This window comes from Sorghum bicolor, chromosome 10 (genome assembly GCF_000003195.3).
Source record: "Sorghum bicolor cultivar BTx623 chromosome 10, Sorghum_bicolor_NCBIv3, whole genome shotgun sequence".
NCBI classification, from domain to species: domain Eukaryota; kingdom Viridiplantae; phylum Streptophyta; class Magnoliopsida; order Poales; family Poaceae; genus Sorghum; species Sorghum bicolor.
Window position 1 is genome coordinate 8,607,095 of NC_012879.2, and position 60,948 is coordinate 8,668,042.

Genomic DNA, 60,948 nt, shown 5'->3' on the forward strand with positions numbered 1-60,948 from the left:
CATCTCCTGATCTGGTACAACAGATGGTTTTAATAGATATTAGAAACATGTTGCAGTCTATGGGGAAGGACATAAAGGCATTTCCTCTTCCAGATATTGATCACTCATACGACGATGCCAGCCATATTCCTCGTGAGATATTTGAGGAAGCTAGCATCGAGCAGAATCCTAAAGATGTGCTATTATGCGACTCACTCAACACTGAGCAAAGGTCTGCATACGATGAGATAATGGCCGCGGTCTGTAGCAAACAAGGCGGGCTGTTCTTTGTGGATGGACCTGGTGGAACAGGGAAGACATTTTTGTATAGGGCACTAATTGCAAAACTTCGTAGCCAGGACAAGCTTGTCGTGGCTACAGCTACATCTGGAGTCGCAGCGTCCATAATGCCAGGTGGGAGGACGGCCCATTCCCGTTTCAAGATACCTCTCACTCTTCAAGAGGGCGGTTGTTGTACCTTCACTAAACAGAGTGGTACAGCCAAGTTGTTGCAGCAAGCAGCTCTCATTATTTGGGATGAGGCATCTATGACAAAGAGACAAAATGTTGAAGCACTAGACAACAGCCTACGAGATATAATGGGACGGTCACACCTACCTTTTGGTGGTAAGACTGTTGTCCTTGGTGGCGATTTTAGACAGGTCCTCCCTGTTGTGCGGAAAGGCTCCAGGGCTCAGATAGTCGGTGCTTCTCTACGAAGGTCATATCTTTGGGAATCCGTACGCCACCTAAAGCTCGTCCGTAACATGAGGGCTCAAAGTGATCCATGGTTTGCAGATTATCTATTGCGTATTGGTGGAGGAACAGAAGAGGTTAATGGAGATGGTAATGTACGTATTCCAGACGAGATCTGTGTTCTGTACTCTGGCGATGCAGAGAAAGATCTTCATACATTGATCGACATCATCTTCCCAGATCTAAATAAAAACATGGCGGACAAAGACTACATCACCACCCGAGCGATTTTATCTACACGTAACGATTGGGTGGACATGATCAATATGAAAATGATTGATATGTTCCAGGGAGGTGAGACAGTGTATCACAGTTTTGACTCCGCGGTAGATGATCCACATAACTACTATCCATCAGAGTTCCTTAATAGTCTGACCCCTAATGGGCTACCGCCACACGTCTTGAAGCTGAAGCTCGGGTGTCCTGTCATATTGCTTAGGAATATTGACCCTGCTAATGGGCTATGCAATGGTACAAGGCTGGTGGTGCGAGGGTTCCGAAGAAATACAATTGATGCGGAAATTGTTGTGGGGCAGCATGCTGGAAAGCGGGTATTCCTTCCTCGAATACCGCTCTGCCCGTCTGATGACGAGATGTTCCCGTTTCAGTTTAAGAGGAAGCAGTTTCCTATTAGGTTGAGCTTTGCCATGACAGTCAATAAGTCACAAGGCCAAACTATCCCAAACGTGGGTGTGTACCTACCCGCACCGGTGTTCTCTCATGGACAGTTGTACGTTGCAATGTCTAGAGCCACATCAAGAACGAATATTAAGATCCTTGCCCTTCCACCTGATGGGGATGCACAAGAGGAGAAGGCCAAAAAGATGGATAAGAAAAATGCTAAAAGGAATGCCGAGGAAAAAAAACCTAAGAATACGTCAAATAAAAAAGATAAGGATAAGAAGATCCCAACAACGGATGGAATTTTCACGAAAAATATTGTATTTAAGGAGGTCCTAACGCCATAGGTAAGGTAACATTACATTACTAACTCATAAATGCAATTTTTTCATTCAATTTTTATTGCACAAATAATATCTCACTAACATCATATTTGTTTGCATAAATAATATTAGTCATAAGGAGCATGGTGCCGCGAAGGACGCTACTGGCGCTGGTGTCGTTGGTGATATGGACGGCGGATGGAATGACTATGTTAATTTCATAAACTTTGTGGTTTGCATTAATATTATTTTAATATTGATACTTAAATTTTATAGTAATGTTATCTTATTATGTGATCTATGTATTTTTAGTACATAATATTTATTATCCCGTAGCAACGCACAGGTACGCTACCTAGTAGGTAGTATAAGGTACAAAACAAAATGCATGTGTTACAAGCACCTTCCCTGCAACACAATAAATGGCAACTTATATAAGTATCAATTTGCGTTTTCCAAACCCTCATGAGATATAGATGCTAGTAAATGGCAGTTCCAACTCAAAACAAGTCATTATCCAGCCTAGGTGTTGTTTGGTTGTAGCTTTGGTAACGTAAATGGAAATGAATTAAAGTTGTGGATGTTATGGCAAGACATATCATTTGATCTAATTTTACTTCCATTTGCAATATGGATGTACAAACCAAACAACACACTAAATCACTTGCAAGAGACAGGCACAGCGCAATAATCCAATAAACTGACATGTACAAACTAGAAAGCCAAGCAAAATTCAATAAAACCTGATCCCTAGTGTCAAATAAACAAGACTGCCAGTGACATCTATCTCTTCAACAACATTTGAGGGGGACGTACAATGCCCATATTTTCTTTTCTATTTGCAATCAAATGGATTAAGCACTACACATTCCTACGGCTGCAAATGAAGTGAGAATATGGTGAACGGATATTTACAGATGAAAATAAATGCTCATTACCTGCAGATCATTGCAAAGTTGAGATATTCCTTCCACCATGATCATATCACCATCAGGTTCTGCCAACAAAAACAAAAACCAATGAAGTCCTAATTCAAAAATGAAAAAAAGGTAAGAGAGCATTTTTCCCCTCAAAGAAAAAAAAAAGGGTTAATGTATGTGTTATGGACCTTATAGTGTACCTAACAGTGTATGAAAATCCACATGTATCAGGTAAACACCAATGAAATTAAGGGGGTGTTTGGTTTGCCCTGTTAAACTTTACCGCCCATCACATCGAATGTTTGGACACATGCATGGAGTACTAAATATAGACTATTTACGAAATTAAAAACACAGCTGGGGAGTAATTTGAGAGACGAATCTTTTAAGCCTAATTAGTCCATGATTGAATACTAATTGTCAAATAAGACGAAACTGCTACAGTACATGTTAAACTTTACCACCCAAACCAAACACCCCCTAAGATCTCAAAGGTTAGTTAAGGCAATGGAAACTGATACCTTTATATCTGTTGAAAATATCTTCAAGATGCCGAGTATTGACCGCAGAAATCTGAGGTTGGCTATAGAAGAAGTCAAAAGCTCCTTCCAAGTGCCAATCACTAGCTTTCAGTGCCTGAAGGGCAACCTTCTCACTGCATTAGGTGATAAAAATTGCTCACCAAATTTGTGTTATGTAACTGGAACCTTGGGGTTGCATGTATTTTTATATTCCTGGTCAATATATCCTATGCACTTAAATTGACGTTTTCTAAAGGACATCTTTTCAGGACTGCCGGCTATAAAAATTCATCTAGTCTAGATATCTATATATTGTAGAGCAACCACAATGATTCATATTATGTCACCATTGTTAAAAGCAAGACTTTACGGTGCCAAGGGGGTGTTTAGTTCCCCTCCTATTCCAAAAAAATTTGGGTTTTGGTTCATCATTTTGCAAAATGGAACTAAACACTATGCAAAATTTTTGGCAAAAAGGTGGTTATTCTCCATTTTGGATTTTGGCCTCAAGAGGCCAAAAAACCCAAAAGAGCCTCATGAGGCCCTCATGAGGGCAATAAATTCTACGGCCTTGTTTACTTCCCCAAATATTTTGCAAAATGTTTCAGATTCTCCGTCACATCGAATCTTGCGGCACATGTATGAAGCATTAAATATTTTATAAAAAAGATAACTAATTACACAGTTTGCATGTAATTTGCGAGACGAATCTTTTGAGCCTAGTTAGCCTATGATTAAACAATATTTGTCAAACACAAACGAAATGTTACTGTTCACATTTTGCAAAATGTTTTGCAAGTAAACAAGGCCTGCATTTTGGATGGAACTAAACATGTTCCTAAAAATTTTGGCATTTTGCATTCCATCATTCCAAAGTAGTTGGCATTTTGCATTTTTTTTGAGGCCTTGTTTAGTCACCCTAAAAACCAAAAAAAAAATAAGATTCTCCGTCACATCGAATCTTACGGCATATATATGAAGCATTAAATATAGACGAAAACAAAAACTAATTACACAGTTTGCCTGTAAATCGTTAAACGAATCTTTTGACCTTAGTTAGTCTATGACTAGACAATATTTGCCACAAACAAACAAAAGTGCTACATTACCCAAATCCAAAAAGCTTTCACATCTAAACAAGGCCTAGACTAAACACCCCCCAAGTACACTTGAAATTTGCATTCCAAAGCTAGTAGGATTTCTGTGCAGGTATATGCATACACAAGAATGAGACAGAATGCAGCACCACATAGAAAGCAACAAAATAGATTTCTATGTGTACTTGATAAAAGGTGGATGGCCCAGAACTGCTACAGGATTTTAGAACAACAATGTTATGGCAAGCACTAAATTCCATATCCATAGTAGACCAAACAAGCATATCATACATGGACCGTAGCAATTTTAGCACATCTTAAACTATTATATGATGCACAATCTCAGTAAGATTTCGACCAACAAATTAACCACTAAGATGCCATGTAGCTAAGCTACTAGCTACCTTGCCAATGGCCACAATAATTCGTTCCAATTTCAACAGCAATTAAACAACCATACCTGGCGCCGGTTATGGTCATGAACTGCTGCACCTTGTCGCGGTTTCCTCTCCCCAGCTTATACTGCACAGTGCACACACACCACACATAATCAGCTATCATTTTTTTAAAAAAAAAAACCATCAGATTCCAACAGTTAACACATCAGACTGAACCAGCTAACCCACGAATCGAACCGCGGAGGCAACATAGAAGGGAGCGATTCCCGCACAAACCGATTCAGATACCAAAAGATCTCACTAAAAATGGGGAGAAAATCGGGGGGATCGGTACGAACAGACCAGGGGTGGGTCGTAGATACTCACCATCTTGGATCGGAGAGCGAGGACGACGCCGGGGAGGGGAAGGGCCGGCGCGAGGTCTGGGGTTTCGCGGCGAAGCCTGAGCTCTTGCGCTCGGCTCCTGTCCGGCCGCCTCGCCCCCACCCTTTTTATTCTCCTCTTTCCCTCTCGCTCGCTAGCTCAAGGAATGCTGCGGCCCGAGTCTAATCCACCGTGGCGTGCGTACGCGACCCAACCCGAGAACCAAAATGACTGAAATGCCCTTCCACCCATGATAAGGACTTAAGACTATCTCCAACAATCGTCACCCAAAATATAAGACCCATTTGTCCTTTGGGTAGCGCTACAGGTAAAAGGTTCCATACCTATTTTTAGTCTTCTCCAACAACAAGATCTAAAAGACAACACTCTCTGCAAATGGGTCTCGAGGAGAGAGGATACCCAAATTTGGGTTATGCCTCTCCTGATACCCAAAATAGGTCTTCTGTATGGGTACTCTGTTGGAGGCTATAGATATTGTGTTGGAGACCCATTTTAGATTTGGGTTCCCAAATGGGTCTCCTGTTGGAGATAGCCTAAGGAGGAGTAGCCATGTTTTTTTTCTTTGACGAGAAGGAGTTGTATATAGGCCACTGGACTTGTTTGTTATAGATTCTTTAAAAAAAATCGTTTACAATATATTCTGCAACTGCCCGTAGAGTTATTTGAAAAAAAATTTACATAACCTCCCTACCTACATAAGGTGGACTACTTCACCCTAAACTACAAAATTGGATATTCTAACCTCTAAACTTTCAAACGCCGTCCAAATAATCCTACAAGCAGTTTTAGATAATAGTTTTGCTAGACTCAATCGTTTTTGTTTTATCTTTTTTTATTTATTTAGGCTAAATCCTAAAAAATTATAAAAAACCATAAAAATTATAAAATGGAAGATCTAATTTTGTTGGACTTCACATGAGTAGACCTACATAGTAAACATATAATATAGTATGTTTTTAAACTTTTTTGTTGTAGTTTTAGATTTATGACTTTCTGTAATTAATTAGAATAATTCATAACTACAGCTTCTATGGTCCAATTATGATGAAATTTTTATGGCAGGCTAATTATTGTATGTTTAAACTATAATAAAAATTTTATACTCAATTGGATCATGTATAACTTAGTTATCATGATCCAATGAGTATGAAATATGAAATTTTTACTATAGTTTAAACATATAATAATTAGCTTACCATAAAAATTTTACCATAATTCGACCAAAGAAATAACAGTTATAAATTATTCTAATTAATTACAGAAAATCATAGATATAAAACTACAACAAAGATTTTATACTAAAGCATACCATATTATATATTCACTATATAGATCTAATTATGTGAAGTCCAAAAAAATTACATTTTCTAGTTTGTGATTTTCCTATGATTTATTATGATTTTTTAAATATTCAGTTGAAATGAAGAAAGAAATAAATAAAAAGATAAAACCGCATCACTGCAGGTTGATGTCATAATTAGGGTAACCTTTAGCTATCAAATTATGTATCGTAAGAGTTAACCCTAGACCTCAAACATGCATGCATCTTCTAACACATGTATATATAATCCCATAAAATGTTTAAAAGGGCACACCCAGTGCTAGAGGCTCCCACATGAGTGAGGTCTGAGGAAGGGAAAAACTGAGGCAAGCCTTCACATAAAATGTTAAAAGGAAAAAAATTAAATTAATTTCTCTAAACACTTTCCAAATGGAAAATACAAAACAGGTAGTTTAAGCTGTACTTCATGATAAACCAAAGCCACGTCAAAGATTTCAATCGAAATAGACTTTAAGACCCTCTTTGGCACAACTCAACTTCACTAGTAAAACTGTTTTTTTTTTACAAAATAGCTTTATGAGCAACTTCCTAGATGAAGCTGAGCTATTTTAGAAAAATTGTTTCGTAAAATAGCTTTCACCAGCTACTTCTTGCATAGATGAGAGAGAGAGAGAGAGCGCGCTGCAATAAGCTACTTTTTCAGTTTCATCTCAACTCATATCTTTGTGAGAGGAGAAGAAAAATAACTTCACTTATAAAGCTGTTTTAGAAATAAATGTTTGGCAAATAAAAAAGTTAACTCATAACAGCTCATGGTAGCAAACAGGCCAGAAATGGTAGCTCCAACTTTGAAAATATTGTGAAGAGCAACACTTACCTAAAGTCCGAAAATCAGTCACCAACATTCAAAGTTGAAACTAGATTTAGGAAGGATTTATGTATAAACTTATAGGTCAAATCACATCAAATTAGAAGTATGAGAGGCTCTTTAAAATAGTATAGGTCATGTTGACAAAAGGCCAGGGATCAGTAATAGATTGACTAGCGAAAGATCCATAAAAAATGTTTAGGGGCTCCCTGAAGTTTAGCTGTGAAAAGTGTGCTAACATTCAGTTTTGGGAACTGAATTTTGATAGATTTCATATAACCTATTTGTCAAATCACCTTAATTATTTTGGAATTACTAAGCTTACTATTTCATTTAGTATAGTTTTTCCTGGCAGAAGATGAGTAATTAACCACTAAATATTTAACCAAAGAGGCTTAATCAAAACTGTTGACTTCCTTAGTTCAGTCTGAAAACAGTTGTTACATTCAATGTTTGGAGCTAAATTGAGAACAAATTTATATAGAAAGATATATTGGAATTCACCTCAAATTTAAAGTCCAAAGTTAATTCTTTAAAATGGTGTAACTTCTCTTGATAGAAATTTAGTAATTAACCATGAAGCACTTAGCCAACTGTGCTTTATCAAAGCTGTTTCCACAGCACTGAACTGAGCACTGCAAGTTCAGTGTTTCGCTGAACTTTGAGACATTAGATCACTTAAACGGTTAAGACTTTGTCTTGGGGTTCATGAACCAAGTTTAGTAGAACAATGATCAGTGAGCAACTTTTTGTTAAGCCCTATCAAAACGTTTATTCTACACGAAACGGAGACAACCTGGGAGAAACAGAGTAACATCGTGACTGAACTTAAGTTCAGTCAGACACTGGGGAAGCAAAGCAGCCCGGCTGCCTGCTTCAGCTGCTGGCCGTCGTCCTCCACCGCCTAACGCCACCGCGCCATGCAAGTGCCTACCGACCGAAGCCGGCACAGCATGTAGGCAGGTGGTGTCCGTCCGCGCTCCCGTCGCTCGGGCCATCAGCGTGTGTATCGTGACGTGACCGATGGAGCCGAGCGCCCACAGCGCAGGCACACACATGCACCCAATGATCACACGGGGATCGCGGCGAAATCCTGCCCCCCGGGTGCAACCAAACCCATCGCCGCCACTGCTGGCACACGGCTCCGTCGTCCCCACCCGATCGGTGGGAGCTCGGCACACGCGACCGCACTGGAACGGGAGAACACACCCGCCTGTTAATGATTGCGCCGACGCGCCCGCCGATCCGTACCCGTACCGCATCTATCCAGGACCACCGCCCGCGCGCGGCCGCCGGTGCGGTGCGGCCGTGCGGCGCGCCATGCCATGCCATGCCATGCGCGTCCTGCAAGCATTCCCAGCCACGCACGCGCCTCTCGCCGAAAACGTTGCACTTGCACCACCGGCAGCGGCATGTGCTGTCTCGCTCTCAGCGGCTCTGTAGCTACGCGACCCGGGGCTCGGTACGTACGGGTTCGTGCCTGCGCGACGATAGCCACACCCCACCCCAAGTTGCCGCGCCGGCCGTGTCAATCGATCGATGGTGCCGGACAGCCGGTCGGACGACCCACACCCATAGCAGCGCCCCTTTGATTTTCGCCTCGTATGCATGGCACACGGCACAGGTGTGATCAGTCGTCGAACGCACAGGCACAGGCACAGGCACAGAGGATCCGAGCCGCCCTCCGTTGACCGTTTGCGTCCACGATATCATCGTCGGAATCTCCTGTGTCAACTCTCTCTTTGTACGCGCAGCCTCTGGTAGGCTCGAGACAGAAATTGATCGAAGTCAACCCACACACGCCCCGCCGCGCAGTAGTACGCACGTCGTCAGGGTGGCAGAGCGCACCTGGCTCGCGCGCGCATGGCGTGAACCGAACGGCTGAACGCCTGAACGCCACCACGTACTCCACGATCTCTCCACGTACGCGCGCGCGCGGCGCACTCGTGCATGCACGCTTCGGCAGGATGCGCGCGGCGGGGCCAACCCACCATTCGGCGAGGGCAGCAATCCAAGCCACGATCAGAATAGCCCATAGCCCCATACGAATGATGATGAGCGAGCATGGGCCCGAAAATTTTTCGCTGTGGGCGTGGGTAGGCGCGGGGGGGACCAGAGACCGCTGGATCATTGCCATTGACTGAATCACTGATGAAACCTGAAGCTCCTCCTACACTACGCCGCCGTACCTAATACCTATATGCGCTATGCATGCCATTGCCATGCGCGCGCGGCCGGCCCCCTCCTCTGCCTCTCTCAGAATTCTACAGTTCCAACGCCGGTCCTGCATGCCGCCCTGCTGGCTGCTGCTGACCACCAGGCCGGCCGTCGACAGCGCCGCGCGATCCGTTAATGGCAGGCGGGCGAGACAGTGAGAGTGCCGCTGCCGCCACTGGTGGCGACGGACGGACGGCCACACAGAGAGACACAGGCAGTGCATTGGCAGGCCGTCGCGTCGCCGGCCGGCCGCGGTGAAATGTTCCTTCTCGTGTCCTCTTGGATCGATCGTCTCGTCTGCTGCTGCGTGCTGCTGCTCTGGTGACTGGTGAGACGTGAGCTAGCTAGAGTGGACGACCGCCGCGCGCGACGCGGCTGTCCAGCGGCCGGCAATTTGAAGTGCTGCTGCGGTCCAGAGTTTCAGCGGCCGGCCTCACAGAGGCTGTTGCCTATATGTGCCCTAGCCGTAGAGGCTCCTGTAGTCCTATGGGTAAACCTCGAGATCGACGACTGACGACCACACTACTACAAGCACACTGTGGATCGGAGAGCAATGTGCATGCAAACAACAGATAATGTAAGCAGTGACCGACTGACCAAGTCCCTGGTTCGTCTCCCTCTTTTCGATCACGTGTATCACGAGCACCGGTGACCAGTGCACTGCTGCTACCGGCGGTACCGGTCTAGCTAGTGGTCTACTACCGTCTACACATGCACGCAGCGCCAGCGCCTGCGCCTGGATTTTGATTTGGCGCTCGATAGGATCATCACGTCCAGGACTGCAGCAGGTTAAAAGCTCCAGATGCATAGCTGTGTGCTCGATCGGACACTCTCGAAAGCAAGTCAAGGGAATCATTGGGCGATAGACGCGTGATTGGGGAGAACGCACTCAGGTCTCGGGGCCCGAAGATGATGGGTCAAATGCTTGTTTGATCAGATGCTGAAACGAAGGAGAGGATGCATCATCATGCATGCATGGGGGCCATGCCATGCCATGCCATGCCATCGCCGTGTGGTGCGTGCTCCGTCCACATCAGGTATTCAGGTGTGTCATCTCGATCGTAACACAACACGTACGTACGTCACGAGTGTGTTTACAGCGTACTCTACAAACCTATCGAATCTGACATAATGGCCAGCGGGTCGTCGATCAGCTCAGTTGGTACCATGAACAGAAGATCGAGAAGACATGCATCAAGACAACATTGCCAAATCATTGGGTTAACTACGTACATTAGCATATAGCGATGACACAACTAATTAATGATATATATGAGTGACTGATTTCGCCCTAGAGAAGACCAGCACAACAACGACCACGCCATCGACATTGCCACCATGCATGCATGTGCCACGCCATGCCACCAGACGTACATCGGCGCCACTACGTATGTCGAGCTAAAACCCATCGCCGGGATTACTGCTGCTGCTGCCCACGTTGACAAAGTAGGACGACATCGGCGCGCTAGCGGCGGCGGCGGCGCTCGTGCTCTCGTCCCCAGCTGCTGCGCCGTTGCTCGCCGCCACGTCGTCGTCGTCCATGCCATGGCACTGCACGTAACCATCGCCTTCCTCCTCCTCCTTGGCCGGGGGCACGGACGATCCGGCTGCCGGTCCCGGCTGCGGCTGCGGGGCCGGCACGACCGACGGCAGCTTGGAGAGCAGCGCCTCGAGGCTGCTCATCGACGGCATGATGTGCATGGACGCCGCCGCAGCGGCGGCGGCTGGCCCGGCGGCGGCGCCGACGCCGTAGGGGTCGTAGAGCTCCAGCGGCGGCCCGCCGGCGCCAGGCGGTGGTGGCATCATGCCTGGCCACGCCGCAGCGGCGATGTCCGGCGGCGGGCCAACCGGGAACACGCCGGCCGACGACGGGTGCGGGAGCAGCACCCCCGGGATGCTCTCCAGGTACCCGAACTTGCGGCGGAGCATGACGACGTAGCTGAGGTCCTCCGCCACCTGCATTCGATCGCCCGATCAAAGGCCGGTCACAGAACAACATGTCGCGTGTCAGTGTCATATAGCTAGCGACTAGCAGCGAGCGGCGGCGTGCAACGCAGCTGCATTGCATAATTGCATTGCACTGCACTGCATGCACGGCCGCGCGCCGCAATGGTGAAACACCGCTATCATCACGCACAAAAACAATACAATTGCTATGCACATGCTGCCTCTCGGACCGGCCGGACCCCTCGGTTGTTGCGGGAAATCGGAGTGCAGAGAACGACCGGTGAGCAGCAGTAGCATGAGCTGAGGATCGGAGGAGCCACGCGCACCTTTTTCATGGAGCCGAGCTGCACGACGCCCTCCCTGACAGCGATCAGGGCGATGGTCTGGACAAGTGCAGAGGAATTCAGCGAGGAATGAGCGAGAGGGGGGGAAAAGAGAAAAAGCGGACGCAGGCAGGCAGGCAGGGGCAATAGGCCATGGCATGGCAGCATCAGCTAGCTGTAGCTGGCCATGTCTTGGCTGTGGCTGCCATGCATGCACAGCATAGAGAGAGCAGCAGCAGGTAGTAGGCCACACAGCTGGCTAGCTAGCTCTAGGTGCTGCTGCTGCTGCTGCTGCCTCTGATCAAAAGGGGGCCGGATTGCGATTTGTCAAGGCCTAAAAGTGTGCACCTGGATGCCGGACTGGAACTGCGCCTCCCACGTCCTCGGATGCTGCAAAAAATAACAGGAGGCCATGCATATGGCTCACAGAGATTAGTAGCCATCGCTGCTCGATGACGATGCTTAGCTAAAGGTAACGACAGTAGTACAACTTATGTAAAGATAGATAGATAGATATCGAGGGTTTAAGTTAAACAGCTGGAGTATGTAGTGCTTACAGAGTCGGCAGGGTTGGTCCAGGAGGAGATGAGGTTGATCTCGTGCTCCTGGGGCTCCTTGAACACCCACTTGTGGCTGTGGTCTGCCGCCACTTTCCCTATCAGACTGCATGCAGCAGGAAAGGAAACCGCACCAAGAACAGCAGGAGGGTCAAGGGGAGAGGGCCCCCGGCCCGGCGCCATCATTAGCACGGAGGAAGGTGTGTTAAACCGGCTCGCTATTCGCTAATCATCATGGTGAGTAAGTGAGTGAGTGAACTGTGGACCAGTCAGTCAGCAGCCACCTACCCTTCCCCGTAGTTGTAGATGTCATGGGACATCTTGAAGAACAGCTCAGGCTGCAGGCCCTGCGGCTGCGGCTGCTGCTGGTGGTGCTGCTGCTGCTGCTTCACCGCATCCTGCTGCACAGCTGCTGCCTCACAGTCCCCGGCATATGCAACCGCCGCTGCCCCCTCTTGGCCGCACGCGGCTGAGCTGTTGGCCGCCGCGAAGTTGCAGAACCCGTCCTCCCATGCCAGGATCCTAAGCCAAACGCGCAAGAACACACAAACACACCGAGAGCATTATATATATTCACATGGGAGGGACTCGATCGATCGATTTGAAGACATGCATGAGCATAGTGTGCAGTTGATGTGTGTGTGTAGCTAGAACTAGCTAGAAGCCTGTACCAGTTCCTCCTGTTCCCTCTGGTCCTGTCGTACGCCGCGCCAGGGAGATCCCATCTGATCAGGTTAAGCAGGTTGTTAATCAAAGCGTCCAGCCAGTCGATCAGCGAAGAAAAACCGTGTTTATGTGTTAGACTGTTAGTATTAGGGAAGAACACAATCGCGATTAGAATGCGCATTAGCAGCTGGTAAGGTGTGTAGCAGGGAGGAGAGAGCGAGCTGAGAAGAGAGAGAGAGCTGACGGCACGCACTTGGGGGGCGGGTAGTTCCGCGGCAGGATGCGCCAGAAGACGGCGTAGACCCACTGCGGGGCCGGGCCGTCGCCGCCGGCGGCGGTGCAGAGGCTCCGGAGCGTGTGCTGCAGCAGGTGCGTCACCGCCACCGGGCCCAGCTGCTCCTCCATCGCTCGCAGTCGCGGCTTGCGGTGGCACGGCCGGCCGCCGGCCAAGGCGATCGAGCGAGCTTGACGATCGGTCGGTCGCCGCCGCGGCTGGCTCACTGGCTGCTTGCTTTGCTTTCTTGCACGGTGCAGCGGGTAGTATCCGCTGACTAGCGAAGCCAAGCTCCTTCGCTCTGAGTCTGAGACTCGCAAGAGAAGCTGAGGCCTGGCCAAAGCAAGCACCAAGCAGCAGCAGCAGCAGCTAAGCAGTAGCCTAAGCTGCTGGTTTCCTTGCTTGGCTCGCCTCTGTGTGTGTGATCTCTCTGTATGGCTGTGCTGTGACTTGTGAGGCCAGGCCACCACCGAATGGGAAAGCCACACCTGCCCAAAATTTATACTACTCCCTCCCTCTCCAATCTCTCTCTCTCTCACTGACTGACTAAGGCCTCGTCTAGTTTCCATCAAAATCCAAAAAGTTTTCAAGATTTCTCGTCATATCGAATCTTGCGACACATGCATGAAGCACTAAATATAGACGAAAATAAAAATTAATTACACAGTTTGCCTATAAATCACTTGACGAATCTTTTGATTCTATTTAGTCTTTGATTGAACAATATTTGCCACAAACAAACGAAAGTGCTACAGTAGCGAAATCCAAAAGATTTTCTCATCTAAACAAGGCCTAAAATTAGTATCATTAGAAACCATGAACTGCATTTTGACAATCTATACTTATTTATTGTATAGCATACAGATGTTTATATTTTTCTATAAAGTTAGTCAACTTTAAAACAATCACTTAAAGACAACTTTAAAAGTTGATTTATATTAAGAGAGTAATACTACCTCCCTCATAAAAAAATGTAACTCGCGGATTTTGAGGAGTCAAATAGTGTGAACTTTGATCAAATTTATATAAAAAAGTACAAATATTTATGACACCAAAATAGGTACCATTAAATTAGTTATTAAATATATTTTCATAATAAATTTATTATATATATATATATATGTTAATACTATATACTTTAAATTTAGTCAAACTTGAGCTCGACTGACCGGTAATTGTATTCTTTTGTGAGAAGAGAGAGTATAATATCACACTACTACTTAGTATTTTAATGAGCTTTTTTCTAGCAAAAGTATTTTGATGAGGTAATAATGAGACCCTTCTTCTTCAGTAGTAGCTCGATCCTCCTCTCTGTAGCAAGATCATCATGGGCCGTGGTCCACGATTTCGCTCATGCCACTATGAATTAATCCTGGAAATCCCAGACCCTCATATCCGCTGGTGGCTGGTGCCTCGGTCCGCGCATGGATGGATTTGATCCCAACTGTCCCCTTCATGCCCGCACACAGACTCGGCGATTTTCGATCGAGAGAGGACTGTTCGTCGTCGACTGATCGTCGTAGTATATGCTACGGCTCCCTCTCCCTACTTCGATCCCCACCGGCCGCCGCAGCCTAGCTACATCGGACGTGAATGTGAGTCAAGTTCAGGCCGCCCGATCTGCGCTACGAGATGGGAGATTAATTTGTACGTGTGTGGGAGATATTATAGATATATACTAGTATACTCTGAATGAAAGTTCAGCAGTGTACACCGGAAGGATTGCGACGGTGTGAAGAGGATCGGTGTACGTTTGGGGGCCCGGCCCTAGGGGATACTCTGTCGTCCGTGAATTATGAACGGTCTAATCAAAGCATGGCCATGCGCTTTCGTATGAAACGCTACGTACAAACAAGATTAAAGAAAACACATCATGCGTATTTTCGCCATTCCTTCCTCCTTTTCCATATGCATGCATCGGCGTCTCGATCTACTGCACACGTTAGACTTTTCCAAAGATAGATAATGAACTTCCGGGTTAAGCATCTGCAAGAGTACCCATTACCTAATATTTTTTTCGTAAAACATTTGCATCAGGAACCTCTTTTTCTACTATTTATTCTTTCCACACCCTTCCACCCGATAAATACGCGTGTGTGAGAGAAGATATGCGCGACTCGGAAGCGCGTAACTTTACGCGGAGCAAGATGACTTTTCATAAGTTCTAAAAGATTAGGACGATGAATTATGAGTTGCTGGAGAGTGGTTTTTTCTCATCTTGTTGAAAACCAAAGATTAGAAAGGAATTTAGGGAACTCTTGGAGATGCTCTATTAGGTCATTTATTTCAAACCAGAAATTGATTTGCAATGCATCTCATAGATCGTAGTGCCACTTAATTTTGAATCATTTAACAAACTATAAATCGTTTAGCTCTTTTCTAAGTTAAATTTGTCTGAATTAAATCAAGTTTATAGAAAAAATATATTAACATTTATAATGTCAAATACGTACAATATCTCATGAGTCATCTAATGAGTTATATGTGCATTTTTCAATAGGCTTAGTCAAAACTAGAGATATTCGACTTATGATGACCAAGCCCAGACTACTTGCAATTTACAACGGAGGGGGCAATTAACAACATTTCGATAATTTGTGCATATAATAAAGTATTGTTATGCGTTGCGTGGCAACAACTTCTCATGTAATGGTGGAAACATGAGCGGTTATTTTGCGAAACAACAACCTCTTGCATTTACTTCTCTCTCATCCACAACATCAACAACTCGATCATGTGAAATTAATTAGTTACCGTGTTTCCGGTTTCCACACGTGTACCACCTGTCTTGCCGCATGGAGGTAGACCCCTTCCCTTTCCGCACCTCCACATTGATCAGTGGTGGTGTTTGCCGTTTTCAGGTGTCGTCAGTGTCGCCAATTCGGAGCACGGCGTTGTAAGGTGCATGGGGGAGGGACGATATGTGAATTAGAGAAAGAAAGTGATTGTAATGCCCAGGAAATGTTTTGATTGCCCTCATTATCTCCCATTATTCCCAGTTCTCACAGTCACGCCTGCTTGCTAGCAGCAGCTGCATGCCAGGCCAGGCTGCCACACAAATCCGACACCGTTGGCCCCCTCCTCCTGCTCTGAACTTCTGAATTTTCTGAGCACCACCCACCAGGGACCAGATTAACAGCTGTAGTAGCAGCAGGGTTAATTAGATTATACGATCGAGATCCGCAATAATCCTGATTCTGGTACGTTAGCTCTCAATGCGAAGGTTAATAAAGCTTTTTAAACTGCATGCAATCTGTGGGATCCGCGCGCGATCGAGATGTTGTGGACGACGACTGTGGTACTAGGAAAGAATCAATGTGGAGTAGTAGGATACTGTACTAGGACTAGGAGGAATAACTTTTCCCTGACCGTGAATTCGACGTCCATCCTCGCAAGCAAAAAAAATGCATGCAGCAGCTTGGCTTCTAGTCAAGACCTCAGACGCAGACAAGGGGGGTGAACTGAACGGTGAAAGTGAGAGGACCAATCAGGCCATCTCTCTCTCTCCCTACCTCAACTGTCATTTTCGTCCCACGGGCCAACCAAAAGCCTGAAATTTTTTGCAATTCAATTCCAGATGGGTACAAAAGTAATCATCTGAAATGTGACCTTATAAGTTTTTTGTTTTCTGATGGAAATTGGAGGAAGTTCAGAGCATTCTTTTTCCCTCTTGCAGTTGGAAGGATTCTTTCCGGAGATGCCTCTCGGCCTCTTGGAACCAGGGCCCTTGCTTTGTACCATGTCCCTGAAGATTGCGTGATGACCAAAAGGGAGTGGTGGTGTGTATGTTCACTATAGCTGTCAAAACACACAGCCTTTTTCACAACACTTTTTACAGTCCCTCCCTGACGATAAGAGGAAAATATACACAGTACCTCAGCAAAAGGCCCTCTGGCTCTGGGCCCTTTTTGACCTCCCTCAACAGTCTTTGCTCACATACGGCATCACATTTGACATTTCACACTTCACACACCACTGGGGAAAGAGAGGCATCATTTGATGATTTGATCCCAATGAACAGGATGCAAGTACCCAAAAAAGAGAGGGTGATGACACATGACCATATTTTACTGCTCCTGGCACTACACTACCCATTGCCATGGCTTCATGCATCCCCTAAAAGCATGATCGACTTTGGCCATGACAAGGACAACCATCTTAATAATTGATCCCTTGCCTCACTGCTAGTATGTGCTGATGTATGCGTGTCTGAGAATGATAGATGCACAAACAGAAAAAAAAATACGTGTTGGAAAATCTAGAGAGAGAATAGAGAAAGGTTTCCTTCAATTCAGGGTGTGAGTTCATGAAGTTTTAACAGGAGTAGCAGTAGGTGATGCACCAAACATGGAATGGTTTCCACTGGTGGGCAATTCTGCATTTTCCACATGCAGCGTGCAAATATAGCAGAGGCCACCATCTGCTTCTGTGCGACAGGGACTAGAGCTCGAAGTGGAAGAAGCTTATTTTGGGGCACTGGAGCATGGATGGCCTGGGCTAGAAATGTGGTGTGGTGCCAAACAGTTCACCACCTGTACCTTTTTCCCACATGTCTTTTTTTTAGATGAACTACCATGTGAATGTGATGTAGCAGGATAAGCTTAATGCATTTTTCTCATTTTGCATATATACTTTTATGACAAACATTTTAGAGGATCTTGTATTGTATACTATCGCTGCTAGTTTGGGAGGACCCCAATCGGCTGGAACTGTACTGCAGGGCTTTGGTCCAGGACTGGACTGTGACAAACTTTAGCCCCAGATACAACTTGGCTGCTGCAGGGTACGGCAACAACAGGCAGCATTAATTTATGTTGTAAAAAAAAACAGGCAGCATTAAATTCTCCATCAAGAACTAATGATTATTCAAACTTCTATTTTGTCCTCATAAACGGTTTTATGTTCGGGACTATATTTATTTCTCTAAACAAACTACTTTGTGGGTGGTGGGGGGGGGGGGGGGGGGGGTTGTGTTCCAACAGTTGCGGCAATCGTCGATTTTTTAGCCTTACCTCGCTGCTTGCACTTTAGAAAAATGACAGCAATAATACAGTAATACTCTTTTCAGACTGTCTATTCCTACAGCATGACAAGTTTGACATGCTTGGGTAGGTAGCATTTTTTAGATTATCAATCAGATAAGCACTTTTAGTATTCCATTGTGCTTTCACGTGCTTTATGCCTGCCTTGGAAATATACTAATCTGTATTTTTATGGGCTATACTAATTACAGCTCGATCTGTCTGAGTGATTGGGTCGAGTCGAGTAGCTAGGTGCCTGAGTGGTGAGTGATCTAGTAACTGAGTGATCTGGTGGCTGAGTGACCAAATGACTAGCTGATTAAGTTCCTTGTGATGGAACCTACCCACCTGTGTTTAAGTCTCCAACTTGATACAAGTACTGACATTTTCTTAGATTTATTCTATGATTTAATGACGCTATGTTTTCAGTGGTAGGCGACATGTCTGTCGACATCAAGGCGCATGTGGAGACTTTGTCAATCTCGAGATTTGCCGGTCCAACTCGGTTCTTTAGACGTACTCATGGTAAGGTGTGCGTACGTGTATTCGTAGGAGTGACCGGATGAGTGTGCGCTCATATTTGTAAGCGTCTGCATGTGTAACTAGGTCTCGCAAAAAAAAAATCATACACTACATCTTACTATAACGGGATATCAAATATCACAGCGATAAACATATGTGTGCACACGTGCATGGCTACTTGTATTAACAGAACTACTAGTACTAAGAAAACGGAGATCAAATGCTCTTCTATGATTACCTTTATAAATAATTGGAGCCACATATTATATATTAGAAGACGTACGTACCGACACGTGAGAACCCAAAAGGCACTGCGAAATGCATCTGCACGCGGCTTTGCTCTTGTTGGTCAAAAATGAACGGCAGCTGGGTGGATATAGGCCACGCAAGGCAGGGCATGCGCTGCTGGCGGGGGCATCTTCGGTGCCAGTTCCCAGGCTCCCAGCAGATCGTCGTCAGCCCAAAGCGAGAAAAGGATCCCCAAAAACGATCACGTGACACCAGCTAGTGCCGTTGTGTCGCCTTTTGCCTGCTCGAGCCCGGCCCCTTCCTGCCGGTGGCCCGGTCGCACGCAGTGGCCACCTCTCGCCCATACGAGAGCTTGAGATTAAAGATGGCAATGGGTATCCGAGACCCGAAACCCGATGGATTTTTCTCTATTAGGGTAAGGATATAGGTCAACTTTGTTACCCGTGGGTTTATTAATGGGGCAAAAGCTAGACCGAACGGGTTTATTGGCATGGGTCTGGATGTGTAGTACCCAAACCCGCAAATCCATGGGTTTTTGAAACCCGTTCACCATATCATCACACAATATAATTAGTACATAAAGCACACAATGCAAGAAAAATAAATGAAATAGAGAACATGCATGCTCCATACTTTTTTTAAGTAGAAGCTCCTTATGTGAAAGTTGCATGCACTCAGTTCATCTGGACTCAAAGATATGACAGATGTTGGCATCGAGCATTAGCAGGTCATGGCCCAATGCATGCTAGAGGTGAGTGTTCTATCAAAACTCGTAAATTTCTAGTGCGGAGGTGTAATAACACATAACATGAATCCCACCTTGCCAATTGATTCAACTTTAAGTATTTTGGTGCGCTATAGAGTAGACTTGCTCACTTGACTCGATGACCATCTTATTACATGTTGTGACGGGCACGGGCAACCCGTTAAATACCCGTGACCCGATGGGCATGGGTTTGGCACAAAATCAAACCCGTGACGAGTCATGGGTTTTTTAGTGGGCATATTTTATATTAATGGATATGGGTTTGGGATGGCAAAACCCAGCGGGTTTGTACCCGTTGCCATCTTTACTTGAGATACTCCTCCACTCCCAAATTTAAATAACATATACCCCACTTCTCAAAAATCAATTTTATTTATTTAACTAGGTATATATATATATAAATTAATATTTATATATCTATAATAAATTTATTATAAAAATATATTCTATTATTAATTTGTTGATGACATTTATTAGTTTTATTATATATTTGATCAAAGTTTATAAAATTTAAATCATAGTAAAAATTGAGATGTGCGGGCGTGCGGCTATTCGATCATGCAATGATATTCTCAGCATGGATATTACAGTGCGGCATACAGATATATTTATTTTATATATACATACAGTCAATAATCTCTAACTCCACAGTAAAGTTTGAAGTAAAAATTAGACTACTGAATTAATCATCCGATGAATTTAGAAGCGGAGCCGCAGGTACGCCCGGTACGCGTGTCCCGGCCCGTCCAGTGCAAAATTATTTGCGCGTCACATCTGGTCGTCGTTTCTGCCTTGATCTAAAAAGTCATAGCTGAAAAATACTATTCACTGATTTATCATGAGAAAAAAACATTATCAGCTAGTAGAAAAAATACGATTCAAAAGACAAACAAACAGGCTTGTTCGTCGTCGTTGTCGTCGTCATCTTGGATCACCGGACACCATCACGTACAGCAACGCCAATTAACCTTTGCCGGGACGACACCGCGATTAGCTAGGGCAAACAGAAACAGTGGCTGAAAACTACGGGTCTACTACTGCTCTCGAACCCAGCCGCTCGAGCATGAACACAGGTCAGGATCGATCGATGGATCGGGACGCCGGGAGGACCGGCCCGGTCGCCCGGAGGAGCAGTTGCCTAGCTAGTTGTTCGAGCTGATCCCTCCCTCCTACTGTACCTAGTGTCCGCTTCCCAGAGGAAGAGACAAACCTTCTGACATTTATCACTCCATGAGTCTAAGACTCTGCTTTATTAGTTTCTAAAATGTTTCTTTTCATTCCATCACATCGATCTTTGAACGCATACATATAGTATTAAATAAAAATAAAAATAATTAATTATATACTTTGTATATAATTTATACGACGAATCTTTTAAATCTAATTAGTCGATACTAATTATCAAATAAAATAAAAATACTATAGTATCCAGATTAAAAAATTTCGCGAACTAAACCAAGTCTAGACATGGAAAGGCATTGAGCGTCGACGTCGAGGCCGTCGTCGTCGACCAGTAGTGGTAGCAATATAGCCCATGCATGATTGGCGGTCGGCATGGCGTAGGGCGGGTCTGTTCATGGGCCACTGCTAGCGCCAGGACGTCCGACGCCAACAACGCGTCCGGACGCCGAGGCCCCCCCCCCCCCCACCTGCGCCACAGAAAAGAAAAAAACTCATCTGCCTTTAACCAACTCACCTCTGCCCCACTCGTCCCACCCGGAAGACCGTTTCTTATCCGCTCCATCCCAACCAACTTACCCCTGCCACGCTCGCCCCACACAAAGGACCGCACTTCGTCCGTTCCCCGTGCAAGGAGCCCATCCTCCGCCCCCACGAGCATGGGATCCGCCCTGCCCCTCGCTTTGTCAGCCCCTAGCAGATCTGCCTGCCGCTAACTCGTCCCTACAACCTATCCCCATATTTGACGCTGCAACACAATATGTATAATAGTGCAACAACACCTGACATACTGCTACAACAAACAAGTTGAAGTAGCCGAAACATCATAAACACCGTATTACAACAAACAAGAATAATTGCTGCAACAGCATGCAAACAACTGCTACAACATACAGATTGAAGTATTTGATAGAACAACTGAAACACCATAAATATAGTATTACAACAACAAAGAACGGCTGTTGCAACAACATGTAACAACTAATACAACAACATAGGTTGAAGCATTAGATGGAGCAACTGAAACACCATAAATATAGTATTACAACAACAAAGAACGACTGTTGCAACAACATGTAACAACTAATACAACAGCATAGGTTGAACCATTAGATGGAGCAACCGAAACACCATAGACATAGTATTACAACAACATCGACCAACTGTTGCAACAACATGCAACAACTAATACGACAGTGCAGATTAAAGCATTGGATGGAGCAACTAAAACACCATGGACATAGTACTACAACAACACCGAACAAATGTTGTAACAACATAAAACAAACTACTACAACATGCAGACTGAAGCAACTGAAACAACATCTCAAAACACAAAACTGCAACAACGACTAAAACTTACTACAACGTCTAGATAGAACCATTGCAACAATGACGAGATCTGAACCCGAGAGCTCGCCGGAACCCTATCCTACTGCGACATCACCTGAAAAACATACTGCAAAAAACCAGAGAACACCATTACAACACGTACGAGCACTGAATCCCAATAGCCCGCCGAAACCCTGGCCAACACAATATCTCGTAGATCTAGATCCAGAGGAAGAGCAGGAGGAGCAAGAGGTGGAGGAGGAGTAGAGGAGGGCTCAGATCCAGATCCACAAAGAGGAGAGAGGAAAAAGGGATAGAAAGGCTTCAGATCCAAATCCCTCCCCACCTACCTCGTCGGAGCTGCGTCGTTGTCTCCATCTCCAGATGCATGGAGGTCACGAGAGCGAGGGAGAAAGAGCAGGGAGGAAGGGAGTTGCGCCGCTCGCTGAAAGCTGCCACCGTCGTGCTCTACTCCGGCGGCATGGAGGGCGTGTGGGTCGCAGCGGGGAGGGAGGGAGAAAAGGAAGGAGGAGCGGCTCGCGCATGGCAGAAAGTGCGGCCGCATGGTGCGAGCGGTGGAAGTGGCAGCGAGATGTGAGAGAAGAGTGGAGATGAAAAAAATGAGTGGATAGGAAGGCGGTGGGGAGCAACAAAATGAGTGGACAGCAGCGTCCGAACGGACGGACGTCTTATAGGTATCATTATGACATGAGATGCATGAACGCGTGCGCGTGAACGCCTTTAATAGAGTGTGGACCGGCCAAAGACTCGTCGTGGATCCTCCTCCATGACTCCATGCAGATCGCTAATAAATTAAAAGTGAGGGGAAAAACATGTGTAGCTCGAATATTTCGTGCATGCATGTGGGAGAAATATATAAATATAGGGAAACAAAATCTGACTAGGAGAGAACTTGGCCAGAGACGACACTGATGTTTTATATTTATATATATGCATATGCAGAAGTTGAGACTTTAGAGATAGAGTTTTGTGGCAGAGCTATATTTGTCACACACAATAATTTGTGTTAACTCTTTTCAAAGAAGAAGAAAACGAATTAGATAGATCGACTTAAGAAAGATTGACTGACCGATATTAATACTAGAGTACCATGCTCAACTCAACATTTTAAATTAAAATGTATAGTTGTGAGAAAAGCTGCTACCATGCTCCTGTTTACCATTTTACCAACATGCATGTACAAGCACAAGCATATCTGAAAAGCCTGAAACGCCTGAGAGAAAGTTGAAAGGCACCCAAGCATGGCATGCAACTTTCCCTATTTAACTGAACCACGCATACTGGGCTGCCACCAGTCCTGAGAATTGCATCGCAATGCAAATCAAGGCCTTGTTTAGTTCACTCTGAAAACCAAAAAGTTTTCAAGATTTTTCGTCACATCGAATCTTGTAGCACATGCATGAAACATTAAATATAGACGAAAATAAAAACTAATTACACAGTTTAGCTGGAAATCACGAAACGAATCTTTTGATCCTAGTTAGTCCACGATTAGATAATATTTGTCACAAACAAACGAAAGTACTACAGTACCGAAAACAACTTTTCACTCTTCGGAACTAAACAAGCCCCAAATCCTGGCGAGGTGAAGGCATACACGCATGCAGCTTTCTCTTCTGCCGCTCTATCTCCATCTACCCCTAGCTTGCTCGCTCAACATGCATGGCCGGCCTTGCCTTGGGACTTGTTTAGTTCAGCCAAAAAGCAAAAAGTTTTCAATATTCCCCGTCACATCGAATCTTGCGGCACATGCATAAAGCATTAAATATAGACGAAAGTAAAAACTAATTACACAGTTTAGCTGGAAATCGCGAGACGAATCTTTTGATCTTAGTTAGTCCATAATTGGATAATACTTATCACAAATAAACGAAAGTGCTACAGTACCGAACTCCGAAATTTTTTCGGAACTAAATAAGGCCTTGCCTTACCTGCCCCTGCCTCTGCTGCTGCAGATGAGATGAGACGATACTGAACAGTGGCTGTCAATAGATTCTCGGCCTTTTGGACTGTAACTGTCCGCTGTTACATTACATCGCCGTTTTCTACAGCGAGATGGCGACTGGTTTTGCTGTGTTTCCACGCACACACCACCTTGCATTTAAACAGCATGGGACGTGGTGGATGGATGGTGAACACTAGCTAGAGGAATCTGTTCCAAAATGCGCATGCAACATAAAGTGCATATTCAGCATTATTTCAGATAAAACAAATCAGCAGAGAGCGTTTTTACTAACCAAACCGCGACTGTGACAGCGATGCATATCAAATTTCATAGCTAGGCCTTGTTTAGTTCCAAAAAGTTTTGAAAAATACACTATAGCACTTTCGTTTGTATTTGATAAATATTGTCCAATCATGGACTAACTAGTGTCAAAAGATTCGTCTCGTCAATTTCGACTAAACTGTGCAATTAGTTTTTATTTTCGTCTATATTTAATACTCCATGCATACGTCTAAAGATTTAATGTGACGAGGAATCTGAAAAATTTTGCAAAATTTTTTAGAAACTAAACAAGGCTGAAACTGAGCCTTCAATCCTCAGACTGGTAAGAATCGAACTCAGCAGAGCAGATTTGGTACAAATCAACTTGTTTGATACCCCATGAATTATTCAAGCAGAGGATTGTAGAAAAGAAAACCACATGTACGTAGTATATATATCTCGGTTCAATTTCTACACCTACCTCATGGAGTGGAGACCGCGCACGTACTGTATGTCACTAACTTCGTGCCCCTGCGTGAGGACGCTGGACAATAAGACAACAGTAGCTCATAAGCATACGTGACGTATGAGACGGCCGGCCGTATAGAAAGGCATTTTGACATAAAGAAGCATATGTACATCTACATGTAGTAACAGTCGACCTTTTGTTTTATACGGAGCCATATAATAAGCATATATGCATGCATATGGAATTCAACGCAGTGGCGTCCTTGCATGAACAAGCTCGATCGCCACCGGCCTATGGGCTGTGGCTTAGCTAGCTTCCTGATGAAAGAGCGATGATTAGACGTAAAGAAACCCTTTCCTGATCCAACTGAATCAGTTTTAGCATTATATAGCCATTACGTGGAAAAAAAAGGAAGATGAGCTAGATGGCAAGAGTCACTATCATACTTAATGATTGCAACTGAATCATCAGCTTAGCCATTTCTGGGGGACGATAGGCACTGAACTTAGAGCTAGCTAGTTTTTGCACAAACTATAGGGACTTTAAAATTCTGCACAACTACATATATAGAGGACTATTATATATGCTTAATACTTCGTCCTCAGTATGGAACCATATACTTCATGATTGATAGATAGATAGATATGCCAGTGTAGTGTGTGCTGCGCAGCACACAGCACAGGAAGGCCGGCAAGCAATCAAAGCTTGCGCCGCATCTATCAGCGATCGAGAAGCCTGGTCCAAGCTTATCGCATAATCTGCTAAGATTTCGAGTCCAGGCCCCCCCAGGGCAGAACGCAGAAGGATATATCGGTCGACAACGCATCGCCACGTACGGATCGGAGAGCGACGAAGATGCAGACGATCGAGACGCAGCTTACATAGACCGTACCTAAGTACCTAACCACACTGTATCACGGTCCAAGAAACGGCAGCAGCAGCTAAGGCCTTGTCTAAAAACCAAAAACTTTTTGAGATTTTTCGTCACATCGAATCTTATGGCACATGCATGAAACATTAAATATAGATAAAAATTAAAACTAATTTTATAATTTGTCTGTAAATCGCGAGACGAATTTTTTACTCCATAATTGAGGCCTTGTTTCAGTTTTCGGAACTGTAGCACTTTCGTTTGTTTGTGGTAAATATTATCCAATCATAGACTAACTAGAGTCAAAAGAATCGTCTCGTGATTTACCGTCAAACTGTGTGATTAGTTTTTGTTTTTGTCTATATTTAATGCTTCATGCATATGCCACAAGATTCGATGTGACAGGGAATCTTGAAAATTTTTTGGATTTCGGGGTGAACTAAATAAGGCCTGAACAATGTTGGTCAAATAAAAACGAAAATGCTACAGTATCAAAATTTAAAAATTATTTGATCTAAACAAGGTCTAAGTTGCGAGATACTGTACTAAGTATATACACGTACGATCGTGTGGCTCTCTATTTATGACGCGCGTGTACCATGCCTCTGCTTGTGTTGCTAGCGAACAGTTGTGGCAAATTGTTCTTGGGATGCTTCCAGGTGTGTTAATGGACAGCTGAAATGAATGGCAACCACAAAGCACACAGCATGCACAACAAACACACCAACAGCAACCATCATATATCCCAACGCTTCCACAGGCGGGATCAATGGCGGTGAACAGGGCAAGCCGTTGTATCCTTGCTGGGGTTCACTGCAGCTACACAGGCATCTTGGTGGTGGTATCTTTTCGGGGTATCATTACCGCCGGATCCCTGAAATTATTGGCTCAACCTTTAGTATAAGTGTATAACCCCACCACTCATGATTAAAGGCGGGAATTTTCGCGGTACGGTTTTGTATGAATCGAATATATCATCGCGTCGCATAATTGGAATCATATATATATATATCGTCACTCAATGTACTTTGTGACCATCAGTGCAAAATTTCTTTTGAACGAATGATCGGTACGTATACAAATTGATCTCACAACATGTACGTCTGTATATGGTGTAGATTGAGATAGATCTCCTACGTGTTTATAACAAAAAAAAACAAGTGTCTATGCCTTGCCTCTATATATGGTGTAGTAGAAACAAGAAAGCTGTTTCATGTAATGTTTCAAAGTTGTTTTCCATGTACGTAATTTGTAATTTCATGTAAAAACAAAGTTGTTTCATGTAATTTGTAATTTCTTTTGTACTATGTGGTGGCAATTTCCAAAGTTCCATTGTTGACATGTCCGAAGAAAGAAAGGGTTGATGATGAGTGGGGATCCACACAGACAGTACACCAATGCACAAGCTAATAACAACAACCACAACAAGCAGGGCGTCAACTCAACTCAAATCAGAGTGCAAAGTGCTCACTGCTCAGGGTCAGGGCATGGCCATTGAACTGGACATCAGCAGCACCCTACACTCCCTATTATGCTTTCTGAAAAATGATGGTCATGGCCTCATGGGGACACGAGTGTCCCCTCACCACCACGCAGATCCTGCTGACTGCTGCTAGGTTTCTCCCTCTCCCTTCTTGGCTCTCCCATCTTTACAGAGGGGAGTGCACATGGAAAAGGGAGCATTATTGGGGGGCAGCAAGGGCATCACGGCCACTGCTGGCTGGTTCCTTCTCGGTCTCGCGCATTGGGGTCGTCTCTGACCGCCCGCCCGCCTGACTGATGGATTCCTCACCAACGATGCCGGCATAAGTCCATGGGGTTTGGTTGGTCACCATGGCAGGGGACGAAACAGGTCTCCGGCCCTGCGCTGCGCGCATGCAATTGCCTTCGTTCGGATCACGAAAGTCTCGACGCGGCCTCGATCGGCTTGGGCAATTATTTGGAGGCACACACAGTCGACAGGGATGCATGCTTCAACCTTTCTTGCTTTGTGCAAATGCGTGTTTTGCTGTTGCACAGCTGGAAACGAAATGTAGTTATCCGAATCTTATTCTTATGACAAAAGTGTCCAGTGATACTGCCGTTTCTGTACTCTGACTAAACTATTTTGCATCACGATTCACGTACATGAAGCTTCACAAGAGGACTCATTCTGACAGTAAGATTTACATTTTACTATGGATAAGTGTTACTTTTTTTCTGAAAAACTAAACAGAGTGTTACTCCCAAGAGGTACAAGTTGTTCAGAAGATTCAGGAAATTCAGAGAACAGTTTAAGCTATTACAGATAAGTGGTTAGTAGTACATGTTTACTTCTGGCGCCATTTCATTCATTTTTGTTGGTGAAAATAATGAATTCATGTAAGATGTATATAGTTGGAATTATACCTGTGGGCTGGATTGTCTGTTGTCATGCACAAGTTAAAATGGCATCACTTTCAGCAGGCTTGTTTATTCCAGCTGTCTGGATATTCGTGCCATACAATTGCTGTCTTGCTGACAGAAACAAAGCAACTCGCTACGTGTGTTGTCGATGAGGAACCAAAGGACTTTTGGCCATTCATGGTAGTAGAATAACATCAGCACTTAATCTATTTTTGAAATGACTCATTGGCTCTTTCACCATCCCAGCTACATACTCCTACGCGAGAGCACTCCCTCGTAGAATCATCATCTTCATCAGAGCAGAGATGGAGGACCTTCGTGGCTGACAGGAACACCAGTTTGGCTGGACGCGCCCGGACATCATGCGGCGGAGTCCAGTTCATGGCATGCCCCGACGATGAGCCCGCACCACGAAGTCGAAGCGAGCAAGCATCAGACAGCAGCTCTGCAGTAGAATTGACCGGCGATGAGTAGTACAGAGCAGGTACGTCTGCAGTTGATTTGACCAACACGTTTGCCGCTCGCAAATCGGGGTGGACACAAGGTACGAACGAGAGGAAAAGGACCCCCCCCGGCCGGCACAGGCAGTGGACCGGCGACGCCATGACCCACGGGAAAGTACTCCACTATACTACTACCGCTGCCGAGAGTGGGAGGGAGAAGCATCTACCTGTCATAGATTCTACTACCTTTGCCCTGTAACCAGATATCTGTGAGATTGACTGGACCTCCAAGGGGTGTTCTTGATACCTGAAGATTTTGCCTCAAAGAGATTGCTCAACTTGCCTTGTTTAGTTCACTCCGAAAACCAAAAAGTTTTTAAAATTCTCTGTCACATCGAATTTTTCAGCACATGCATGAAGCATTAAATATAGACAAAAATAAAAACTAATTGCACAGTATACCTGTAAATCGCGAGACAAATCTTTTGATCCTAGTTAGTCCATAATTGAACAATATTTGTCACAAACAAACGAAAGTGCTACAGTACGAAATCTAAAATCTTTTCGCATCTAAACAAGACCTTGCTTACCAAGCCTTGGTGTGAGAAGCAAAATCCACCTGCAAATGTGGGTGGTTTCTTCTCCTTTCATACAGTGCAAGTGTGTAACCACCCGCAACTGATCTCCGGTTGCGTGGACCAAGTCTGCGATTGCCGATTGCTTCGACGGTCAGATGGTCTAAAAAATCATGGTTAAAACTGTTGGCTGATTTGTTGTGAAAGAAAAACACTTTTGGCTGATAAAAAAGTACGAGTGATAAGAAAAACGAAAAACTATAAAAAGCTAGGGCGGCGAAGGATTGAAGGGAGACATAAGAAATAGACCTAAGAAATCAATGGCAGCCCACTCAGCCCACTGTAGTTTCAGCCCGGCCCAGGGTGGAGATGGCGCAGTACACACCGTGGCCGCGGGAAGTTTCCGCTTTCTTTCTTGTAAAACGTAAACTAGGAGTCACACTCGCTCCGCGACCGCTCGTGCTCACTTCGGGCTCGAACCCGACCACTCCTGGCACCTCGGCCACCGTCGAGGCGAAGGAACCCTAGCTCGCCTCCATGGACAGCCACGGCAACGCCTCTGGCGGCAAGCGCAAGGGCAAGCGCGGCCGCAAGCCGAAGCCGCCGGTACCCGCACCCGCCTCACCCGACAACGACCACAACCACAACCACCACAATCACCACGCCGCACCGTCCTCCTCGCCGCTCTCCACGGCCGCCGTGGCGGCGTCAGACTCCCCCCCGGACCCGGAGCCGGCGTCATCCTCCCCGGCTCCGCGCCGCCGGGGCCGCAAGTCCCGCCGCATCCGCAACGGGCCCCCGGCCTCCGAGGTCGACGCCGCCCACGGCGCCTCGCCCTCGCCTCCGCCGCGGGCGCGGGGCGGGCCCAAGGCGGCCGCGCCCAACGGCGAGATGGTGGAGGTTCAGGTCCCCGCGGCGGCGGTGGAGCCCCTGCGCTGGGACCAGGTGGTGAAGGTGGTACCGTCGATGGACGCCGTGGTGAAGGTGTTCTGCGTCCACACCGAGCCCAACTTCTCCCTGCCGTGGCAGCGGAAGCGGCAGTACAGCTCCAGCAGCAGCGGGTTTATCATTGGGGGACGCAGGGTGCTCACCAACGCCCACTCGGTTGAGCATTACACACAGGTCAAGCTCAAGAAGCGTGGCTCCGACACCAAGTACCTTGCGACTGTCCTTGCCATAGGCACCGAGTGTGACATTGGTATGCTTCACTCGACTCTAGCCTCATTTTAGCCCGTGAAATATTGCAAAATCGACGTACCTTGGTAGTGTGAACTAGTTGTAGTTGTACTTGCAATAATCCAAGCTTAATGCTTGCGATGTCTGACAAAATGACAGTATCCTGTAGATGTAAGGCCTGTAACGTAGGAGCTCTTTGATTGCTATCCACCTTCAAGTGCATGTTGAATTTAAGATATCTCAATGACTTCTTCATTTTCATATTGGAATATCATTATCTGCTTTTCCTTCTTATAATGATGATGTTGGAATAGAGAATGAAGTCGTGCACTGTTAACTTCTTATGCCTATTGCAATCTGAGAGATGTACATGCCTCGTTTCTTGGTCTTTGTTCATATAGAATTGCATGCTACTAGGGGCAAGCCTAAGCAGAACAGATCACATGGAAAAGTGTGTGTTAAAAAATATAATAAAATATTGTAATAGTTCTGGTAGGATAAGAAGATTATAGAGAAAATCCACCAAAGCTCGTTTGTATGCACCCTCAATTCCAAGACCTTAATATACTGTTATGAAGCTGTTTTGGTCAACTAACTAGATTGGATCAAATGTTCAAGTAACGCTTCATAGAAAAATTGCAGCTTCTCTGACAAATAAAGTCCCAAGAAGTGATTTTTCTTGTTTAATTTTAACCGCAAGGGAGCTTTCCATTTCAGCAATGTTGACTGTGGAGGATGATGAATTCTGGAAAGGTGTTTCACCTGTAGAGTTTGGGTCGCTGCCAGCACTCCAGGATGCCGTCACTGTTGTTGGTTACCCAATTGGAGGCGATACTATCTCAGTGACTAGTGGTGTAGTTTCTAGGATAGAAATACTGTCATATGTTCATGGTTCTACAGAGCTTCTTGGGTTACAGGTATTGTATTATGTTTTTGCATACTTTTACTTATAGATTTGCTTTTTTATACATAGAATGGAATTATGATTACTCTCACTTATGTAAACTTCTGTTGCCTGGATATTACTCATAAACAGATAGATGCAGCTATAAATTCAGGGAACTCAGGGGGCCCTGCTTTCAATGATAAGGGAAAATGTGTTGGTATAGCTTTTCAATCTCTGAAACATGAAGATGCAGAGAACATAGGCTACGTTATACCCACCCCAGTTATTAACCACTTCATTGAAGACTACCACAAATCTGGAGAATACACAGGTTTCTTCCTGTTCTATTTTTATATACAATTTATTGTATTGAGACATGTATTTGTGGTGTATGTTATGGGGCATGAATCCAATAAGTGTTTGTTTGCGTAGGAACATGTTAGACGTGTCTAGGTTTCTATCAGCTGTCATGACATTATGATTATAAGAGCTGATGGTATATATTAGTCATTTTAGAGGGAACATTGAATAATCCGTCATGAAACATGAATCTCTAGAATTCTTGGGCTGTGCACACATTACAGAGCAATGGAACTGATAGCTGCATGAAAATTGTAACTTAACTCTGATTGCCATTTTGGAAAAAATATGGATTTAGTATTGTCAATTATATAGTGAACCATAACCTTTTGTGGTGTGACAAACTGATTTGAGTTTGATCATGAGACTAAAACTGCCAAATATTAATTTCATTTGAAGATCTGAGATGCTTCCCAGTGGTAAAGAACAAGGATCACCAAGCCTGATAATTGGGGCCAGTGTGGACCCCTATTTTGAAGAAATATTATTCTCAGTTTTGTGCTCCACATGAGGAATTTAACCTTTCAGCTGCATGGGTTGGTTGTTCTTCCTTTTGCCTGGTTATTTTTTTTCATGGGCGGCAACCCTTTTTATATCAATAAATTATTGTGGTCATTTTTTATTTAAGATTGTACTATATACTATGAAAAAACTTGACCTGCAGGGGGTAAGATGACTCCCGGGCATTGCCTGATAGAGAAGATCTCTCATGCAGATCAAAATTGTACTATATACTATGATGTGCACTCTAGTTACACCTATGTTCTTAATCTGGTATGTAATTATCTTGTTTCCTTCTGCAGGTTTCCCTATACTTGGAATAGAATGGCAAAAAATGGAAAATCCTGATCTCCGCAAGGCAATGGGAATGAAAGCTAACCAAAAGGGTGTTCGGATACGAAGGATTGAGCCAACTGCTCCTGAATCTGGATGCCTCCAACCTTCTGATATCGTCCTTAGCTTTGATGGTATTGATATTGCCAATGATGGTACAGGTTAGTCCTTGCTTCATATTACTGGATATGCTAATTGTCACTTTTTTTTTGTTATTTAACTTGTCTGCATTGGCCAAGAGGTGTTATATTATATTACAAGTCTGTAGCTGTAATATGTCATTGCCTATTCTCCAATGATCATTTCGTTTTCTCTTAGATAGCTTATTAGAAGTTGTATTCCATTTGTATGGCTCACTTGTAGTTGATGATCCTGATTTTGGGATTTGATTCCAGTTTCTGTTTGTATCTACTCAAAGATGCTCTTTCTCTGTGTGTTGATGTCCTAAACACACATACAGATATGGGATGTGGGAAAATATTCAGTGCAAACCGCCTCTTCTGTAGAAACATGAACCCACCCCCTCTCAAAAATATACTCAGGAAAATTTTAAAAAAACCATCCATAGTGTACCCATAGTTGCAGTTCACTAAAATGAGATGCAATCTTGTGAAAATTCATACAAAAATGACAAATTTCAGGTTTTTGCGCACTGAAGATGAATTCTCAGGGATTTTTTCTTTTAAAGTGCACATGCACCTGAAATTTATTACCCTTATTTGATATTTTTCTAGATTGAGATTAGATCTCAAACTTTTGCGACAAAATGGATGTGCATCGTTTCAATTTTTTCCATAATGGTGTAAAACCGAATTTGATTACCTACACAGCGAAATTTAAAAGACGATACAAACAGACCCTACCCAGGTATCCCCACAACTCTAATCACCAAGGGATCAGACGCCGTGAGAACTGAGAACAAACCACCCAAGCTAAAGCCATAAACGGCTAGCCCCAAAGTACTTCGACATGGTTGATCTGTGAGGAACATTACAAGGTGTAAGGCCTAACATTCAGCATGCAGGCTGACAGCAGCATGGTTAAGCAAAAGCAGACTTGCTTCCAGAGGCTTTGTCACAGGGATCTTGGGTACTCTTCCTCCCAAAGTTGCTAGTGGAAGTACAATGCCATCCTATTCACGGTCTCAACACCTTGCTCAAATCTGGGAGACGAACTCTTTGCGCTGTAGACCTGACCAATAGTTAAGAAAAGAGCAAATCATACACATGACTGCTGTTGGGCATTTGATTCTCTTGCCTTCAAAACAGAGTTCCTTGTGCTCTCATTCCACAGGGGAATCTGGATTTTATGTTTTAGCTGAGTAATGTACTCTCATCTCATGTAGTTTTTCTTTACAATTTGTTGGCTTTGATACTGAGGGTCCCAGTAGTCATAACCATTTAAATCCAATCACACAATTTCTTGTTAAAGCATATTACATTGAGTTGATATCTTACTCTTTATCACTGCTTGGTCATCCAGTTCCTTTTAGGCATGGTGAGCGCATTGGATTCAGCTACCTTGTTTCTCAAAAGTATACTGGTGAGAAGGCACGTGTGAAAGTACTTCGCAACTCAAAAATCCATGAATTTAACATAAAGCTGGCAACCCACAAAAGACTCATTCCAGCTCATATCAAGGGAAGGCCACCGTCATATTACATTGTTGCTGGCTTTGTTTTTATGGTCGTGTCTGTTCCATATCTTCGATCTGAGGTATGATGTCTTTCTTCTTTGTTGTTTAGGCTTAGGTATGAAATAATCAAGACAGTAAATCTTTCCATTTCTGTTATATTCTTGCTCACTTCTGACTTTGTAATCCTGGAAATCTTCATCTGGACTTCCAGTATATATAATGTGCATTTTTGTATCTCACTGATATTTAAAAGACAAATCAATAGCTGCTACAGAAGCCATCTATAACCATTCACTTTAAGGGGGCAGTTATTTTTATATTGCACTTTTAAGTCCTTTCTATTCTGGAATTCTCTATTTGTGAAGCAGGTGCCTGCATCGTACTAAACTTATTCAATTCAAGTAACCAACCTCTGTTCTGTTGTTTGTCATAGCTTGGAATCATGCTTTGGCAATATGCCAATATACACTGTGAATTGCTGCAGTTTCTTTTTTCAATTTAGATTAGTGGTGTATAAAATTTGTCCTATTGAGTATTGACTAACTAGAGTGCTATCTGTCAGTATGGAAAAGACTATGAATATGATGCCCCGGTCAAGTTGTTGGACAAGCATTTGCATGCAATGGCGCAATCATCTGATGAGCAGCTTGTGGTGGTGTCACAGGTCTCTTTCTATATGATGGGTCATGAAAACTTTTATTTACGTAGAAACAGCTGTGCATCTCTATTTGTTCTGTAGCTTATTGTACAATAAGGCCGTGTTTAGTTTGTGAAAGAAAAAAATTTCACGACACTGTAGCATTTTCGTTTGTTTGTGGTAATTATTGTCCAACCATGGACTAATTAGGCTTAAAAAATTCGTCTCATAAATTTCGACCAAACTGTGCAATTAGTTTTTATTTTCGTCTATATTTAATACTCCATGCATGCGTCTAAAGATTCGATGTGATGGGGAATCTTGAAAAAATTTGGGTTTTAGGGTGAAAGTAAACAAGGCCTAACACAAATTTTATTTCTTCATGAATCTTCAGGTGCTTGTGGCAGATATAAACATTGGTTATGAAGATATAGTCAACCTTCAGGTAATAGCTTCTATAGCAGAACTTTAGCCACATGATGCTACTTAACTGTTCCATCTGGATTGCATGGTTATCCTCCCATTGCATCAGTGGATCTGTAATACTTTTGTTTGCATGCCAATCTGACATGAAATTTTGAAAATGTATATATTTTGTTAGGATAAAACAATAACAAGGACATAAACATGTCTGTAAACAGTATGTTCACAATAATATATTTTTCCTTGTGCAAGATAGCAAAAATCAGCACTTAAAATAAATACACGATGTTACATCAACTAAATAAAAATTCCTTTTGAACTGGAGGGATTATATTTCAGCAGTGATACCAGTGCCTATATGAAGTCTGGCATGGTTATATACTTATATAAACTTTCTTAGTGCTGTTTTTGATTGTTAATGACATGAACCTAAATCGATATTTTGGAACTGGAGGGATTATATTTCAGCAGTGATACCAGTGCCTGTATGAAGTTTAGTATGGTTATATAAACTTTCTTAGTGCCATTTGTGATTATTAATGACATGAAGCTAAACCAATATTTTCTGTTTTTGGAGTGTGCAGTGTAAGTGCCCTTTTTAAATATATAAAATCTTTTTTTTTGTGTGTATAGGTTCTTGCCTTCAATGGCACACCGGTTAAAAACTTGAAGCACCTAGCGACCATGGTGGAAGAGTGCAATGAGGCATTCCTGAAGTTTGATATGGACTACGATCAGGTATCTGGAGCACAAACAAAAGCTAGTTATGTTTGCCTCGTGATCCATTGTCAAATTTGATGTTCTTACTGTTTATTGGTTCTACTTATCACCATTTGACAGTTGGTTGTCCTGGAGACGAAAACTGCAAAGGCTGCAACTCAAGATATTCTGACAACACATTGTATACCTTCGGCTGTCTCAGAAGACCTGAAGAGCTGAGGAAAGCTAGGTGCTGGCTGTCGGCTGGTACAGCCAAAAGATCCTACAATCCTTCTGGGACCAGGACACTTGATTTTATTGATGAATACATCTCCCGTTCCACGAGAAATGCTGAAAGAGTTCCATTGCAGGTGAGATTCTGCATGTCGAAGAGTGGAAGCTGGAATGTAACTGGTTGCACCAAAAAAGCCTAGCAAGCATCACATACACTCAAAAGGCATATCGATCAGACTGAATGGCACACTGAGCCATCCCGAGTCATAGTAGGATAGATTAAAAAAAAAAGTTTTGCCTGTATTCCATTTATCAAGTTGATAGCATGGAAATCATCATGAGTAACTTTGCATATACCCATTTGCCATGGTTGGTCAGATGATACTTTCACTTTAGACGTGTGTGGTCCGGTTGTCAAGACCATGCCTTTGTGTATCATCGTTTCTTTGTTGTGTGGAGTACTCAAAGTTCACCGAGGAAAAAAAATCGTATCTGGATAGCTTTTGTCCCAGTTTTCTGTCTTTCGTCGTTCTCGATTTCTTGAGACTCAGTTGTTATGATGTCAATTGCGTCCAAAGGGGACCTGGCTTCGATATCACGGGAAGTGGATTTGCTTGGTCCCTGAACGCGTCTCTTTTGCTCGCCTGGTGTTGGTGTATGTGTATCCCTTCGTTTGCAAGCAAATCCATCATGCCTTGTTGTCCCTTGTTTGGCATGATCCTGGTTGGTCGCATGTGTGATCCCCGTCCCTTTCGCCCTCGTGCGTGCCATCCAAATTGTATACGGGCGTTGACAGGACATGAAATGCTTGGTATCTACGTAGCCGGCGTGCGTTATCATTGGTATTTGGCCGCTACTCTAGCTCGAACTGGCAATATGTTGCAGCGATACCATGCCAGCTCTGGTTACTTGAAAAGGGCAAAGCTCATGAATTAGGAGCACGCTAGCAAATATAACCTGTGTTTTGTCACACATATATATTACTAATAATATATGTCATCCATTTTGTTCCTTGCTTTTTTATCGTTAGGAATGACTGCCTTTTATGGCTAGGAATGATCTTTTAAATTTTTGTATAGATACTCCACTAGGCAAGTACTTTTAAAAGATTAAGGTCTCATTTGGACAACTCAGTTTCGCTATGGGCAACTTTTTATACGAAGCTGAGTTGTTTTTAAAAAACTGTTTGACAAACTAGCTTTACGTATGGCTGAGAGAGAAATGAGGGACAAAACTATGAAAAGCTACTATTTTTTAGTTTCACCTCTTTCTATTTTTTTTTGTGAGAGCATAAATAAAGAGCTTCACTTATAAGGTATTTTGGAAACGGGTATTTAGTATATAAAAAAAGCTCATAGCAGCGTGATGCTATGTCAGACCATAAGCGTCCTGATTGATGAATAAGGCCTTGTTTAGATTCGAAAAGTTTTTGAATTTTGACATTGTAGCACTTTTGTTTTTATTTGACAAATATTGTCCAATCATAAAGTAACTAGGCATAAAAGATTCGTCTCGTGATTTACGGATAAACTGTGCAATTAGTTTTTGTTTTCATTTATATTTAGTGCTCCATACATATGCCGTAAGATTCGATGTTACGGAAAATCTTAAAAAAAATAGTTTTTAGGTGAACTAAACAAGGCCTAAAACTGGTAAAATACGATGAACATCCACGTGGAACCGTGAGGGATGATGAGGTGACGAAACAAACACAACACCAGTACTCTTGTTTACCGGTCCACTAGGCTGTGACAGCCAGCATTTTCTGCCTTGAGCCGTAACAATCTGTTTACAGCCGGACATCTCCTTGGAGTGCGCGCCGGCAGGGAGAGCACTGGCCGACGCAGAATCCAGCCACAGCCCATGCCAGGTGACTGGCGATGGGCAGGAGCGAGACCCACATGACATGAGCATGCCCGTGCTGTGCGGCCGTGCGTCGTGTACGCGCATCGGTGCGTCGATCGCCCTGGCGTGCCGCATGAACGCACACGGCGCGAAGCGCTGGCTCGCGCGCTGCACCGGCACGCGGTGGGGCGACGTGAGTACGTGTACGTGCGTGACACTTACACTGCCGCACCCGCACCCACACCGCCGACGCCCCTGCCGGTGCCATGCATGCAGCCACCGCCAAAAGTTATGGCGCCGGCCACGCCAGGAGACTGCAGTTGTGCAGAGCATACGCTGTTTCATAAATCACAAGTGCAGCACTTTCACTTGTATTTAATAATTATTATCGACTAAAAGCCTATTTGGATGTACTCAAAAACCTAAAAATTTACAAAATTTCTCATCACATCAAATATTACACTATATGTATGGAGCACTAAATATAAATTAAAAAATAACTAATTGCACAATTTACCTGAAAAATCGTAAGACGAATTTTTTAAACCTAGTTAGTCTATGATTAGATAATGTTTGTCAAATACAAATAAAAGTGCTACAGTATCAAAATCCAAAAACATTTTAGATCTAAACACACCCTAAATAGGTTTAAAAAATTTGTCTTATAAATTACAAATAAACTATATAGTTAATTATTTATTTATCTATATTAAATATTTCATACATGTGCCGATATGATGATAAATCTTAAAAAATATTTTTACATTTTTGGAAACTAAACAGGATCTGGCTTAGAATTTTTGAAAATTATAGTATTTTCGTTTGTATTTGACAAATATTATCCAATCATGGACTAACTAGACTTAGAATATTCATCTTGCAAATTACAGGCAAACCGTGCAATTAGTTATTTTTTAATCTGTATTTAATGCTCCATACATGTGGCATAAGATTCGATGTGACGGAGAATTTTGAAAAATTTTATAATTTTTTTAAGAAATAAAAGCCTTGTTTAGTTCGCGAAAATTTTTGGATTCGACTACTGTTTATATTTGATAACTATTGTCTAACTATAGACTAATTAATCTTAAAAGATTTATCTCGTAAATTATAAACAAATTATATTATTATTTTTTTTATCTATATTTAAAATATAATACTCTATATATGCGTCTAAAGATTTAATATGATAAAGAATCTTGAAAGTTTTTTAAAACTAAACAAGGCTTAAATGGCTGCTGCGCTAGTTCTAGGTCCGGAAGCGAACGCAAAATTTACTGAAAAAAAACTCATGAGATTTGCTGAATTAATAACTGTGACGATCATGCACTGTATTAACTTCTGTACGTGAATGATTTGGTTTTGTTGCCATGTCATCATTTCTTTTAGACCAAACACCATTGGCCCAGCTTTATCAAAAAGTATACAGAAGTTGGAATGGAGATACAAGTTTAGGCGTCCAAAAACTTTTCATCAATCCTATCGAATCTTTCAACACATATATTACATATATTAGTATAGTTTACTATAAAGCAACAAAAGAGACAAAAGGTAACCCCACTAAATAACCACACTAGTCAAAATCATCTACTCCCTCCTGAAAACTTGCTCTCCTAAGATCCGTGCAAGTCAATTTTTTTTAAATTTGATCAGCTTTATAGAAAAGAACATCAATATCTCACATAAAATAAGTATTTTATAAAAAATATAGTTTATAATAAATTTAATGATATTGATTTGGTATTATAAATCTTAATATTTTTTTCTACTAATTAGGTTAAAGTTTTAAAAATGTAACATAGGACGCAAAGTTTTCGAGGATGGAGGGAGTACTAAGCTGACTCAGCTCGCCACAGCTCGACTGCACCAACCATCACCACTAGTGATTATTAACCTAGGGTTGTTTATTGCTTTCAAGTTTCAAGTTGCCTTTGAGTTTGTAGGTCACTCCTTTCTATTTTCTTTATTTTCTCATTGTAAAATTCATTCTTATTCTTAATAGACAACATGCTCGGCACATTTTTTTTTTAAAAAAAGAAATGTCGCAGCTTGCAATAATTAATTTTCAATAGCGTGCATATTCTCATTGGAACCTTGAATCTGTCATGCAAATTTGACAGTGTTTAGAAACTAAATAAAAGTTTATTCCAAATTTGTGGACTATGAAGCGTCTTCTTTCGAATGAACATAGACAGTTGACAACGAAGCAATTTACATTCACACTACGGCTGGTTGGATGATGACTACAACTTGTCACGCTGCAACATAGACGTCTCATAGTTTCTTAGGCAATTATTTGACTTAGGCCTTGTTTAGTTCCCAAAAAATTTTGCAAAATTTTCAGATTTTCCGTCACATCGAATCTTTAGACACATGCATAAAATATTAAATATAGATAAAAATAAAAACTAATTGTACAGTTTGGTCGAAATTGACGAGACAAATCTTTTGCACCTAGTTAGTCTATGATTGGATAATATTTGTCAAATACAAACGAAAAAGGTACAGTGTCGATTTTGTAAAATATTTTAGAACTAAACAAGGCCTTACTGTCGCAATAGCACGCCACACTTTCTTAGCACCCTATCTTACATGGAGCTTTTTACCTGTATGCTATTATGAAAGATTAACCAAACCAGGAAGCCACTAAAAAGTTGTTTCGCACCGCTGTACCCAACTTCATCTTCGACTATACCCGTGTGACATTCCGTCTCCGTTCCGTTTGTTTTGTGACGTTTAAGGGATCTGACACGTGGGTCCCATGTAGAAAAATGTCATTTTTACCCCTTGAGTCCATCGACCCTCACGCGGAGGCCGTGCTCGTGCTGCTCTCCGCGGTGTTCCTCCGAGGCGCGGGAGTCCACGACATTCAGGTACTAGTACGTTACTTTTCTTTTTTTTCTTATTCTTTCTTTATTTAACTTTTCTTTTCTTTTCTTTTTTTTATCTATTTTTTTCTTTTCGTGTTTCATGTCGCGGGATCGGCTGTAAGTTGGTTTCTTTTGTTTTCCATTTTTGTTATTGTTCTCATTTCTTTATTTTCCTTTTCTTTTATATTTTTATTTTTATTTACATTTCTTTTTTGTTTTAAGTGATTATTATTATTATTATTATTATTATTATTATTATTATTATTATTATTATTATTATTTTAAATTTCCATTTTATGTTTCTTTTATTTATTTTTTCTTTTCTTTTCTTTCCGTTTTAATATTTTATTTCTAATCTTGATTTTTTAATTTTTTTCTTTTTTTTTGTTTTTAATTTTATTCTTTTTTTGTTTCGTGTGATTTTTCATTATGCTTTTGATTTTGATTTTTTATTTTTTTCTTTTTCTTTTTTTCGTGCATGATTCATTTTTTTGACATGATGTGCATCCAGTACCGCGGGCCACAATTTTTTGACACAGTACTCTCGTCACCATCTAGTAAGCCAGTCAGCTCTGGTTGCTCGTTCAACGACGGGCCTCAAAAATGGTTTCTCGAACTTGATTTTTTACTTGTTAATTACGACTGAGACTTCCTTTAGGGTGATTTTCTTCAATATAATTAAGAAGCAAGTATCGTAGAGAAGAGGGGATGACGACGGCCAAGTAGCTCGACTGCTCGAGAAAATTCAAGAAACTCTGAGACAAACAGTGTATTCACTTAAATTTACTAGCCAAATCTATTAGTTATTGAACAGTATTCTTTTAGAAAAATATTAATTAACAATATTTTCTGTTATAACTTATGAACCTAACGACGCGTACAGAGTAAGCAAAGCTTGTTCGACGCAACTGCATGGGGGCCTTGTTTAAGTTCCCAAAAATTTTGCAAAATTTTTTAGATTTTCGGTCACATCGAATCTTTAGACGTATGCATGGAGTATTAAATATAGATAAAAATAAAAACTAATTGCATAGTTTGGTCGGAATTGACGAGACGAATCTTTTGAGCCTAGTTAGTCCATGATTGGACAATATTTGTCAAATACAAACAAAAATACTACAGTGTCAATTTCCAAAACTTTTTGGAAACCGTAGAGCCTCACCTAACTTTTAGAGCACCCAGATTAAGGCCTTGTTTAGTTAAAAAAATTTACAATTTTTTTTTAAATTTTCCATCAAATCGAATCTTTAGACGTATTTATGGAGCATTAAATATACACGAAAATTTGACACACGGTATTTTGACCATACACCATATCCTGCATTTACCATGGTAGTATCCAAAATAGGCAATCAGTGGCACACGGTATTTTGATTGGCTCATTCATAGCGGTATCCAAAATTGGCAGTCAGTGGCACTGGGGACAAGAAAATTTTGTTGTCGAGACCAAGTAGCCCAGGGGCATAAGTCTTTTGCCAGGCCACTTAACTGCCGTTAGGCTTCAAAATGGACCGAATGGCACACGGGTATAGCCGAAGATGAAGTTGGGTATAACGGTGCGAAACAACTTTTTAGTGGCTTCCTGGTTTGGTCGATCTTTCGTAATGGCATACAGGTAAAAGGCTCTCTTACATGTCATAACTCATTTTCTTGTCGAACTTGTCATAAATATGGTTTTGATTTTGCTCGCCACACTTTGACAATTATAGTTTGCCAAAGGTTATAGGCGTGGTAAGCACGAACCAAACATGCCCCAGGAGCGTTCCGGACAAATATGAGGCCCAGTTCAAAACAACAAGTGGAGGCCTAGCATCTATTATCAAAATCTAAAAAAGATAATATCAAATATCAATATATAACAAAGACAATATATAAAAAATTAACTAAATAAAATAGGGATTGTGCATGAAATTTATACTAGGCAATGATCTCCGTCTAGCGTCCAAATCTGGATCCGGCCGTCTAGGATTGCTATTAAGTCTCGACTCTTGAGTGACGAACAACACCAAGGGCGAGAAACAAGTCCAAAGAACGAAGCCACAAACTCACGGAGGGTTATAAACTTATGTGAAGAAGAATTACCGGCCATAGACTTTTCTAATTCACGATCATAGACTCAATATGCTTTCCCTCAAATGAAATAGTAGGCCACGTTTTTTGAGTCGCTGTGACTAATTTACTAATTAAAACAAACCTAAAATTATTATATATATTTAGAACACTTAGTAAAATTTAAATTTTGAGGCACAGCCCGCACGGGCTACGTAACGCCCCTGCATGCCTATTCATGCCCCAAAAGTTATGAGCCATTCGGGTATTTATGAATTGTACAAGAATCTAAAGTAATTTCATGACATTTTTTGAAATCTTCTGTTTTTAGCTCCATGACCTACACATTGGATGGGAAATCTCTCCTCAAAATACATTACTTAGAGTAACTCCAACAGATATGTTATCCATATTATCTAGGCTATTTTTATATTTTTAAACAAAAAGTAAAGTCCAACAGTTGTGCTATTTGGTTTGCTAAAATAACAAGTTTGTTATTCCTAAACTTTCGCTTGTCATATATAGCATGTCGTCCTCATTAGCTATCCTATACAAACACTGTTGTGGAACTCTATGCTTTAAGTAAGTTTTTTATTTTACACAATGGCTAAATCTTGTAGTTTAGAATATAATTTTACCTAGTCTTTTGTAGATGCTCTTACAATAATTTCAACAGTTTGGTTATTCTTCTTGTGAATGCTACTTTAGAATTTGTATAGCAAAAATTAGGCTCCAATAGATATACTATCTGACTTTATGAAATAGAAAGCAGACTATTCTTTAATTTTTGGTGGCCATATATAGCTAACCACGACGACTTACTACCTAACTTTGTAAAATAGTAAGGTTTTTGTCGACCTCTTTTTTTTAAGAGTTTTCTATTTTATAAAATGAGTAAATAATAATATTTAGGTATTAATTTTAGCTAAGATATAACACCATAAATTTTAGAAACTTTCACCGGCAAATGACAAAAAATATACTTCCTTCATACTAAAATAGTGGATGCTTTAGGATTATGTACGGCTACTAACGTTGCAGCTAAAAGACCAAAATACGTTCATGCTAAAGAGAGAGGTAAAAAGGAGTTAGAGACAGAGATGTATTAGAAAAAAGAGAAATATGTATTGAGAGAAGAGAAGGTTAAATATTTTAGGATAAAATTTAAGCTCAACAACGTCAATTATTTTAAAACGGAGGGACTATTCCACGAGTTAGGCCTTGTTTAGTTCCCTAAAAATTTTGCAAAATTTTTCAGATTCCCTGCCACATCGAATCTTTAGACGTATGCATGGAGTATTAAATATAGATGAAAATAAAAACTAATTGCACAGTTTGGTCGAAATTGATGAGACAAATCTTTTAAGCCTAGTTAGTCTATAATTGGACAATATTTGTCAAATACAAACGGAAGTGCTATTATTCCTATTTTGCAAAAAATTTTGGAAGTAAACAATGACCTTGTTTAGTTCCGAAAAGATTTTGGATTTCGGTACTGTAGCACTTTCGTTTATTTGTGACAAATATTATCCAATTATGGACTAACTAGAATCAAAAGATTCGTCTCGCGATTTCCAGCTAAACTGTGTAATTAGTTTTTGATTTCGTCTATATTTAATGTTTCATGCATGTGTCACAAGATTCGATGTGACAGGAAATCTTGAAAACTTTTTGCTTTTTGGATGAACTAAACAATGCCAAGACCTTAAAGAACTCGTGCATTTCCCAGTCCCAGCATAGCATACCCCACCGAAACTGAGGACAGGATCCAGATCACAGTACTCAGGACAGCGAGATAAAAGAGAGGGAGACACTGCCGAGGTGAGAACGGTCAGAGGGACTCTAGCAGACGAGACGAGAACTGAGCATGTGACCCTCACTGTGTGTTTCTCTCTCTCTTCCCCTGCTCGTCTTTCTGCAAGAAGCCACAACCACCACCACCAAACAGCACAAGAGTGAGCATGTGACCCTCTTCTCTGTTTCTCTCATTCCCTTCATTCATCACCTTGCTGGTCTCCCTCTTCGACCTCTGGCCTTGGCCATGGCATCCAGCGCCTCCCGGTTCATCAAGTGCGTCACAGTGGGGGACGGCGCCGTGGGAAAGACCTGCATGCTCATCTGCTACACCAGCAACAAGTTCCCCACTGTAATGCTAAGGCGTCCTCTTTTTCCATGTCTATATATGTTCAGCATCCATTTATTGGAATAGAGATTCGGGATTTTCTTGGATTCTTTTGTAATTTTTTTTTTGTGATTTTTCGTTTGTGCTTGTACGATTGATTTTCTTAATCTGGTCCCTCCATCTTGGGAAACTCGTTATGATACCTACCCTGGAATTATTAGAAATTTTCCAACTTCATTTTCTCTTGTGTTTTACATTTTGCAGGATTACATACCCACTGTCTTCGATAACTTCAGTGCAAACGTGGTGGTCGACGGCACCACCGTGAATTTGGGCCTTTGGGATACTGCAGGTACTTTCAAACTTACTTTTTTTTTGTTAATGAATTTGTAGAGCTTATGCAATTCTACTTCAATTTAATTAGATTTGCAGTTGGTGATCTTGATAATGTGGACATGAACTGTTTTCAGGGCAGGAAGATTACAACAGATTGAGGCCACTGAGCTACCGCGGAGCAGATGTGTTCGTGCTCGCTTTCTCGCTTGTCAGCCGAGCTAGCTACGAGAATGTTATGAAGAAGGTGCATTTCTCTTTTTTGATTAATTGGTTCGAGAATTTCAACCATGGTTTCCATTTTCTAGTAATCTTGTTCCGGATGACACAAAATGGCTTATACTTCAGTTTGTTTTACTAATATCCATGTTTTCCGAGTTTCAGTTTGTTGTACTAATGCCCTTGTTTTCATTCAGTGGCTACCGGAGCTTCAGCATTATGCACCGGGTGTACCCATAGTGTTGGCTGGAACTAAATTGGGTGAGTTGTGTGACAACGATATATTTCCGTTTTTATATTTGTGTGAAATAATGGGGACTACTGAGGTGTACATTCTGTCTAGAAGACTATGTTGACAACCTATTGGTGACCCTAGTAGTGGTTAGGACATATTTGTCATTGCATTGCTGGGATTGTGTTAGCTTTTAGTTTGCCAAGAACCATTTGTAGTTTGGAGGCTCTAGATTGTATTAAATTAGTTTTCTCTTTGTGAGCATAGGGGCAGCTGCCCCATCAATTGATATGGCTCAGGCTCAACCATTATATCAGCACTGAGTGCCTGAGATTGAACCACATCACCCTCAGCCCTCCGGTTGTATAGCTCAATCTCTGCCCTGAGCCCTCCGGTGCCAATCTGATGGCTGAGGCTGAGCTAGGTCGGTGGTTGGGCAGCTGCCCCCTATGATCACAAAATCCACACATGTTTAAATGCTTCAAAGCATTAAGTATAAATGAGGTGCATGCGTGGAAATGGTCAGACAAGTGGTTCATGGAAGCTTCATATTGAGCCTTGATTCTATTCTCTAATAGAGTTTTTGAATGCTTAACAAAGCTGTATTTTTTTTTAGATTAGGGAATAAAATATTCCGGCCTTCACAATCAACATTGATTGCTTAGAGCCAAACCTTACAAGAGAGGGACTTAGCCCAGAAGCCGCTAAGCGGGAAGACCAACTGAATTACCGAAGCCTTTCAAGATCAAAACAAAAGATGAGACATAGCCCAAAGAAAAGGATGAAACGAAAAGAGACCCAAACTCATCTTCCAGACCAGACCCCTACAGACTACCATGGCACAAACCTGGAGACACACTATGCCAGGCCAAAAGACTCGAACCATACCAGAATCAGCAACTGGTCCTACGGTCCTATCCTTCTCTGAGATTTCCAGCCACCAGAACCGAAGAAATGTAAAGCCACCCCTTCCAATTCTTTGCAGCCATCAATCAACATTCTTCTCTCTTCCTCTTTAGACAACAGCCATTGTCTGATCCAAAAAGTCCCCCTGAAAATCACCTGCAAGAAGGAGTTAGCAATCTTGTTTTGGAACACCGCATCATTTCTATTCAACCATAATATCCAACATATGGCTGCTATCCCCACTAATACTTGTTTTCTTAGCCCAGGAGCAAAACTCCTTATCCAAGAACCAAACATGTGTGAAATAGACATTGGTGGTTGAATGTTAAATGCAATAAACAAAGTGTTCCAAACAGACCTCGCCACACGGCACTCAAAGAAAAGATGCTGGATATTCTCAACTAGGCCACACAAATTATACTTAGCGTCCCCTTTCCATTTTCTTTTTAATAGGTTGTCTTTTGTTAAGATTACTCCTCTTTTTAGATACCACAGAAAAATTTTAATTTTCAAAGGTAACCTTGCTTTCCAGAAAAGTTCTTTCTTAGATGTTCTCTCCCATTTCATTATTGAGACTCACCGGTTGAGAAGACTCCCGTTTTCCCAATTTGCCAAATGAGTTTGTCCTTGTCATTGTTGAGACTCACCGGTAGCACTGAAGATACCAGACTGAGCTATCCGGAACCATCATTCCGAAGGACAACTAATATACCTTAAACCACAATTTGTTAAAAAGATGTTATATTGATTCAATACCAACATACTACTTGGCATCTATCGTTTTTGTTCCAAGTTATTTCCCAAAGATAATTGGTTGTTATCAATCATTTCGCCCCATTATATAGTTTAGCTACTATCAATTTTCTAAATGTGGATTGTTCTAGCATTTTCCATTAAATTAACTGCTGAAAAGAAAGCTTTTGTAGGGTTTGTAAAGAGTCCAATAGATCCTCCAGTGAGTTTATGTGATCAATTTAATACCTTCCTTCTCAATAAGTGAATGAATTGTATTAGTTGTAGTCTCAGGTTCAATATTTCCTCACTCAGAGTTCAAAAAGAGGAAACTGGAGTTGAAAAATAGAAACATTATTCTGCCTCTATGATTTTTTGTATCACCCGGAAATGCCAGGCCCAGGCATCCTTTTCGACTTGTTCTTAAGAAATTAGCATCTTACATACAGTTGTATTATTTGCAAAAGAAGATTCTTGATTAAAAGATTGAGTTTTGTTTGAGTGGATTATGACTTTTGTAAAAGAAGTTATTATCTTACACAAATGCATATATTGTACAGATCTTCGTGAAGATAAGCACTACTTACTTGACCATCCTGGCGCAGTACCTGTTACTACAGCACAGGTCTTATTCCTTGTTCCCATGCTAACTGCTGAGTACTGGAGAATTGCAGCAGCTAAGCTTTGTCATAATTTTAGCAGTTTTGAAATACAAATGCCTCACCTTGCAGGGGGAGGAACTTCGCAAGCACATTGGCGCAACTTGTTACATCGAGTGCAGCTCAAAAACTCAGCAGGTTAGTTGCTCTTTCAATTCCTGTGCAGCTTTTTTTGGGTTTCTGGATGCTTAAGTATTTATCCCTGCTGTGCTGTAGTGGGTGCATCTGTTAACCCCAGAATATTTTTCTGATATATGTACAGAATGTGAAAGCTGTGTTTGATGCTGCCATCAAGGTAGTAATCCGGCCTCCGACCAAGCAGCGAGAAAGGAAGAAAAAGAAAGCACGGCGAGGATGCTCAATGTTGTGAGTAACTTGATAGATGTTTTATCTGATATAAACCTTCTCTCTGAAAATACTTTGTGAAGATAAAGCTTTCTTTGGTTTCCCAGTAGGAGTTACCTTGACCTAACAACATGTGAAGCTATGAAGCTTTTATGTTAAACTGGAATTGGGGCATTAGAATGGTTCCTGTAGACAACTACTGAAAATTAGGAAGTCCCTTTATGCTCCTCAATGTCTATATACTCATGATCTTGTCCAAAGGTGAAAAGGTGCTTCAGATAATCAGTAGTACATCAATTTATGATTGCTTGGGAAATCATAAGCTTAAATTCTCAACTATGCTCCATCGTAATAACACTGCACACACCATCCCTTTGGATTCCAGTTTATTGATTGTAAATGTGGACTAAACTTTTCTTTTCTTTGTCGCAGTTGCAGCCGTATCATGCACACAAGGAGACTAGGATGCTTCAAGTGATCGAAGGCCGCCTTCGACGATCACGTAGGTTTCTAAGATGAATCGAGATCATGTGTAGTTTGTCTCCAAGTTTCAAAGTGCTTGTTGCGCTTGCGCACTTGTGCTGGTAATGTGTATATTTAGTCTTTACCAATTGACTTTTAGGAGATATATTAAGTACTTTGTTTATGTACCATTGGCTCATAATGAGCTGGGAAGTTCAATACATATTAAGAAGTAACAATATTCTTTTTCTGGTAATTTTTCTTATATATAGTTTCTTGAAAATCATGTTATCTTTGTTCCACAATACGACTAGACTGTCTGCTTTGGATTCATCGAGGAACCCAAGAATTATAGGAACAGATATGGGCCTAGCAGGGCCACTAGGATTTAGACATGGGGGAAAAGGCCATGTACCCCTTTAGATTTTTTGCCCAATCCACAGTGGCCCTAATCGTTCCATCGATCCATCACTGCTGGCCAGGCGCCGGCCCAGGAGAATTAACTCCCAATGGTTTGTTGATGAAGATACGAGACAATGATGGATCGAATCATCGTCATTTGCTAGGTTTTGTTTACAATTTTTATATTTTTACCAAGTTTCTTATCGATTTAAGTGTGGAATTGTAACTCAAATTATACATTCTATATGCTATTTTCATCGTATGCATGTGACTTGGGCCTTGTTTAGTTCATCCAAAAACCAAAATCTTTTTAAGATTCTCCGTCATATCGAATTTTGCGGCACATGCATAGAGTATTAAATATAGATGAAAATAAAAACTAATTGCATAGTTTACCTGTAAATCACGAGATGAATCTTTTAAGCCTAGTTACTCCATGATCGGATAATGTTTGTCAAATAAAAACGAAAGTGCTATAGTTGCGAAAACCGAAAAGTTTAGGGAACTAAAAAGGCCTTGATTCGTTAAAACGTATTCAGTTTTAGTTTGCATATTTTGTAACAGCTGGCAACATCCATGCCGCCCTTAATAATTACACATAGCATTACTACTCCTGCTACGTAGCATTACTACTCCTGCGCAGCTTGATGCGTATCCGAAATCATTCAGCAGATCTGCATGCAGCGAACCCTTTCGCTTTTGCATCTGCATGCTGCCCAGCCTTTTGCTCCCCTTCCGTTTGCGTGCCATCAATGGCCGACGCTCCTCCTGCGTGCACTCTGCACTGCCACCGCCATGACCACGACAAAATGCCCATCCATATAAATGTGCACGCTGCATCACCAGTTCACCGGAAGCCGCCTAAAGTTACATATATATGACCTGACCACCTCATCTCTGGTCCTCTCTACAGAACACAGATCGAGTATCCGACGACGACATGGAGATGGAGGTGAGTCGTGCAAAGAGTCATATATATATGAAGCTAGCATCGTTTCTTTTTACTGGTGGCATTATATTTTACTGTTGTGTACACGTACTATATTAGAAGATGATGGGGTGTCAGATCCCGGCGTTTGGGATGTGGAACTACTGCAATGATCTCTCCATCACGCAGTACTTCGACTCAGCCATGCAGGCCAGGCTGATGAAGCGCTGCTGGAACCGCCGCGGCAGCGACGCCGCCGCCGCCGCCGCCGCCGTCGTGGTTGGCGAGAAAGCAGGGGTCGCCTGCGGGGACGAACAGCTTGTCTTGTTTAGGACCCCTTCGTTTCAACGCAAGCCTGCAGCCCAGATCAAGGTATGGTATGGTTGCACTGTCATCATTTTCCTAGATCGGAGTTGATTAATTAAATTCGGCGTCGTATGTTAATTAATTGGGTAAATATCAGGTGATAAGGAGGGAAGTGGAGAAGCACTGTGACGGCAACGAGTCGCAGGACGGCGGCGGTGTGCAAGCTGACGAAGTTGTTGCATACTCAGTGAAGCGTAAGGTTATCATTAGTAAAGCTGTGGATGAGGACCTGTACAAAGTGCCCCAACCACCGATGTACCAAAAACCTAGAAAGGTATATATGTCAATTTTTCTCATGAGCTTATAAAGGTATTGTCTTCTTTCAAATTTTTGTTGCTGGTCTTTTCTGGTTTTTTTAGGTGTACTAGACAAGTGATGAAACAATGTGCTCATGCTACAAAGTATCTCTTGAACATTTGTTTTCGTATAAAAAGGCTATTTATAGTTTTGTACCCTCGCATGCTGCAATTCATTTTAGTTTATTCCTTACACAGTGAGAGTTATCCACTTGCATTGCTGCATTGTTCAACTCAAAAAGTATTGCTAAAACTCAACTATTTTCTCACAAAATTATATTGTCGTGCTTTCAGATGAGAAAGGTGGTTTGGAGCATGTGGATTGGGTGCCTGGGTTTAGACTGCGTTGCCTGACAAACAGGGTTGTAATTTACATATTTCTGTATGCAGTCCACCAAAAATAATTATCAAACCCTGTAGGGGTTGAATGCTTTCTGTCTCTACAGTTCTGTTTAATGTATTCTTGGTATCAAGATTTTTTATTTCTTTGTAACTTGCTACATTTTAGGTAATGGAATAGAAACGTGGTCCTATCACTACCGGAAACAAAAATATCTCTGACGATGATGAATATTTTGACGCGGTAATTTACATAAACAGCAGGAAATAAAATTGGTAATCTCCTGTCGGTTGTTGCCAAACACACGTGGTAGTTATGAAATACACATGAAAATTATGAGTTGGCCTATGAGTTATAGAAAACCAATAACAAAATCTGAATTTCTCTCCGTGTTCCAAGAAAACCATCAAGAGCCTATGCAGAGGGAATGGGGTGCAAAACGGTAGGCCCAATATTGAGGTGAAACCCCTCCCCCTCCCTACCTCACTCGGTCGTCGTCCCCTCCCTTCCTCTCTTTCTCAACTCACCCACCGTTCCCTCTCCGTCTTTATCGCCTCTTTCCTTGGACGACTCCCTTTGCATCTCGAAACATTGGTCATAGCGAATCCTGAGCACTGATCCCGTCCCCCACTTGTCGTGCCCGCTCCAGCTAAGGTTCATGCCCGTCGCATAGAGGGGCGGGTGCAGGCAGTGCGATAGCCAGGAGCCCATGGAGCTAGGGGGCCATGAGTATACCCCTATGTAGTACAGGTATTCAGGCCATATAGTCATACGGGCATACAACCCTTTTGCTTGTCGTGTGTGTTTGTGTGTGTACGCTAGATTCCGATCCGAGCAAGATAGAAATCAATGTATCCTATTCTAGCATGAGCCATGTTCGCGACCCCTCGTTTTGTGATCGCCAAACGCGACTTCCTTCGCGATGACGACATGTCTGCGTCGCGACCGACGTTTAATTTCCTATCTTCCTTCAATTCAATCATGCCTGTTTGTGGCCACCGGCACTATGGTAAGTGATTACTAGAGTTCAGTTATCAGTTATAGGGAATTAGAGGTAGGAGCCTAGGGCTTGACCTAATTTTCAATTGTAATATTGAAACATTAGATTGCAGGGCCCTTGTACAAGGGTCCTAGAAATTGTTAAGATGGCCCGCTAAGGTTGCTCCTAGCGGAAGATATTTTGAGTGCATGCACATGGCTGGTGTTTATAGCTATCGTACTCACGGAGTCTGGCAGCTCTCAGAGATTTCATTTGGTTAGCTGCATGCAAGCATCGTTTGTCTCACTAACATGCCTAGAGGATTTTGCCCGCATGAGTAGAACCTAGCTCATGAGGGAATCTTGCGCAACGTGGGACATGGCCCAACCTCCAAACCAGGCAACCAAACGCTGGTTGTCTGCATTCGTGGAGCCTGACCCCAGCGTATGTAGGTAACCAAACACCCCAGGACCATGCTAGGCTGGTAGCAAGGCGCAAGAGAATCAGGCAGGGTCAGATTACGGTCAGAAACTAGGCCGAGCCCAAAAAGGAAGGGACGATAATGCGTAGTAGAGAGCGGACCAGCAAGGATCTAGCCCAATAGATGAAGCCGTGGGCTAAACAGAAAAAAGGGAAAAAGTCAACATTACATTCCTCAACTTTCACAAAAGTCTTCGTTTCATTCCTAAATTTTAAAAACTTTTAAAACCATTCATCTTACCTCTTGACCCTGTTATAAGCGGTTTTGAATGCGGTTTTATCATCTTCTTTTTTATTTTTTTGGCTAAATCTTTAGAAAATTATAGTAAATCACAAAAAACATCATAAAATGGAAAATCTAGTTTTATTGGACTCCGCATGAGTAGATCTACATAGTGAACATATAATATGATATGCTTTAGTAGAAAGGTTTTTTGTGGCTTTAGATCTATGATTTTCTATAATTTATTGTAATAATTCATGTAGTTTCTATGGTCCAATTGTTATGACCTTTTCATGGTGGGCTAATTATTATATGATTAAATTATAGTAAATTTTTCATACTCATTGGATCATGTATGACTTAGTTATATATTTTATTTAGGTTTATTCTTGTTAAATATAAATAAACTATAACCAAGTTATACATGATCCAATGAGTATGAAATTTTTACTATAGTTTAGCTATACAATAATTAGCCCACCATAAAAATATCATTACAATTGGACCATAGAAATTGTAGCCATAAATTATTCTAATTAAATATTGAAAATCAGAGATCTAAAGCCACAACAAAAACTTTCTAAAACATACTATATTATATTATATGTTCATTGTGTACCATCATATAGAGTCCAACAAAACTAGATTTTTCATCTTATGATTTTTTTGTTATTTACTATAACTTTCTAAAGATTTAGCCAAAATAAATAAAAAAGAAGATGACAAAACCACCTTCAAAACCGCTTATAACATGGTCAGAGAGGTAAGATGAATAGTTTTAAAAGTTAAGAAAAGTGTTTTGTCTGATTTTAGACAACAAACGGACTTTCGTGAAGGCAATGTGGACTTTTTCTAAAGGAGAAAAGGATAAAGGAAGAGAAGGTTAATGGGCCAGGAATTATGGCCTTCGGCCTAATGTAAAGAAGGGAGAGTTTCTTTTTTTTTAAAAAAAAATCATGTTGTAACTTACTTTGAAATACAAATTTAAATATTTTTTATTCAAACAAGTTTTAAAAGTCATTTGAACCATTTGATAATTTTTTAAATTTTCCACTTTTGAATACAAATTTTTAATGTTAGATTCGAACTAGTTTTGTCGAATAAAACATAGTATTTTATTTTATAAATACAATAAAACTTTTTTGTAGCCTGATCGAGATTTTAATAAATCATTTTCACAAAATAAACTTGATACCTATGTAATTAAAAATTAATGCAACTAAAAGTGTATACCCTATCCCTATGGCATAGGATTAATTTATGACATATTTTCCTCCTCCTCCTACTACTACACATTAGTCATATATCTAAATCAGTTCTTAGAAAATAAAAAAGGATCAAAATTAGGGTATTACATCAATTTGAAGTTCTAAAAAGCTAGCAATAATGCGCCATGAAAACATTTAGAAGATTCATCATATACAATAGGTTGTACAGAATTTGCACTTAAACTAATATAGGTTCCTTAATTAAAACGGAAAACTACTAATCAAAAATAAAAATATTTGATAAAAAAAATCTAGAGCCGATGTTGAATTGTAGGCTATTGCTCATGATGGGTAGGATGATTTCATCTTAGGGGACGTGGTAAGGTGGTTGGGAGTGTGGTCTTGCGTGGTAGAAGGTTGCTAAAGTCGAAGACGGTGGCATACCTCCGGGAACCTAGGTAGTGCTGTGGAGGGTTGATTCTGGCCAATGGGTAACCTCATAGTGACGTTCACACAGTCAGATGTTGTGGTCGGCAATGCGGCGTGCAATACGGAAGTAGTAGGCGCATAAAAAACGAGGGCTGAAGGGAAAGAGGGTAGACAGGAGTCCTTGTTTGAGTGAGATGAGATTGCCTTGTTTTAGTTCGTGAAAATTTTTAGCTTTGACTACTGTAGTATATTCGTTTATATTTGATAATTATTGTCTAATTATGGACTAACTAGGTTCAAGAGATTTGTCTTGCAAATTACAGTTGTGCAATTAATTTTTGTTTTCATCTATATTTAAGTTTTATGTATGCGTCCAAAAATTTGATGTGATAGAGAATCTTGAAAAAATTTTGAAAACTAAACCAGACCTTTATTTAAGAGATAAGAGCAACTCCAAAAGTATCTAAAAGAGTCTCTCAGTCTAAAATTTTTGGTAAGATTAATAAAAAAACATCATCTCCATCAACCTCAAGACCTATCTCCTAATCTTTTGGAACTTAAAAAATACCACCCCCTACGCATGCCTATTGTCGCTAGAATGTGAAGGTAGAAGGACGTTGAGAAGAAAATAAAAGTAGGACGAGGTTTCTAATGCAAATATAAAAGAGAAAAATAAAATATAAAAATGGTTAGTGTGATTTACAAATAGTTTAGAATTCCTGATGTAAAATTACCTTATACTCAATCCATGATATTTATCTTTTTTAACACTATGTTTGACCACTTGTTTTATTCAAAAATTTGTGTAAAATATCGTTTTTTTATTGTGCCTTGATTTATTAATAATTTTTTTTCAAAAGTAACTTATATTTGTCTATGTATAAACTTTTAAAATAAGATGAGTAGTTAAATTTGACGTTAAAAAAGTTAAACGTAGAACGGAGCGACTAGGCGCCAGATTTTATAAATGGTTGAAGTTGTAGCTTTTTTATGTTTTCCAATATTTTTTGCAAAGGTTGGAAAATATATTTTTAAGGGAGTAAGTAGGAGAAAGGAGGTAAAATAGAATCCGTTGAATCTATTTTGTTTCTCTCTAATCCACTTTATGACAGTCTTTAAGGGAAATGCTTGGATTCATTTGTTCGTCGTTCCGATTGAGATGGTCATTTGTTCGTTGAGATACAGAGACGCTCTTATCTGCCTGCGAGACGTCCTTGTCTCTCTCGCCATCACGTGCCGGTCGATCCGCCAGACGGTTTTGTACAGCGGTTGCATTTATGAGGAAGGGGCCCCTCCCTGTGTACCGTCTCCGCGCGTGGCCGCGACGCGACATGGACATGGACGGCTCCGGCGCCTACCTCCTGTCTCCTGTGGCCGCGACGGACGGGCCACGGGCCACGACACGGCAACAAAACTTGTGGCTGCCGCACGCGCAGTGAAACCCGCGAGAATCTCTCGTTAATTCCGCTTCGTTTGCATGTTTGATTCTCAACAGATAAGTTATTATATATGAATCAATGGCCGGAACTTACAAGCCTCCGTGTCCAAAACTTATCGGAGCCCCGTAAAGTTCTACTGCAATATGCGTCTAAAGTTTAATACAAAATTTTATGGAATGCTTTCCAAAGCCAATGTTCATATTCTCATAGACTTTTCTATTATCCAGTGCAGATAATACCACTGGCTAATCTTGTGGTATATGAAGCCGACGACGGCAAGTCTGTTCTCTTTTGTGTACTGTCAGCCAACAGTGTTTTATCTTTCACAATAAATCAGTAATTTCAGTTTTAACTTTTTAGATCAGCGAATAGGCCTACCAACTAATCTTATTTTTTTTTTCACTATTTTCTTTGTGATCTTAAGCGTGGATGTTCTACGACTACGATGGTTAAGGTGTCATACCCGTCATGTTTGGAGTCTGATGATCTTCAAGTATCTCTTAGCTACGTATGTGTCTTTACATATAGGTAGGCATAGCTTGTGTTTAGTTTGTGTTGGATAAGTCAAATTTTGTTATGTTTAACTTAATTTATAAAAAAAGTACAATGAAAACTTATGTTTGTAAATAGGTTTTCCATGAAAAATAATAATCATAAATATATTTACAACAGTTGTGACACTTTGATACAAATCTTGGTTTGGCAGGTAAACCCATATTTGAATACAACAAAGCATTTGCAGAACGCAGCTCACAAAAATATCTCCTTGTAGGTTGAGAATACTTGAGAATCACCTGGTTGAGAATACTTGTACAGACTCCGTACAAGTATGGTGGCCCAATCAAAGCTGCTGTGGCGGATTCAAAAGAGGGCCATGGTGCATGGCCCATTCTTGGAATTTTGTGCTTTTAATTTACCTCTCGCATGTGAAGTTTATACTTGTAGCTGCGTGCACATATTTTGAGTGCGTACAATACAACATATTATTGCTTGCTTTATACTCCTGTAGACTGAATTACTATGTCCTCTTGAGTCGAGGGGGCATAGTAATAGTAATTCAGTCTATTGCTTGCTTCACACTCTTTGCTTTAGTGTACATCTAATGACTAGTGATAGAAAAATATGTCCAACTGGCTTTATTAAGTTCTAGAATTGGCAGGGGGCAATCTTTGGCTTTCTCCTTTTTAAAAACTAGGAGTATATAGCAGGCAGCTCTTGTATGGGTTCATTTTTTTTTTAAAAAGAAAAAACTAGGGGCAAGCAAGAAGGATGCCGCACGCATCACACACCCCACCGCCATCGCCTAGGGTGTCACCGCTCCGTCTTGGGTCTCACTCACGCTTGCCGTAGCTGGCCTCCGTTGTCGCCTCGGTAAACCAAATGACACATATAGCCTTCACTTAACCATAGTAAGGCCTTGTTTAGTTCGCAAAATTTTGGTTTTTTGGCTACTGTAGCACTTTCGTTTTTATTTGATAAACAGTGTCCAATCACGGAGTAACTAGGCTCAAAAGATTCATCTCACAAATTTCAGGTAAACTGTGTAATTAGTTTTTATTTTTATCTTTATTTAATGCTCCATGCATGCGATCAAAGATTCGATGTGACGGAAAATCTTAAAATTTTTTGCGAACTAAACAAGGCCTAAGATCTTGTGCTTACTATATTTCAAGTCCGGTGGTGTCGACATTTATGGTAGGTACACATGTGATTATTGTTTGGGGGAGTTAACTCACCTAGAAAACCTTATAATTTGGAATAAATTTTGAATGCTACAATATCTTATATTTCAAAATGGAGGGAGTAACGTTTAAAATAACATATTAAATTTGTTAATAACTGCTAAAGGGGTTTTAGACAGTCCATTAATGATATTTTTATTTTAATATCAATTTTTATTTCAAATCATGGGCGGTGGAGCTGACGAGACATGATGGTGCAACGTTCCACGTAGGACGAGGAACGAAGTTGAACCAAAAAGAAAAACTTGAGGAATGAATCACACTTTTTATAGTTCACCGATAAAATTAAGCACAAAATTCAAATTGTCGCTTTTTCTAGAGATGCAAATTGTCGCTTTGATAGTCCTATACTCCTATAGTTAAACTAAGGCTAAAATAAAATTTGAGAATTGAAATGGTCATTTTAAAAGTTCAGAACCTTGAATAGTTGAGAAACTAAAATAATTATTCCACTAAAGAAAAGAATGAGAATGAAAGACGTTGTTAATTGTATCCAACATCGCTTCTCATTATAGCCTACAAAGGAACAACATAGGCTCATAAATAAAGGACCAGCAACAAGTACATACGTGAACTTTTGCTATTCTGCGCATATTCAACGTGAAAATAGTCCGTCCTGATTTGGATATATTTTCGCCGTTTATGAAACTATAAAACATAGAGAAAAATTCAAATATGTGACTGCGAAACGTGAGAAAAGATGCACCATGCAGTTTGGAGAAAAGGATCTTCTCTCTCGAGTCTCGTCACGACAACGATCCAATCTTATGGTGACCCCACTAGCCCACTCTTTGTTTTATCAGAAAGGTCCTCTCGTCGCTCACACTATGGGACACCCCTATCGTACTCGATCATTAGTCAGATGCCTAGGATTCTTTTTATTGAGGTGTCAACAAACTAACTAAAAGAGATGAAATCAAAATCATTCTAATGAAGTTGTTATATCATCATAATGTAAGGTCTTTTGGCTGACGCCCTTGCCTTGGGCCACACCTAGGTAGATGCATCAAACCTAGGGCTTGTTTTCCTGCACGCCAATCCAATTCAATTTTTGGAAGGTATTTTCCCCAATGTTTCTCGAACTATGTGGATTGGAGTAGATTGATGTACAACCAAACAAGCACCTAAGCAACTAAAATCAAACACTTGGTATCATTGCTTGGTCCTAGCGTACTTTGCTAGACAAGAACCACACATGCTGATAATTTAGGCTCCATAACTATGGCTAGAAAACTAGAAACAACATTACCCATTGTCATAGTTAGAATAGACACAACGATTGGTTGTTTTCAGGTTCCTACGAAAAACACCAAGATACTATATATATTGGATCAGTTGTATCATACTTGTATGTCTATGACACAACAATGTCAGAAATAGGGATGATACAAAGCATTGGGAATAGCTTTAGAGGACTTATTATGTAGAGTAGCTGTGAAGGTCTTGTGCTTTTGAATGTTACAAAAGTCAACCAATATGGACCAGAGCCTCTAAAAGTCTTCTAGTCACTATAAATAAACAATAATGAGAATATACTCGTTCAAGAGTTTGTACATGATCAAAATGGATTAGAGCCTCCAAAAGTCTTGTAGTCATTGTAAACAAACAATAATGACAATCATGTCATTCCGGATATATGACAATCTCATTAGCATTTTCTTAAAATGGCAATTTCATTTTGTGTTGGTTTACCGATCTGGCAAATATTTGGTGAACACACACACGCACACACACACGCACGCGCGCGCCCATCTTCAATGTCAATGAAAATTATATGGCTTCCTTCAATACCATGAAAGTATATTCATATTTCCTTAGTGGCACTAGAATTTTCTGTTTCTCTAGTTGCCACTTCGTCAAGTTCTATTAATTTTTGTGTCACTAACTAAATGGGCCCATAATTTAGAAGATACATCTATCTCAATTTCGATGCCAAATATGTACCTGTATGGCTAACACCATGAAGCAAACCCAAAAACTTCATGTCTCGTCCACTCAACCAAGACGCTCTCTCTCACGTGGCCTATAGATGCATTCTCCCTACCTAGTTTAGCCAAACAGGCAGTGTCAATGGTGATGGCTATGGCAATTCAATGGCAGCGACACAATGGTTCCTAGCAGCTCATAGGCGATTTAGGGAGTTTTGTGTGGCGGCACTAGCCTTGACTGTTGCTCCCTGTGCATTGGTGCCTCAGGGGGGAGGGGTTGCAGTGGTGGCCATGTATTTGGGCTTCCTGCACTTGGGTGACCACGTTGGGGATACATACTTCTAGAGAAGGATGACATAGTTTGGACCAAAGAAAGAAAAGTATGTGGGTGACAGTGGCCAATCGAAGCCAACCTTGATTTATTGTAGAGTATGTTCTTGATTATGAATAGTATATGATAAGCACTATAAATCATTAGTAGATACTCTAGTTTGATGCCATCTCTAACATGATGGCTATGAAATTGAGGTTTTTTGTTGGAAATACAACTTGTTGGCAACTCTAGAAGTAGAAATGTTTCTTGCTTTGTTATCAACAAGGTTGTTGACTCTAAAATATGTAGTTTCAAGGACTTTGTCATTGAAATTGTGAAGAAGTGTCCCCCCAAGATATGGAGAACTTGTGATAGTTGTCTATTATGATAGTGTTAGTAACAAACACATAGAAATCAAATTTGACCAAGATTTTTTGCAATGTTTGCTAAACAAATTGATTGAAAATAGTGAACATGTCGATTGCATGTATGCTCCCCACACAAATTCCTAAGTGGCCACTTTGTCAAAAAAAATCTTGTGGAAACTCAGTCCACCAAACCTACAACTAGTCAACCTACTACTCCCACATCATGCCAGCCTAATAAACATACAAGGCTACAACACAACCCAAACCTGATTATAAAAACTACCTCGTAAGCCCTAAACCAAAGAATGAATTTGTGGGCGTGGATGAGGAGATACTGTACTAGAAAATGCACCTAAACTGAGGGCTTGTCTTTAGGGTGGTGCCTCTAAATTTGAGTTTAAGTCTGATCCTTGATTCTGATGATAGTGTTGATGCAAAAACTGATCTGCAAACACAAAGGGCTAATACCCGATTCAAACGTTAAGGCGTGCCAGCCGATTTGACCATACAATCGATAAAGGTGGTAACTCGACCACTTTGGTCCCGACAACAGCGATGCGCCCGGATGTCACTGCCAAGAGGTGATCACGCGGAACTTGAGAACACGTCGAGCTTGAGTCGACGAATTCCTAAGAACTCGTAGTAAAAAAAGAAAATATGACGAAGTCGCTGAAAAA

General features: G+C 41.6%; 5 protein-coding genes and 1 long non-coding RNA gene across 9 annotated transcripts in view; 3 read left to right on the forward strand and 3 right to left on the reverse strand.

The window, feature by feature from the left end:
• The window catches only part of LOC8057888 (DCN1-like protein 2), a 16,098-nt gene extending 10,923 nt beyond the window's left edge, over positions 1-5,175 (reverse strand). The window contains exons 1-4 of the mRNA XM_002438074.2: positions 4,982-5,175; positions 4,678-4,739; positions 3,121-3,254; positions 2,618-2,676 (exon numbers count right to left, since the gene is read on the reverse strand). Of these exons, the coding sequence (XP_002438119.1) occupies positions 2,618-2,676; positions 3,121-3,254; positions 4,678-4,739; positions 4,982-4,984 (258 nt within the window). The 5' untranslated portion in view covers positions 4,985-5,175. The remainder of the gene's footprint in view (positions 1-2,617; positions 2,677-3,120; positions 3,255-4,677; positions 4,740-4,981) is intronic.
• LOC8065539 lies at positions 10,552-13,591 on the reverse strand. Its single transcript, XM_002438075.2, has 7 exons — positions 13,113-13,591; positions 12,865-12,918; positions 12,482-12,715; positions 12,194-12,299; positions 11,985-12,026; positions 11,640-11,696; positions 10,552-11,322 (listed from the first exon to the last, which is right to left on the reverse strand). Exons 1-7 carry the CDS (start codon positions 13,262-13,264, stop codon positions 10,765-10,767), a joined length of 1,203 nt encoding a protein of 400 aa, XP_002438120.1. The 5' UTR covers positions 13,265-13,591; the 3' UTR covers positions 10,552-10,764.
• Positions 21,846-22,860, reverse strand: LOC110431397. The gene is made up of 2 exons (XR_002448887.1): positions 22,553-22,860; positions 21,846-22,329 (listed from the first exon to the last, which is right to left on the reverse strand). It is a non-coding gene; the product is annotated as an uncharacterized LOC110431397 (long non-coding RNA).
• On the forward strand, positions 29,623-36,577 carry LOC110431220 (protease Do-like 9). 3 transcript variants are annotated; one of them, XM_021449979.1, is made up of 10 exons: positions 29,623-30,370; positions 31,066-31,265; positions 31,385-31,565; positions 32,398-32,589; positions 33,911-34,143; positions 34,626-34,727; positions 35,095-35,145; positions 35,757-35,861; positions 35,964-36,089; positions 36,194-36,577. In XM_021449979.1, the coding sequence occupies exons 1-9, from the start codon at positions 29,710-29,712 to the stop codon at positions 36,060-36,062; spliced, it is 1,824 nt and encodes a 607-aa protein (XP_021305654.1). In that variant the 5' UTR covers positions 29,623-29,709; the 3' UTR covers positions 36,063-36,089; positions 36,194-36,577. The 3 variants fall into 3 exon arrangements, with proteins under 3 accessions (XP_021305654.1, XP_021305655.1, XP_021305653.1); XM_021449980.1 differs by having other exon boundaries at positions 35,964-36,072; XM_021449978.1 differs by having other exon boundaries at positions 29,624-30,370; positions 35,964-36,577.
• On the forward strand, positions 44,583-49,086 carry LOC8065540 (rac-like GTP-binding protein 4). The gene is made up of 8 exons (XM_002436718.2): positions 44,583-44,966; positions 45,207-45,294; positions 45,413-45,522; positions 45,692-45,755; positions 47,925-47,989; positions 48,096-48,161; positions 48,286-48,389; positions 48,801-49,086. The coding sequence occupies exons 1-8, from the start codon at positions 44,862-44,864 to the stop codon at positions 48,844-48,846; spliced, it is 648 nt and encodes a 215-aa protein (XP_002436763.1). The 5' UTR covers positions 44,583-44,861; the 3' UTR covers positions 48,847-49,086.
• Positions 50,032-51,372, forward strand: LOC8057889. Of its 2 annotated transcripts, none has more exons than XM_002436719.2 (4): positions 50,032-50,184; positions 50,281-50,532; positions 50,624-50,800; positions 51,117-51,372. In XM_002436719.2, exons 1-4 carry the CDS (start codon positions 50,173-50,175, stop codon positions 51,174-51,176), a joined length of 501 nt encoding a protein of 166 aa, XP_002436764.1. In that variant the 5' UTR covers positions 50,032-50,172; the 3' UTR covers positions 51,177-51,372. The 2 variants fall into 2 exon arrangements, with proteins under 2 accessions (XP_002436764.1, XP_021306166.1); XM_021450491.1 differs by having other exon boundaries at positions 50,072-50,184; positions 50,284-50,532.

Coding starts and splice junctions, on each gene's coding strand:
- LOC8065539 (XM_002438075.2), bottom strand. CDS start 13,264: ATGGAGGAGCAGCTGGGCCCGGTGGCGGTGACGCACCTGCTGCAGCAC. Junction 12,716..12,864: donor AGAGGGAACAGGAGGAACTG/GTACAGGCTTCT, acceptor CGTTTGGCTTAG/GATCCTGGCATGGGAGGACG. Junction 12,300..12,481: donor ATCTACAACTACGGGGAAGG/GTAGGTGGCTGC, acceptor TGCTGCATGCAG/TCTGATAGGGAAAGTGGCGG.
- LOC110431220 (XM_021449979.1), top strand. CDS start 29,710: ATGGACAGCCACGGCAACGCCTCTGGCGGCAAGCGCAAGGGCAAGCGC. Junction 31,266..31,384: donor CAGAGCTTCTTGGGTTACAG/GTATTGTATTAT, acceptor ACTCATAAACAG/ATAGATGCAGCTATAAATTC. Junction 31,566..32,397: donor CAAATCTGGAGAATACACAG/GTTTCTTCCTGT, acceptor TTCCTTCTGCAG/GTTTCCCTATACTTGGAATA.
- LOC8065540 (XM_002436718.2), top strand. CDS start 44,862: ATGGCATCCAGCGCCTCCCGGTTCATCAAGTGCGTCACAGTGGGGGAC. Junction 45,523..45,691: donor ACGAGAATGTTATGAAGAAG/GTGCATTTCTCT, acceptor GTTTTCATTCAG/TGGCTACCGGAGCTTCAGCA. Junction 48,390..48,800: donor CGGCGAGGATGCTCAATGTT/GTGAGTAACTTG, acceptor TCTTTGTCGCAG/TTGCAGCCGTATCATGCACA.
- LOC8057889 (XM_002436719.2), top strand. Junction 50,533..50,623: donor AGCCTGCAGCCCAGATCAAG/GTATGGTATGGT, acceptor GGTAAATATCAG/GTGATAAGGAGGGAAGTGGA. Junction 50,801..51,116: donor TGTACCAAAAACCTAGAAAG/GTATATATGTCA, acceptor TCGTGCTTTCAG/ATGAGAAAGGTGGTTTGGAG.